Below are 71,922 nucleotides of genomic sequence, written 5' to 3' on the forward strand. Positions count from 1 at the left end.
TGATTCTATTACGGAGTTATTAATTTTAATAGGTGTGACAACAGTATTGTCATATAAAAATTGCAATCTTCAGATATTCTGTACTGAAGGAGAGATGAAATGATATAGATACCTGAGCTTTGATTTTAAAAATCCGCCTGTGGGTGTAGGTGAGGGTATAGATGAAGCAACATTGGCCAGGGGTTGGTAATTGTTGGAGCTGGTGATGGTACATCAAATTCACCACATTATTCTCCCTTCCTTATTTTGAAAATGGACATAATAAAAGATTTTAAAAACATTATAAATCTCCACAACAACAATCATAGAATTAAAATCAGAGCAAGAAACTGTGTCACTTTCTGTAACAGTGGGGGGGGGCGTCAATAAATACAGTCTAAAATTGAGAAAGGGAAAAAAGTAACAAGGGACGCGGGATTAATTTGGAAGGCATAGCAGGCTGTCCCCTAGGTAGCTCAAAACTGGAAAAGGAGTTGCTGGGCCTCCTGGCGCTGAGGACTAGGCCTGGAAGGCTGGGCAGTGAGGCTCCTCCCTCCACCTCTCAGCCACTCCCTCTGCTTCCATGTCTCTGCTTCTCTTACTATGCTCACCTTGGCACAGCCCCAACTTCCCAGGGGTGTGTGGGTACATTGCCCACACCACTGACAGTATCCTACTCTCTCAAGAGGATCTAATCGGTTGCCGCTCAGCCAGTGAATGGGCTGGCCTTGGGTTAGGTCATATCAACTGAGGCAAGCTTGTGAGTTTGTGGGGGTGTGAGTTCTTGGGCGGTCGCATGGAGTTTTCCAGAAACTGGGCAAATTCTCTAGAAGGAGTAGGTTTAATGGTGGGCAGGGTTAGCCGTGAAACCTAGCTGGTACAGGGGTGGTTGGGTAAAGGAGAGACTAGAATTAGGAGATCAGACAGAACATCTTTGAGCTCAACTAATATGCACTAGGCACCTTCTTGGTGCATGACCTTGGGCTAGGTGCTGGGGACGGAGGGATAAAGGAAATTGAGATAGAAAACCTGTAACGGGGATGGGGAGGTGGACGAGGCTGGGTTTAGGCACTGAGTGCATTGGGGCTGGTCAGAGACAGGCTGCTCCTTTCTCTTTGCACATCCTCCAAACTGCCTCAGCCCTGCAAAATCCGACCTAACTCTCAAGGCCCCTTGCACACTCTGCTTCTTCCAAGAAGCATTTCTCATCTCCCTTTGAACTCTGTAGCAATGTGTATAGCCTCTGACTGTAATTTGCTTTATTACTTTTTAATGTTTATTTATTTTTGAGAGAGAGAGAACGTGCAAGCAGGGGAGGGGCAGAGAGAGAGGGAGACAACAGACTCTGAAGCAGGCTCCAGGTTCTGAGCTGTCAGCACAGGGCCTGATGTGGGGCTCGAACTCATGACTGTGAGATCGTGACCTGAACCAACGTCAGAGGCTTCACCAGACTCAGCCACCCTGTAATTTGCTTTATAATGACATAGTTTATGTCGTCGTGGTAGTTGCACATTTTGTTATTATAATTTACCTCTTTGTCTTCTGCTCGCGGACTTGTGCTAGATTGTAGAGTCTGTTTTCCAGCCACATTTGCAAGCAGGCAGGTATGTTGGAAGGGCCACAGTCTTGGACTTGAATCCCATGTTCACCACTTGACAGCTGTGTGACTTTAAGCAAGTGACTTAGCCTCTCTGAGTTTCCCTTTTTCATTTGTTAATGAAAATGATGTTCACCTGAAGGTGTTTATGAGAATTAAATGATATCACAGATGTAGAGCCCAGAACTGAGCACAGAACAATTGATTGATGTGTATTGAATGAGAAGGACCAGGTTAGGCCTTGAAAGGTGAGTAACATTAGCATAGCTGAAAAGATGAGAGAGAGGAAAGTACATACCCAGAAGTATGCCCTCCAGTCCCTTAGGGGACAAGGGAGGAGGGTGGGTTGGCTAGGGAGAAGGGCAGCAAGTGTGTCACATTCTGGATGGGACATGACTTCTTGTCAGCAGAAGCCTCTGTAACTCTAGGACTCAAGCAGCCCCACACACTTGTCCGCTGTAATGGAAACTCTGCCTTTGGGCTGTAGCGTGCCTCTTACTTGATATCACTGTCCCAGGGAGCGGAGTCAGTAACTGGGGCAGTACTAAGGGTTGGTCAGGCAAATGGAAATGGACAGTCATGCCAGTGATGTTCAGTAGCTGACCCCTCTGTTCTACTTGAACCTGATATTTTCGTGGGGGGCTTGTGATACCAGATCCTCTAGGGTTTCCCCCATCTTGGCGGCCACTCTTAGAAGTCTCACTTCTGGGCTCTGGTTCCTCATGCTGCTGTTGTGGGACATAGGTCTGAGTCCCACTCTCCTGCTCTGTCTAGATTATCTCCCCAAGTCTTCTCGTCCTCTCACAGCTTAGACACCATAAATATGGTGGTAGCCCCCAAAGTGACACCTCCAGCTTGGCCTCCCCCCCGCCCCTCCCACCAGAGCCAGATTCAGCCAACTGCCTGTGACTCTCTAGATTCTCCCCTAAACCAGTTCTTTCCCTGGTCTCATTTATCTCCGCAACTGGAACTCACCTTTTTCTGAGGGTAGAAACCTAGGAGTGATCACCTATCGTTTTTCCCTTTTCCTTCCCCATCTCCCCGTCCAACCTTTTAGCATCTTCTGCCAGCTCTACCTTTAAAACTCAGCCCAAATCTGCCCACTTTTGTTTACATTGCCTCCACCCATCCTTGTCCAAGCCATAATTATGTTGCACCTGGACTAATGCCATAGCTTCCTAAATGTTTCCATCCTTGCCCATGGCAACCATTTTTCTCTGAGCAGCTAGAGCCAGTTTAAAAAACCTAAATCAGATCATTTGTGCTCCTTCTTAAAATTTTCCAGTGGTTTCCCATGGCACCTGGAAAGAAACCCAAACCCCTAGCTTTGGCCTCATGGGTCAAGGATCTAGCTCCTTACTGACCTGCCCTCAAACCATCTTCCCCATGTCCAATGTGCTCTGGCCACGTTGGCTGCTTCTGCCGTAGGCCTTCTGTAGTTGGTATTCTTTTTTTGCCTCAACACTTCCCTCCAGGTGGTTTTTGTTTTCATTTGCATTCTTTGGCCTTCTGTGGCCCCTCAGTCTAATGTAGGCACCTGGTCATTTCTAGCACATCATTCCATTTATGTTGTCTGCAGAGCACTTTTTACTCTCTGATATTTTCTTGTTTATTTTGTCATCTATTGTTTGTCCCCCCTACTTGAATGCTCATTCCTTGAGAACAGGCATGGGCCTGTCTTTGTACACTGGATCATCCTCAATACCTAGTATGGGGCCCGGCACACACTAGGTGCTGTCGGGTCTGGAATTTGGTTTTACCCAATTTACAAGCCAGTACGCTAGCCTTTTACTATTTCATGGATGCTAGAGGAGACATGAGACTCTAGGGTCAGAAACACAGGAGTTTATTACTCCCAGGACAGCAAGCAGCATAGCATCAGCATGCTTGCATCAGATCCAGTTCTCACGGGAGTTCTTGCCTCCAGTTCTCACGGGAGACATGATATGGGCCAGATGGAGACTGTACATGCAGTGAGTTTATTTTGCAGTGAGGAACATTGAACTTGGGGAATTCGTGACTTTTAGAGTAAGGAGGAAGCAAGCCTGCTCTTTGTTCCTAAAGAAAGCATTACTTCATCCCTCCACGTTGCTTGCTGGCATCACCACCCTGAGAAATGGCCCAGGTAAAGAACAGTCAGGCCTTGTACCCCTGGTATACTAAACAAGGTATGTAGGAGCATGAGAGTTCCATAGAAGAGTGTCTCCCCAAGAGGTATGTCGCAAATATTAGTTACAGGAATGAATGAAAGAAACCTAGTCTTGTGCCCAGGTACTACTAGGTTTTGATGCCTGCAGGTAGACTCACCTGAGGTCAATATCTGCCTGGATCCCTGCCTATCATGTACTCTTGGATTCCCTTCACCATTACTCTTCTCAGCCCTCATGACACCTCACGCTTACCTGCATTAACTGAAGCTGAATGCACGCTGAACTGGTAGCACCTTCCGCTAATGCCTGAGCCAGATACCATCTGCCTGCTGGGTGGGATTTCCCCCAGTGTCCGTGACTGGGTCTATCTCCTCAGAACCTGCCCTGGCCCACCATCACATTGCACTGCTGTTAAATGGCCTAAGGTTGGCCCTGTCTAAACACATGACCTGAGGAACAATGGTGCTAACAATGGCATTTTCTGGTCCATATTGGACGTGTAAGACCAGGATGTCTGTTGTTGTCCTCCTACTTCTCAGCCTAGAAAGTACTCTAAGGAATGGCATTCAATTCACTTTTCCCTTAATCCAGAGTCCAGACTTATGGATTTGTAAAGCAAGTTCAAATTGACAGTATGCTGGGTTGACATAATTTAGTGATGCTGACTGACCAATAGAGCTCTCAGAGAATGAAGAAATATTTGGAAACCAATTAATTTAATTGGCAGAAAGGCTTAACTGTCAGTAGTTGGAAAATTTATAGTAATCTACCCAGAACAATCTCACTCTGTAAGCAAATTACACGGGAAGTTAAATTGTATTCGGAAAGCTGTCTGGCAGGTACAGAATTAGACCCAACACTACCACACTGCTAGGTGATAGGAAGGTTTAATGACCTCCTGGTTTAAAAGCCTGATGCATCTGTCTTTATATTAGAAACATACCTATCAGCTTGAGCCTTATTGTTTACCCTAAAGAGCTCTTGGTTATGAGCCAATCTTTGCCCCTCGGGCTTTCCTTTTTCAGTGTTTCCAGGTTGACAGTTCTCCCTTGTTGATCAATTTTTTTTTCTCCTCTGTATTTTACTTCCAATTATCTTCTATTCATTTATGCACAACTAATTCGTGAATACGTCTATTGTAAAAGATTCAAGCAACATATACATATAGAGAGAACAAACACATAAAAGTTCTCATCTTTCCCTGTCACATCCTTCTGCCACCCCCCTCTCCTGTCCCATCTTCAGTGGGATACCAGGGAAGTAAAGCTACTGGTATACAGGAAGGCCTCTATATGGATCTGTGATCATTTCTGGCAGAGGAATTTGTGAGTGATTTTTATGTTTTCGTTACATTCTTCTGTATTAAAAAGGGTTTTTGTTAAAAAAACAATAGCTCATATAATTTATAATAAAAAACATATTTCTTATTAAAAGGTGAAAACAGCATGGCCTTTGCAATCTCACAGGTAGGAGTGTAAATTCTGGCCATAGTCCTTTCTCTCTCTGTGGCTGTGTATATGCTAATTTACCTCCTTGAACCTCAGTTTCCTAATCTGTAAAAAGTGAATATAACACACTCTCTCTTGCTTGTATGTTGTTATGAATAAAGTAGGTGAAAGCACCTGACACATGACTGTCACCAAATAAATTTCCTTCCATTGAGAAGAAAGTGCATGTCGCCCTGGGACCCCTTTTCAGATCATTTCTAATTATACAGGTGAAACATTCCAAAGCCCCAACATCGTGAAGATATTGTGTATGTATATGTGTAGGTGTGCGCAAGAAGGAAAGAAAGTGTAAGAATAAAATTGTTAGAAAGATGCCCTATTATGTGCAGGTACCTAGTATCACTGAACTGTACCCTTAAAAATGGTTAACATGGTAATCTTCTGTTGAGTATATTTTACCACAAAAGTTAAAAAGAAGAAAGAAAGAAAGCAAGAAAGCAAGAAAGCAAGCAAGAAAGAAAGAAACTAACGGGAGAGTGAGAACACCTTTCCTTTCCCACACTCTTTGAGCCCTGGACTTTCTCAGGTAGAGATGCAAGCCACATTTTGTGTTTTCTTAGTTTCAGCCACAGTGAAGGCATTTTTCCCAAGGGGCTATTTCCGCCCATGTTAATTTCCTGTTGTAATAAATACAGGTCAACATGTGATACAGAAAGTGGCTTTTGTTTGTATGTTTTAAAAATACTAACTAAATGAAGAGACATGTGATGGCTGGCACATGCAGGTTCCGCAGTCAGGGCAGCAGACTGGCAGGTGGAACCGTCGGGGACTAGAGGCAAGGACTGGGAGTGTGGGGAGCACATGGAAGAGGAGACCCCTTTTAAGTTCCTTCCCTGCCGCCTGGCTTTCCACTGCTTCTTCCCGCATGCCTTTCATCATAGTCTTAACAAAAGTTATTTGAACACATTGGCTCCACACTTGGAGATGACTCTGGGGGAAGGAATTTCAGTGCTTCAGCACTTTGTTCCTCGGACAGCCATCTGCTGCCCAAGCGATCTGACGGGCAGTCAGAGTAGCCGCCATTCATCAGGGTCCATCTGTGCACCAACGTCTTCGTCTCTGAGCTTTGCGTGTATGTTTCTCACAGTGATCCTCTAAGGTGGGTGTTATTATCTCCACTTTATAAATGTGGAAGCTGAGGCCCAGTAAGGCTAGTGATTTGCTGAAAGTCTCACTGCTAATTAGTGGCAGAATCAGGATCCAGATCTTGATCTGTTTAATCTCTAAAGTCTACACTCTTCATTATACTTGGTAGGTCACTTTGCTTTGCATTTTAACAGAAGTATAAAACAAGGGAAAAAATAAGATGGGGGTTAGACCACATCAGTGGTTCTCAACTCTAACTGCTGTTGCGTTCTCCGGGGAGGCTGTAGAAAGCCGACAGAAACTCAGCCCTACTGCCAGGGATTCTAACTCTGGTGCTCTGGTCCCCAGGTGATTCTGAGGGGCAGGTGGGTTGAGAACCCTGATCTACACCAGTGCTTCTCAGACTTGGGATCCAGATCAGCCAGGATTGTGTGAGAATGCAGATTCCGATTCAGTAGGTCTAGGGTATGATGGGAAATGCTACATTTCTTTCTTTTTTTCTTTTTTCCTCTTGTCCTTTTTCTTTTCTTTCAGATCCAAGTTAGTTAACATACAGTGTAGTGTTGATTTCAGGGGTAGAATTTAGTGATTCATCACTTACATGTAACACCCAGGACTCATCCCAACAAGTGCCTTCCTTAATATCCATCACCCATTTAACTCCTCCCCCCACCCACCTCCCTTCCATCAACCCTCAGTATGTTCTCTATTGTTAAGAGTCTCTTATGGTTTGCCAGGAGATGATACATTTCTAACAAGCTCCCAGGTGACGCTGAGGCTGCTGGTTCATGAACACACTTTGAGTAATGAGGGTCTGAATGATCTCTAGGTTACTGTCCTCTTCTAACATGCTGTGACAGTAGAGAAAGCAGTTCTCAAGCACAGGTGTTCTGTATCCAGCAAACATCTGCCTCCCTATGTCCTGGTCATCGCTATCTGTCGCAAACAAGCAGTATTGCTTTTGGTGGTCAAAATGTGTGAAAGCCAAACATCAGTAATGGTGCATCGTGTAACATGGTGAAGGGTCATGGACTCTAGAACCTGCTCATATCCCGGTTCTGTTGCTCACCAGCTGTGAACTTAAGCAAGTTGCTTTGTCTCCCTGAACTTTAATTTCCTCAACTTCAAATTGAGGCTAATAAACTCTTATCCTCTTTGGGATATGGGGAGGATTTGATAGGTTAACCTAGATGAAGCACTTGGCACAAATAGATGCCCAATAAAAGGCAACTGCTGTTATCTTGGTGAACTTTGCAAGCTGATCTAATCTTCTAACACAGTTCCTGTAGGCCAAAGGGATCCTCATCTGTGTCCTCTGCAAGGATCATCAAACACTTTGATATGAATGTCAGGTGACACTATGACGTAAGAAATTTTATGATACAGGCCCTTCAGGCTAGCATTTCTGCCGTTGCCTAGGGAATGACTGGGACAGAGAGACTATTTCCTCCCTTCTCTGGACTGTTAGATTATCTCTCTATCTCTGTTGCCTGCCTGTCCGAGGCAAATCCCCCAGTGATTTTTGCTATAAAAACAGACAACGTTAACTCTTGAGGTGTTTTCTTCAATGCTGTCATCAGACTAATGTTGGTAGTAACTTATTCAATCAGATATTCATGATGTGCCCAGGTACCAGGGATACAAGGATGAACAAAAGGTTCACAGTTTGTTGAGGGGAGGCAGACACTAAGCAAATAAAATATATAATTATGACTGTAGAAAGTGCTATGAAGAAAAAGAACAGGGTACCCTGAAAGAAAATATTAAAGAGCTTGTGCCACTAACCAACTTTCATTTAAAAAGAGCCTCTGATTGCCCATGTGTACGTGTAGAATGGACTGGACCGGGGCAAGAGGGAGGACAAACAGTTAGAAGCTCTTACAGGTGTCCAGGCCTGGGTGGTGGCAGGGGAGCCTGGGAGAAGTTGGTGGGATCAAGACTTGGAGCAGGGGCGCCTGGGTGCCTCAGTCAGTCAAGTGTCCCATCTGACTCTTGATGTCGGCTTAGGTCATGATTCCAGGGTTGTGAGAGCTAACCCTGCAACAGGCTCCACGATGAGCTTGGGATTCTCCCTCTCCCTCTCTTTGTCTCTCTTTCTCTAAAAGACTTGGAGCAAATTCCCTTCATTTGCCTTATCATAAAATGTTGGCTTGTAGGTTTAATAGTTTTATAATTTTTCCCCGTTTGCTCAATGTAGAAGACACCATATTGTCGTCATGAAAAATTCCAACCGGTTCTGTGGCTTTCCCTTTGTAGGCCCCTCCCTCCCTCCCTCCCTCCCTTCCTTCCTTTCTCTGTTTCTTCTGTAAAATAGCGGTGGTGATAGCAGGCATTGGTATCACAGGGTCTAACATTTTTCCTTGCCCTGTCATTTGAGGACCAGTACAAATTAAAAGAATGCACAAGTACAAAATGTAAAGCTTCAAACTTAGTAGCTGAAGCAGCTTTAACAATACAGAGAGTTGGATTTCCTATTCTTTAAGAACTCTTGATTTCCTCTCTTTCAGGCCAGCATAGGTCAGTGAAATTAGAATCGTACTTCAAGCACAGGCTGCGTGAGTCAGGAAAGGTCAAGGCCACAGGATGCTCAAGCCAGAACTACAAAGCAAAACAGGTCTCTGTCCCCAGGCACCGTACCTGGCTCTAGACTGTGGGAATCCAAGAGGCAGCTGGAGCATGAGTCACCAGCTAACACCAATTGACACATGCTGGGTCACAATTATCCCAGAATCACCTCATATAAAACCTGGCTGGAATGATCTACACACCCTAAATAGCTCAATTGTCTCACAGAAATGAGATAGTAGAAACATTTCTACTAGACTACTATGATCGTATATTTAGTAGATATAGAGTAGAAACATTTAAAAAACAAACCTTCTAACGTTGCAGGTTAGGAAATATGGGACCAGAGATGTGGTCCCAAATGTGGGACCAACCTAAGGTCACACTGCTGTCACTTGGCAACACCCAAGAACCTGAAGTTAGGCACAAGGAAAATGTCCTTGGACAATATGGTAGAGAAGTTGCGTAATTCTGCTGACAAGACAGAGACGCTCAGCCATTCGTTTGAATCTGTTGGTAGTTCTAGGTCCAACTCAATTGTTGATGCCTCAGTGGCCTCTCCTCGCAAATTCCTGACAATGTGCACCGGATAGTTCACTGTAGGGACATCACCTTCTTAATCCCCTAGATGTTAAGGAATCAGGGAAACCAAGACCTCATCCTGCTCACGGAAAGGCTGAGAGCCTCTGATCCCAAGGTCAGTTGGTTTAAAAAAAATTTAAGTATAGAATAACGGAAATAGAAACATGACATACACTCAGGTTCTTGCCACCCAGAATTAATAACTATGAACATTTTCTCCCAAAGAATTTTGAGCATCTCTTTTTCTTCAGAATGGCTCAGGCATTGGAAGGCACAGGCCGAATTTACTATCTTGCTTGATCAGCCCGATTTCTGTCAAATTAGAATATACAACTAGGACATGAAAGGGAAAGAGATTCTTTTTTTATATGGTGCAGAAGTGGACCATGTGATGAGTTTTGACAAATGACTACCACTGTGTTGTAAATTGCGTTTGCAACTGGAACTACATAAAAAGGCGCTTTAATTTACATAACCTTTTTTTGCTGTTTTCACTTCCTCTTAAAACAGGGAATAACCTGGGGATTTTTGTTTACGGGCAGAAAATGCTTACTTTCAAAAAAGAGAGTAAAAGTTAAGTTTACAGATTTCCAGTGACAGAGATTCAAGGGAGCTAAGTAGCTCTGGAAAGTAGATGTTCAGAGTTTTGTTGCCTAAAACTTTAATTTGTCAAGTTTTGGAAACATGTTTGAACTGGGAGTCAGGAAGTCTGAATTCTAGAATCGGTGTTGCCACTAATGCGCCGTTATGGCCGCTAGCCCATCACTTCACCTCCCAAGGCTGAAAACCTAACGTTTTATGCTTTAGGAAGAACTTGATTCCATAATGTCCGTCTTCACAGGGCTTTTGAACGTAACTTTCTTTACCTTTGGTACCTTGTTGACCAATTGGTCCTGATTTTCCCCATCACACATCACAAGAAGTCTTGGATACGGACACGAGTGGTGGTGAAAGAAGCTAGTGAAGCTGATGCACAAAACACATTGCCTGGGCATCATGTACACAATGGACAGCCAATCTGGACCAGCTCCAGCTCTGAGAGTCAAAGTCCACCTGCTCCTGGATCCTAGTTTTGCCTCCACAGATCCCCCCCGTGTAGTAAATGTGATTTTCTTGGTAACAAGAGCTATAGTTTTCATCCATTTACCAAACACGTTATAAGCACCTTCTTTTTGCTAAGGGCACTGTTTCTCACCTTTATTGGAAGAATAGCCTAGAAGAGAAGTTACTTTAGCAATTCCTAAGCGTGTCTGGTATTTTTGCTGTAAACATCTTTGCCACAAGCATTGTTGTCATGTAACTAATTGTCCAGAAGGCAATTTTTCTATAAAAGCCCAAATAACTGGTTTCATTCCTCCATTGATGAATCAACTGTCTCTGGCAGTTAATGTATTGAAACTACTTATCAGTTTCATTTCATTTCTCCATTGACAAAGTTCTCCTATAAATCTTAGCTAGCCCTCATAATGGTCCGTACAGGGCAAGTAGATGAAATAGTGAGTCGTAACAAGTACATGTATTGACTTAACAGAAAGTATGGTGATAAAACTTACAGGAAATGTGAAATGAGCATAAAGCCAGATGACATCCTATGTTAGAAAGTGATAGCCTATCACGATGATGACAAAGCTCATTTACAGTGCATCACAACATTAGCATTTCTTTAACATTTCCCATATAACTTTGGAAGGTCGGTCGATGAACACGTGACAATATGCCAAGAACAGACAACAGCACAAAGGCTTTCAGAACACAACACAAAGCTCCATTACAAACATGTAATCCTAGTATTGGGAAGCTGATACATTTCTTAATAAAGGAAGAAATTTTAGCAAAAAATAAATAAATAAATAAATAAAAAGCACAATGCCAAATGAGGAGACTAATCAACAAGCAAAAAATGTTAATACTATGAATGAAAGACTTGGGGACAAGCGTTTAGGTATAATCCACCAAGTAAAATCAGTTATTTGCACAGTATTGCCATGAATCTACACACATTTTAAGGGTATTCAATTATTTTGTATTCCACAATGAAGTCTTCTTAATTTTGTTATTTTTCATGTTTCATTATGCCCTTTTTTTTTTTAAATTTTTTTTTTAACGTTTATTTATTTTTGAGACAGAGAGAGACAGAGCATGAACGGGGGAGGGGCAGAGAGAGAGGGAGACACAGAATCTGAAACAGGCTCCAGGCTCTGAGCCATCAGCCCAGAGCCTGATGTGGGGCTCAAACTCACGGACCACAAGATCGTGACCTGAGCTGAAGTCGGACGCTTAACCGACTGAGTCACCCAGGCGCCCCCATTATGTCCTTTTTAATGAATGTCCCGCTTTAATTTTTTGTCATTTTTGTCTCTTATGGCAAAATTGCCTAATGGCCAGTTAGTTATGCAGTGAAAATGTGGCAGAAACACTTGTGGCAGAAACATCTATGGCCATGCTGTGTATGGTGAAACTTTCTAGAACCTTCCTTGCCTGCCAGAACTCTATCCTGGATAAAAACCCAATACCACATCGCACCTAAAAAATCGAAACAACTCTAAAGCCATCCCTTCCACGAGGTGCTACTCTAATGCCATTGGGCTGCTAAGTTCAGGCAGTCTTTAGTCCTCATCAGGCATTTGGGGCTAATATTCCGAATTCCTTGGAGACTTCAGGGTCAGGACCGAGGGAGTGGATCACCCTGGCTCAAACCCAGGACTCTGGACATCAGCCCTGGCCAAGCCTCTTCTTCTGATTCTGTAAAGCAGGAGAAATACTCTTCTTCCACGGTGCTGGCACCTAAAAGAACATCTCCAAGGGAGAGACCTGCAATACCAATGGCAGTCCATGGTTCAAGGAAGTGAGTTTGGACCCCAGTTCTATCTAATATGGACCTGTGTCATGACCTTGGGCAAATGGCTGTTTCTTCGTGTGGAAATAGTGATAGCTCCAAGCCCAACGTAGCCGTGAAGTTTCATGTGCCTGCACGTGGTAGGCACCCACTAAATAAACATTATTCAACGGGGAAAAGAAAGCCGAATATTCATTTTTGGAAAATATTTATTAAAAAACTAAAGTGAATGTGGCAAAAAAACAACAACAACCACCCAACACATACCTTTAAATAGCAAGCATATGACACTGGTTATAAAGCTTTTCCAACTCTACTGATCTAGTCTTTCCCACCAGCTACAGTCAAGGATGGCCTCTGAGGGAAGCCACGTGTAAACAGGTCATCTGTACTAGTGATGAGCAAAACCTAATTAGGTGAGAACTATCAATGGCCATACCATTCGCTTTCCTAGGCAATCCACCCCAAACACAAGACAGTGACCAAATCTCAGGAGTGTGCTCATGGAGATCTGCAGTTCTGGTTTTAATTTGGGAGCGGCAGCTTGGGGGTAAGGAGGGAATGAAGCCATAGAAAGACAAACGGTATCAGTAGAGGGCAGTCGTAAAGCACCTTTAAAATCTGGACCCTTTCCACAATTTAACTCAGTAATTCTCAAACTTTATTGTCGAACAGAATCACTTGACGAGATTGTTAAATGCACAGGCTCCACAAATCTGCATGTTTAAGATGAGTACTACGGGGGGCTCTGTGCATATTGGTTAGCCATCAGCCATCCAGTTTGAGAAAGACTAAAGCAATTCCTACTCCCTAAAAAACAAGATAAAGGTTAAGGTTAAGGAATCTATCGACAGTCACTGTGCTTTTGTCAACTTGGTGAGACCAATAGAGAGAGTCAGACAGGAAGGAGCCTCTAATTCCTAACATACTGGCCTACAGGAGCCCTGAGCAACCTGTCAAGTGCTGTTCAGGAAGTAAGTACAATTTCATAAGAAAGTTGATTTCAGATCACAGAACCGACTCCAAATGACTAATAGGTCAACCCCATTCGTTCCTGTTTAGTGAACTTTGTTGGGCCAGTGCCAGATGGGAAGCTGCTGTTCAAACAGAACATGGGGGGTAACTGTGGGTCTTGACTTGTGAAGACACAGTGAATAAAACATCTATAAAAACTTTTATTAACCACAGAGCACTGCGCCCAAATAACCTCGGTGCCTCATGGACAACATGTAGAAATGGTCACGTTGATTCCAAGGTTGCCATTATCTGCAAACAGATGCGCTATGGCTGTGTCAAAAACAAGGCAGTCGCTGTTCATGATGGCCGCGGCCACCCCATCGTGGATGGACCGGGGCGTGGCCTCCCAGGTCAGTCTCCGCCGGTTCCCGTTCAACTCCAGTCTGTAGGCAAAGTTCTCGGCTTGCTTGCGGGTGCCAATGAGCAGCACGATGGCGAAGAACTGCTGGTGGCCCTCGTACTTCTCTTGTTTCTCCAGCACCAGCATGAAGTGATGGCCAAAGCACGACTGCATCATCACCCAGTCGACAGCCCCCGGCAGGTTAATGTCTGTGGCTAGAAAGACGATGTCTTCTCCCTGGAGGGTGGTAATGCTTTTGTGGGCGTGCATGAGATGGGACATCACGGCTTCCAAGGACCCCTGCCACTTGCAGGAAGCACCGGGACAAGGGCAGGAGTAGGGACGGTATTCACAGATGTCTTCGTGTTCTGGCTTCTCCGTGTGGTGCAGGGTCAGGGAACAGCCCGTGGTGGCATACTGCAAGGACAGAAAGATTAACACGTTGAGCCATCGCGCCTTCTCAAAACTCCTACTGGTGCAAACCTCTAAGACGATTCACCCACTTAGGTTTCCGGGGCTTAAACTGAATTCTTATCTCAACTACTTTCGCTTGAGAGGAGTTAAGACCACAAATCTCAGTTCGTATTCATCCTCAGTCTTGCCATACATAAAACTGGGAATGTCCACCACCAGGAAGGGACGGCGGGCCACGTCCTCACTCCCACATTGTTGAAAACGTGAGAACTGAAGTGCTCCTTACTATTAACATCTCAAACGGCATTGCTGAGCCAGCCCTAGGAAACCTGGCCTTCCCCGTATTTTCTGTGAAACCTAAAGAATTTTTGAGAACTTCAAATTGCTTAGGTGTACGGCTGGGCAAGGAACAGGTTACCTCCAGACTAGTTTTCACCCAGAGACAATTATGAAAACAGTTTAATTCCTCTTGGTTGTCCCCTGCCCCTTCTTCCTAGCTCAAGCTGGTGACTGAGAGGCCGGCTGCGGGCCGGCTGCCCCCGCAGTTCCCTGCTCTTGCCTGCAGGAGTGAGCAGTCAGGGCGGAAGGGGGCTGAAGGCCCCCCACAACGCTGGAACTATGACCTCACTCTCCTCACCTTTTGCCCATCCCCAGTCCCAAGGGGGCTCCACATACACTTTTTGGGTGATGGGAAATCATACCCAAGAGCTACTGTACCAGCTGGGGAACCTGCCGGCCAGGTGGGTTCCAGCCAGTGGAGGTTAAAATGAGGAGGGCCCAGACCACTTCCTCAGGTTCCAGGGCAGGCACTTGTCCCAGACGAGCCTTCTGATAGTCAGTCTGTCCCTCAAATGCTGCCTTAATAGGGTAGGAACAAAACCTTTTTCTCCCTTGCACTTGGGATGACAGTCCTGATGAATAAATCACACCTATCTTGGGAAAAGACCACATGGCAAAGAACCAGACTTCTCCCAACCCTCCCAAGAATGACACTGTTAACTCCTAGATACCAGATGGGGCACCAGCCCACAGGTAGACACTTCCCCAGAGAGCTGTGCTGGTGTGTTGTAACGAATCTGGAAACCTGAATCACCTTTCTGGGTGAAACTAGAAGCCGGCCGCATCCCCCTCAAGCTCGTGGTGGCAGGTACATCGGCTGCGTGACCCCGCTTGGATTCCCCCAGCCCGCTACCGAGACATAAAGACAGCGAAGGTGGGCAGGGCCAGGCCATGTGTCTAAGACGCCGTGCCCATTTGCTAACAAAACAAAGCCCCGTGTCTGTTTGGATGGTCGCTACACTGCCCAGGGGTAAACCCCTTATAAACTTGAAGTCGGTCAAATCCTAATCTCCGCAGATGAATCTGTCACTAGCAACAAGCAGGCACTGGGGACCTTCTCCACACAGGACCCTAAACTGGACTCACTGAGAGGAGGGCGAGAAGGCAGTCTCCATTCTTAGGGAGAGGAGTCTCCCCTCATGAGGAAGTGGGTGGCTTAAAGAAAGAAATGCAGCTGGTTTCTCCCCCACACCTAAAGTGGATTACAATAACCTTCAAGAGAACTTGGCAGAAATGTTTTCATTATTTACTTTGCCCATAGGGAATGCTTATTCATCTTTTTAAACCATGGTCTAATTTTAAAAGCATGGGTATAAAAAAACTTTATAATCAAAAGGAGAAACAAACTTATTTATCCATATGTATTTCTACTTTGTGTTCTTCACAGTTTAAGGCCCCTAAAAAAACAAAATCCCTACTGTGTTTTAAATCTAGGGTGTGGTTAGGAATACAGAGCCTTCTGGTGTTTTTCTGTGAGTGATGGGTAAGGCATTTCTGCCCAGCTTAAAAACACACATTACCCACAACAAAAATAGCAAGAATTAGTCCAGATTCTCTGGCTGAAACAAGTCCCCGATCCTTGGATCTGAAGAAGTTTCGGAATGGGCCATTTATCGCAGCTGCCCACGAATCATTCCAAGAACGAGATGAACTCTGGCAAAGACTGTAGGGAAGGATACCACCTGTATCCCTGACCCGAAGCCCCAAACCACTCCGTGTTCACGAACTCAGATGTACAACAAATATTTATCGTCTAGCAATCATTTTAGAACTTTTTCTTGTGTGGCTCAGGTAGGAATTTTTACATTCTGAATTATTTGGTCTGCCTTACAAACCACACACTCTTCCTTCAGCCCAATATAGAGAACAGGGAACCTCCCCCAAGCTACACAAATAGAAAAAGCGCTACTTAGCATTCATGTGGACAACGACCTTACAAAAAAATATCTTGCTACAGCCTCTATTAACTTAAATAAGTATATTTTTAAAGTGTTAGGTGCTTACTCTGCTTTTTCTAAACAGGCTGAACTTTAAAGGCAATCTATTCCTTCTCTTTTCCATCATGGGCGAGGGCGTGTCTTCATGACCACTGGTGCCACTTTTATGACGACTGGATAAGAGATGATCTCTAAAAAGAAAAGATCTAAACTTTAAATATGCGTGCACTCACACGCACACAGACGCATGCGCTCTTGTGCTACACTGCATACTTGTTGCGGCATTGTTCTGGAATAGGGGCTCGCATCCGGGGATCAGAGGGAGGGTTCAGAGTCTGAATTCCCTGTAGGCTCTGTAGGTGCCTCTGAGCAGCAAACCCAAATTGTACCGGCCCCTCGCTTGTGTCTTCCTGACCAGCTCCGAGGGTTCCTAAGGGCTGCCAACCTCTGTCCTGGAGCACACAGAGGGAATCTGCTGCAGATCCCGCTCTCCTGGGGTTTCCGGTCGAGAGGGGCCATGCCATGCAACAACAAATAACTCAAGACTATCAGAAGTACAGACAACTATGCAAACAAAGATTGGTGGGGCGGGGGTGGGGGGGGAGTGGTGGTGGTGACAGTCGATTTCAAAGTGGGGATGGGTTGAGGAGGAGATTGGGAAAGCTTTACTGTAGGCAAAGTGGACTATGGCTGGAACAGCTCCAACCGGTTCTAGCACTGGGGGAGCGGAGCAAACAGTGGGGATAAAACCTAAATGAGAAGGCAGGTCCAGATACCCTCGGGGACTTTACTGGCAATTTAGTTTGTTTTCTGGGTTCCTGTACGGTAGCACTCCAGGTTTTCCCCGCTATCTGAACGTACAGTGTTTCTACAAAACCCTTTGTGAGACAAAATGGCATAAAGCAAAGTAGCAATTGCCATTAACTTAGATGAAAAACTTTTCCAGCATTCCTAGTGCCAAGAAATAACCTCTCTTGGGCTTCTCTGATACCTTAGGACACATCTTGATAACAGATGCACAAAACCAATTGAGATAAAGCACAGATGCTCACAGATGCAGTTCAAAGCTATGGAGTCCTGATGCTGAGTGTAGGTCCCAGGGAAGAAGCTAGGTGAGGCCACTCCTGCTGCTCAGGATGTGCACTGCCCAAGAAATGCTGAACGCTATTTTCCCTTTCCACCTTCTTTCGTAGATGTGAAAATCCTCTTTGGATTTCTTTTGGTTAGCAAAAACAGGTCTTTTGTAAAAGCAAAATGATGTCAGATGGACTTTGAAAAAGTGGGGGATACCTGTACTGACATTTTAGACCAGATCATCCTTCATGGTGGGGGCTGTGCTGTGCACTGTAGGATGTTTAGCAGCATCCCTGGCCTCTACCCACTCGATGCCAGTAGCAATCCTCCCCCATTGTGACACCCAGGAATGTCACAGGCATGGCCAAATGTCTGGGGAAGGGCAAAATGGCCTGGGGTTGATTCTGATGAATGACAAAACCTAGCTGGGCAGCCACAATGCCAGTTGTGAGAAGGGGCCCACACCAGTAAGCAGGTCAGGCTGGTCATTCCCCACCCAACGGGCACTACCCAGGACAGCTCGGGAACGCCAGCTGCCAGTGACGAGACACACAAGGAGAGCCTGGTGGTTTGCAGATCCTGGAGGTAGGCCAGGGTGCTAGTTCTACCCGTTCTACAGACTGACTGACTCATCATGGCCACATGGCCATTTCTGACCACACTCGGGGCATAGCCCTGCATTCCCGTGCTCCTCCTCGAGTGCTCTTTCAAGGTAGGGAATGTAATTCTGGAGTCAAAGAATCAATGTTCTCAGTAAAAGAAACAAAGAACTTACATCTGCCTTAACCCCCAGTCCCCAACCCGCCCCTCACCCCCAAACCCAGGGTCCGCAGACACACTGCTTCTGGAAGCAGGCAGGTCCTAATACTAACTTCTTCCTTGGATTGCAAGGAGAAAAAACAGCCCTTCATGACAACGCTTCTCCCTAAGGAATGAAGAGCAGAGCAGCACTTCACGAATAAGTAACCAGTAAGGAGGCCCTCCCATCTTCTCTGGTACCTGGCAAGAAAGTCCTGGGGTTTCACTTTTCACACCCTGGCTGGGGCTTGCCCCACCAAACAGTAAGGATTCAGAGGACGCCAGCTTTCCTTGAGATCCCCGGTTCTTGTTGCACACTCTCCTTCCTGAGACAGAGCGCCGGGGCTGCCTGTGTGTCCTGGGGACACGTCCACACCTATAAACGAGATTTCTCCACAGGGCCACAGCTGCTCACGGTCCCCCAGGGGGTGGGGTGAGGTGAAGTGGGAATTCCCTTTAAGCAAACCTCTTTTGGGAGCGAGGGCGCAGGGATACACCCGCACACGGAAGCCCCAAGCTAAAGCAGAATGTAGGGAGGGGGAAGATGACCCGGCAGAATGAGAAACAAATGCTGACATAACATTTCTGACGGCTCTTTAGAAACTTTTCAGGTTGCGGTGGCTCAAAAGTCTTGTGCAAACGTGTTCTGCCGTGAGAGGCGACGTGTGACCTGGTGCCTCATTTTTAAGTCTTTGCAGAAAGCAGGAAATAGTGCCATTTTTTTTCCCTGGGCATGGGGTTTGAAGGGTGTATTTAAGTTGGAATTTAGGTAGGGTTTTTCCTTTTCTGGCAGAGGAACCCATTCACACGCAAATCTGATGAGATACGCCAGAAAACAAACACTAGACACCTGTTATTTACCTAATAAACACAGTCACATTGCATTTGTTTATGGAATGAGCACATAAACAGAATAACCCCGCTTAGCCAGAGTGCTAGTCAAGGTCATGGATCCTGGGACTGGTTTAGAACAGGTTACTTAATCTATTTCATTAAATGTGAGTCCCTGCAATTCAAGAACAATTTCCTGAGCTCCAACAACCAACAAGTTACTAGAATGGACGCACCCTGAGCTCCAGCAGAAGCATGTCCCTGCTCAGGGACTGTGGGGTCACCGCCCCGCCCCCGCCCACTTACACCTCCTAGGAAACTGAAGTTTATTAGCAAACCATCTGCCGGCGCCTCAAAGGAGAGTGTCTCAGGAAAAACAAAGCACAATCAATATTTTGTTGTTGGTGCTCGTAAACGTTTGAATTAGAGAACGTCTTAGAGTAAGCAAAAGCAAAGTGCGCTCTTCTGTCCATCTAATAAACTGTAATGATCACAAAATGCACACAGACGGCTAAATGCAACGTAGGACCCCAGACCGGGAAACCAGCACTGCCACAAAGGGCATTACTGGGGCAGCAACTGAAGTTTGAATATGAACCGTGGATTAGACAATAGTATCTACTGCAGGTCACATTTCTTGATTTTGATAACGGGACCATAATTATATAAGAAGACCTCCTTGTTTTTAGGAGAAACAGTGCAGTATTTGGGGGAAAGGGGCAAGATGTCTGCAAATTATATTAAAATGGCTAAATAACTGTATGTATGAAGTAAGAACACACAAAATGAAAATGCAAATAGGGCAAAAAGGAAACAACTGCTGAGTCTGGATAAAGGGCATATGGGACTATTTTTGCACTATTATTACAACCGTTGTGGAAATTTGAAATCATATAAAAATAAAAACGTGTTACAGAATTCAGGGACTGAGTTAGCATATTTATCCTCCATGGGGCAGAGATTCTTTCTGCAGGGTTGGTTGAATGAATTAAATTTTATCATACTAGGGTGTTGTTTGTTTTTTTTTTTTCAAAGAATATATACTTTTAACTGCATACCTACCGGTAAAAGCAACTAAGTTACTTAATTTTTCTTTTTTATTTACTAGAAGCTCTCGGGAGTCATTTTAGTGAACCAATAAATTTTTACAATGAAGACATCAGTTGTTATAATAACCAACACTTCTTTGCCCTCTCTGCCCCTCATGGAAGACAAAGCTTTCTCCATTGCTCCTCTGATCCTTTAAAAGTTGTTGGCCCTGGACTACAGTCTCATTGTTATCCTAACTAGCCACTGCAGGTTCATTATCTACCACGCTCAGTGGTCCAAGGAAAATTCCTCTACTTGATTCCAGACATGTCAGAAAGAGGCTCCAGGACGAAGCTACCCATGCCCCCTTTTTCTTACACAGGTAAACCTCTTTTACTCCCGGGGAGGTGAACTCACACATGGAATCTGGGTTATACCAGTTCAGGTGGAAGGATGATCTCTTGGCGGTATAACTTACTATGTATGATCAGCAGATAATTAGGGGACTATTGGTAGAGGTCTTTCTCTTCTTGACATTCTTTCCCCCCGCCCCTCAACATTCTTAAGACTTGTTTGAATGAAAGGGGTGCCTGGGTGGCTCAGTTGGTTAAGCTCCCGGCTTGGGCTCAGGTCATGATCTCTTGGTTCGTGGGTTTCAAGCCTGGCATCGGGCTCTGTGCTGACAGTTCACAGCCTGTAGCCTGCTTTGGATTCTGTGTCTCCCTCTCTCTCTCTGCCTCTCCCCCACTCATGCTCTGTCTGTCTCTCTCAAAAATAAACATTTAAAAAAGAATTAAAAAAAAACTTGTTTGAATGGCAGTTGTAGTTAAACCTCATATAGAACCAAAGCATGGTGAAATTACATTTTAACTGGCAGTTAAACTTAGATTTCACCAGTTTTTCTTAATGTTTATTTATTTTGAGAGAGAGAGAAAGTGCAAGCAGGGTAGGGGCGGAGAGAGAGGGAGAGAGAGAGTCCCAAGGAGGCTTCACACCATCAGTGCAGAACCCAATGCAGAGCTCAATCTCAGGCATCGTGAGATCAGGACCTGAGCCAAAATCAAGACCCTGATGCTCAACCAACTGAGCCGTGCAGGTGGCCCCAGATTTTACCACTTAAAAAAAACTTTAAGAGACACAAACAGAGTGCAAGCAGGGGAGGGGCAGAGAAAGAGGGAGACGCAGAATCCCAAGCAGGCACCAGGCTCTGAGCTGTCAGCACAGACCCTGACGTGGGGCTCGAACTCATGAACCACGAGATCATGACCTAAGCCAGATGCTTAACTGACTGAGTCACCCAGGTGCCCCAATTTTACCACTTTCTAAAAGGACTTCTAGCAAGTTGAACTAGCTCTTTCATGACTAAAAGTCTGTTACTCTGCCCTCAAAATATCAGTGGATGATCACAGGTTATTTTCTAGTTAATTTATGGGTCTATTTATTTTGTTCATTGATTTACTGATTTGCCTACTTCCTGCCCACCTGACATTTGTTGGTAAATGAATAGACATTAGGTTTATCTGCAGATGATTGTTCTCCACCGTATTAATTTTACTTTAATTAAAAGTCTTACTATGGAACTTAGAATTTAAAAAAAAAAATCAATATATCTTGAGATCAAGAAGGAAAAATGTCTTTATTAGACTTCGGTCACTATGGGTTTTGTTATTTTTCATAAAGGCATTTCACATATTTTATTTACATAAACTATTCGGGGTGGGGGTGTTTGAAGCTTTTCTGAAATCGTACATAGATGGGGAAACGATACGGTTGTCATTCGAGCGGCTCTATATCCCTCTTGTTTAAAATGAGTTTATTGGGGTGCCTGCGTGGCTCAGTCAGTTAAGCGTCCAACTTTGGCTCAGGTCACGATCTCACAGTCGTTGAGTTCGAGCCCTGCGATGGGCTCTGTGCTGAAAGCTCCGAGCCTGGAGCCTGCTTGGGATTCTGTGTCTCTGCCCCTCTCCCTCTCCTTCTCTCTCCCCCCTGCCTCTCAAAAATAAATAAACATTAAAAAAAAGGGGGGGGTTACAACCACCAGTTAGAGTTCAGTTACCTTGCGTTCCGTGTAGCACAAATTGAGCCTACCATGTCACCTCTGCGTGGATCTACAAAACCGTCGAACACTCATCCACGGACTCTCATTAAGGTTAGACTTGGGCAACAGGAGAAAGTGAACTCTCTTCTTGTGCCTCAGTCACGATGCTCAACCTGCATCTGTCTAGCCACCATCCTCTAAGAACCTTAGGGGATCTGCACTAACCCAGAGGGCGGATTCCTTACCTCCACTGTGAGGCAACGCAAAGAAAGAATCCTCAGCCAAAGGTTCCGTAACGGTTCCATGGATACTGATTATTATGAGAAGACGGTATCACTCAGGGCCAGCACCGTCAAACGGTGGCGAGACTAAGAAAACACGGACATCTAACTTCATGAGCTTTCTGCTGGAGAAGGCAATGCTAATTAAAGTCGTGGGCTCTGGGGCGCCTGAGTGGCTCAGTCGGTTAAGCGGCCGACTTCGGCTCAGGTCATGATCTCGCGGTCCGTGAGTTCGAGCCCCGCGTCGGGCTCTGTGCTGACAGCTCAGAGCCTGGAGCCTGTTTCAGATTCTGTGTCTTCCTCTCTCTCTGGCCCTCCCCCGTTCATGCTCTGTCTCTCTCTGTCTCAAAAATAAATAAACATTAAAAAAATAATAATAAAAAAATAAAGTCGTGGGCTCAAGAGTTCCTCTGTTTGCCTGAGAGAACACTGACAAACCCCACGGTGCAGACGGCTTTTTTACGACAGGTGTCCTGGGGGCAGACTGAGGCGATGTTAGCCCAGTCATCTGAGAACATCCTGCCGTTGGGGAGGGGAGCGCATCTGGCCGTACAAAGCCTCCTTGGGCTGGCAGGGGGTTATTTTTAATCTCAGAAACTTTAAACAAAAGTTGACGTTTGACCAAACACGCTTCTCACCTGACCACGGCCAGACCAGAGTCAGCAGGCAACGACACAGTCTCCCAGAGAAGCAGTTTTGTGAGGTGCCTTCAGAGCGTGGGTTCAAGCAAACAAAAGCACCTCAGGGTCAGAGCCGGAATTAAAGGCTTTCTGCCACCCTACCAGTGCCTCGCCCGCTCTTTGTCACTATGCCCTTACCCCTCCAAGCCAGGCTCCCACCTGCATAATCACACTAACTGCTCCGACCCGCCTCCAACAGGGCTGCATCCCTCTGCAGTCTTTATTTCTCAACTAAAGCAATCTCATTCACTGGACGACTTAAGTGGTAGGGCTGCCCGATCTAGCAACTAAAAACACAAGATGCCCAGGATGTCCCAGGCGACATTTGGGTGATACTTGCACCAAAAGAAAATTACCTGAAATTGCACCAAATATTGTTGACCTGAAATTCAAATTTAAGTGGGCACCTTGTAGTTTACCTGGCAACCTTAATAAGAGGGCCCTCCTGATACCGGGGTCATCCCTCCAGAAGCCATTATGTGAATTTGGAACGGGAGGGGGGATCGTTGTCCCTCAGGGAGGGGTGAAGCGGATAGCGGGAAAGGCAGGAGGCTGAGGGGGAAAAGACACTGTGTGTGTAATTACAAGGCCCATCCTGGAGTTTCTGTTCCCTGAACTTACAAACCGTAGGACTTTGGGCAAATCTCTTAGGCAGAATACTAACTGTGTCCTGTTTCCTTCACAAAGTGATGAGGAGGAGATAACATGAGATAATATGCCTCGTTCAGACAAGGTAAACAACACTCTGTACAAGCAGCTCTGCTGGCCTCCCTACGTAACCCCATCAGGACCGTCCATCCCTTCCTTCTTTGTGGGTAGATAGCTGCTTATCCTATATAATGCAGCTCTGTCCCCCAACACTGCTGAGAGGTCTCCAGACTCCTCTGCTCCTGCTGCTTGAGGAGGGCTCCGTGGGCACATCTGTCTCCTCTGTTAGACTCGTAGCTTCAGAAGGAGGGGGTTGCGGGGGAGGCAAGGACTGGCTGGTCAGATGGTTTGTAGGAGGGAGAGGCTGCAGGAGATTCCCAGGTACGGGGAGATATGAAAGTTAGTCGGTAATCTGGGAGAGCCAGCTCTGGCCCAAGGTTCCATCAGGGAGAAAAAGCAGGCAGTAGTGTTTAAAAAAAAAAAAAAAAAGCCAAAAGGATAACACCCATTGTAGGTGATGCTGGAAAGAAATGGACCATCAATTGTGAAGGATTCCAAGTGAGAAAGCAGTTTGGCTCTGCTATCAAAAGCTTTTTGATTTCTACACATACCCTTTGGCCCTACCATCCAACTTCTAGGAAGTTACCGTTAGGAAATAATTACTTTCCTATGCACAAGAACTGCTCTAGCAGTACTTAAAAAAATTTTTTTTAACCATAAAAAACAGAATGATTTAAATGACCGCAAATGGGAGCTTGCTTAAACATCTCTGGTACTATCAGAATACTATGCAGCCATTAAACATGAACTTAAAGACTATTTACCAATGTTGAAAAGCAGTCATGATGTTTTAGATGAAAAAATATGTTATGACATTGTGTGTGGTTTATCTTACCTGCTTTTCTTTGAGTGAAAAACCCCACTGATGTCGATGTAAGTTTGTAAGGACAAATGCAAAAATGGTACAGTGGTTATTTCTAGGTGGGAGGATTATAAGAGATTTTAACTGCATATACATATTATATATAAATATATATTTTAACTATATATTATATTTTGAGAGAAAGTGCAAGTGGGGGAGGGGCAGAGAGTGAGGGAGAGAGGGAAACTTAAGCCCGTTCCATGCCCAGGTCAGAGCCTAATGTGGGGATCGAACTCACAACCTTGAGATTATGACCTGAGCTGAAATCAAGGCAGATTCTTAACTGACTGAGCCACCCAGGCGCCCCTAATTTTATATTTTTATATGTTCTACATTTTAAAATAATGATCATAACTTTTAAAAACATACTTTATAATGTGTAAAATAAAATATACACGTTAAAAAACATAGCCTAATCTAACCAGGCTTTCTCCTCTAAAAGCATTATAGAAATGAAAAACACTAAGCCTTGTCACTGAAAAACCGATGCCAGAGCCAGAGTAACTCAGCTGTATGAAAACCTACATGATAAGGAGGAGGGAAGAGAAACTCAGTAGGAGAGTATGTGGGAGAAAAGAGGTTCTTTTTTTTTCTTTTTAAAGTTTATGCCTGGACTTGACCTCACACACTGACCATTTGTTTTCTGCTAGCTTCTAACCGTTCTGTGGTTCTTCAGTGCTGGGGCTGTGCTAGGCGCTTTGCATGAATTATTACCATGTTTGATGCTCACAACAACCCAGTGTGCACCCTATTTTACCAAGGAGCTGCTGAGGTTTGGAGAAGTCACCAAACCCCTCATGTGGGGATGCAGCGGGGATCTGGACCAGGAGGTTCGAGAAGGGCCTCCCTCAAAACTACTAGCAGAGGGGCGCCTGGGTGGCCCAGTCGGTTAAGCGTCGGACTTCAGCTCAGGTCATGATCTCACAGCTCATGAGTTCGAGCCCCGTGTCGGACTCTGCTGACAGCTCGGAGCCTGGAGCCTGCTTCGGATTCTGTGCCTCTCTCTCTCTCTCTCTGCCCCTTCTCCACTCGCACTGTCTCTGTTTCTCAAAACTAAATTAAAAAACAAAACAAACAAAAAAACTACTAGAGGAGAAGGCAGCCTGGGGATAGGAGTAACCCAAAGATACTACTTTTGTCCATTCGAAGTTTTAAAATAGGGCCCAGGCCCACACATTTAACACAGGTATATCTTTCATCCGTCTACAGTGTCTGTGGCTAAACACTGGGAAGGGGTAATCTTTTATCTCACAGACACCATATAGTCTAAAAATCACTACAGAAAACCTTTACCCAACTGGAGATGAGACCAACAGTTTCCCAATGTTTAAGAAAAGCTAATGGAGCTAGATGAGGACCTGGGTTAAAAGTGATGAAATTCTGCTAGAGAATTTTCACTATCTCTAGTAAGCCTTAGAAAGCACATTCTCAGGTTTAACATAAAGATATATTTAATCAGGAAAACTTTTTAGCTTTCTTATTTTCCTCTTCAGGATGTGCAGAGCAGAGTCATATTCTGATGCCCCATGTATGATCCCACCCTGCACAACTTGCCAGTAATACACCATGTATTGCACCGGGCGTTCGCTTTAGCAAACGTGTACCTACTGTGTGTCCCTTTCAAGGAGTGAGGACCTTATGAGTTTGCGTGAAAAATGCCATCGTTCACAAATTTTGTCTGCACGAGTCTGGCTCTTACATTTTATAAGATCTTACTGTAGTCATACGCATACGGTATTTTGTAGGAGCTTCAAAAAAAGGGATCTAACACAGAACAGGAGGATCTAATCCAATCTCAGGTTAGGCATTTTACAGACCAGACCTGCCGTACCTTTCAGTCCTGGTTGTCCCAAATGTCAACTTTAAGTCACAGTGATTTACTCCTAGTTCTAGAAGGTGGTGACCTGTGAAAAATGCCTGCCAACTATGTGTAGAATCAGCATAAACTTTAGGGCTCCTATCCAGCATTCTAGTGCTTCAGTGCTTTTTTTTTTTCTTCCTTTTTTAATTTTTAAAATTTTTAAATTTTTAGTTTATTTATTTAACGTGAAATTTATTGTCAAATTGGTTTCCATACAACACCCAGTGCTCATCCCAACAGGTGCCCTCCTCAATGCCCATCACCCACTTTCCCTTCCCTCCCACCCCCATCAACCTTCAGTTTATTCTCCGTTTTTAAGAGTCTCTTATGGTTTGCCTCCCTCCCTCTCTGTAACTTTTTTTCCCTTCCCCTCCCCCATGGTCTTCTGTTAAGCTTCTCAGGATCCACATAAGAGTGAAAACATATGGTATCTTTCTCTGTATGACTTATTTCACTTAGCATCACACTCTCCAGTTCCATCCACGTTGCTACAAAGGGCCATATTTCATTCTTTCTCTTTGCCAAGTAGTATTCCACTGTATATATAAACCACAACTTCTTTATCCATTATCCATTATCAGTTGGTGGACATTTAGGCTCTTTCCAGAATTTGGCTATTGTTGAAAGTGCTGCCATAAACATTGGGGTACAAGTGCCCCTATGTATGAGAGACAGCAAGAGACAGAGAGTGGGGAAGGGGCAGAGAGAGAGAGAGAGACACACAGAATCCGAAGCAGGCTCCAGGCTCTGAGCTGTCAGCACAGAGCCCAACGCGGGACTCGAACTCACAGACCGTGAGATCATGACCTGAGCTGAAGTCAGACGCTTAACTGACTGAGCCACCCAGGCGCCCCTCTAATGCTTCTGTTCTTAATTTTACACTCAAAAATTCTGTCAATTTGGTTCCTGAAAATCTGGAGCCTCACCGTAGATGTACGTGGACTCTGGTGCTTGCCTGCACACGCTTTCAAGAGTAAACCTAGCCAACTTTGGTCAGTAGTGAAGACCACAGGGGAAATAGCCAAAGTAAATGGTCTTTGTCTTAGAGGAGTTTTCAAGATGAAGAAAAGACCTTTGAAATGGTTTTGGCAAAGTGGCTTATCCTCTCAGACTTCTGGGCAACTGATCATCCATCACCCAGCAACCGCCTTGATCCCACCCACCTTCCATTTGATCTGGTGAAGCAAAAGACTCAGCAATTCTAGTCACATCTCGGAGCAACCTACCAGCTTGGTGTTATCTCCATTCTTGTTAACTGATGAACAGACAAGCTCAGGGAAGTATGTGACTGGACCAAGGTCATACAAAGCCAGGATGAGAACCCAGTTCTGTCTTTTGCCTAGTACTCTTTTCCCTAGATTGTGAAATTTTAGGGGGAAAAAATTTTCCCTAATGGTATAATGATTTAATAATGGTAAAATGATTTAGTCCAACCCCTTCTCTTAAAGACACTCAGGTCCAAAGACATAAACTGACCTGTTCAAAGTCAAATGTCTAGTCACTGGGACAACAGTTCAGGCTCCCCAGGGGGCCAGGATAGACTATTCTCTTGGCAAAACATAGATGAAAATAAGCTATAAAACCACCTACAGTTGGGACCGCTCAGAATTCCAAAGTTCATGGAGAGTAAGAGTTAAAGGCAAACTTCCAGGCTCAGCGAATGCTTTCTAAAAGAGAACCAGACCAGAGGTTGCAAGCTGGCAGCTGGAATTTGGTCTGCAGACAGAGGTGGTTTGGCTTGCACGTTCTGGCCTTCAATATGAATTTGGCCAATGTTAAAAAAAAAAAAAAAAATTGAGATACTTCACATTTAAAAAAAAAATGCAGATTTCTGGCTTTTCTTGAAAAAAAAAATCCAAAGGTCTGGCAGGCTGCATCCACACTCTCACCCCTGCCGATCAGCCAGGGCTGAGCAGAAAGTGTCTCGACTGCTCCCTGAGGTCTCCTGAACCCTTGGCCACGAGTCAGACACCTCTCTCCCTCACTTCACCTGTCCCCGCTGCCTTTTAGGTTTGTCCACACTGAGGGGCTTTTAACTTTCTATTTTCAGGAACAAAAGCAACACTGTCACAACCCAACTGCAAGGGAAGACTTGTCTGACTGAGGCTTTCCAGTTCAGTGATTATCTGGAGACACGCTGTTAGAAACTTTTAGAGAAAACAAAGAAAAAAATGGAAAGAAAATGCTTCAGAGTGTAAGTGGGCTGGAGTGGTTTAGCATTCCCCACCTTTGTGGAGAGAAATACTTGGCTGATATTCAGATAACATACACTGTTGAGTGGGGGTACAAATGTGTCAACCTTCACTTCTCCCCCTACACCCACGCTCCACTGAGAGCTGGTGGGTTTGAGATATGGGAAGAGGATGTCAAAACTTCTCAGGCATAGAGCAAGCCATAGAATGGACTAAAAATAGCACAAGTGCAAGAGAGCCCTACTTTGACAGAGATCCTTTTCTTAAAAGGAGACCTGAGCTAATAATGCATGTGGTTCCCTCTGTCAAAGGTGCTGGCAACACTTTAGCCTTTAATTAAGTGGCCCCATACCTATGTAAGGAAGCTATTTGGCAACAAATCCATTTGTGAGCCAACTGAAGCATGAGCAGTTCAGAGCTGTGATGAAATACCCCCAAATGTTAGATCTGTGGGCTATTTCCCCCTGACTTGCCCATCCCACATGTCCTACAAAATTCCTACCAGTGAATTCCATAGCGAACATGTATGTTGTCTCTTTGGGATGTTCCCATCAGAGGCCCATCTGGTAAACTTATCCGATCAGATGGTTTTGTTTGTTCCTGGTGGGTGCCAACCTTAAGTTATAGTCTGGGGCCTTGCAATAAAAGGCAAAAATCCCTACGTAGCACAGAGGATGTGTGCCTTTGGGATGCAGGTTCATGAACAGGCCTACTGATCTTGACAAGTCACTTAACCCTAACCTCTCTATAGACATTTGTTTCTTTACCTGAAAAAAAGAAAGGCAAACTAATAAATGACCCTTGAAAGATAGCTGGGACACAGGCACCCAATAACCATTCCACATAGCCTTCCTTCTTTTCATGGTATTCTAGAAGCTACAGGTCCTTGGAAGTCAAGCAGTTCAATCCCTTTATTTACAGATGAGGAAATCAAGGCCCCAAGAGGTGGTCTCTCAGGCAAACAATGGCAGCGCCCGGCTACACTTGAGACTTGGGCTCTGGTATATCATCCAACATTGTTTTTCTCACATGAGCCAGCCCATAAGAGAAGTTCTGAGAGCAGGTAGGGGCAGTGACAAGGCAGTCCCTATGATTTCCAGGAGTAAGCGCAAGCCAAGGGCTTGCTACACAGACCTATCTTGCTGAAGTCTGACATAGGTCTGATCACTCCCTATTGCTCTCAACCCTCAACTGACCTATCTTTGGTGCTTGCTGTATGATATCCAAGTTTGGTTTATCTAAACTAATTGGCTGAGCTGTCCTGTCAATAGTTTGCATTACTGGTCAAAGTTGAGGCATGCATTCTCCAGCTTTATTAATCTCTCACACAAGAGTGACTCCAAGATCACTTTCTAAACTTGGTGCCTGGTCTGTAGGGGAATGGTTGACCCTGTTTAGTTTCAGCTTGCAACGTGATGGCTTTCCTTAAATGCATTCAAATAGAATAGGGACTTGGAAAACCACTGACATGTCTAGAAACACTGAGTACCCCTGATTCCCAAGAGAACTGTTCTTCCAAGAAGGGCTTCATATGACTAGCATATTACACATTAGGAACAAAAAACATGCTTCAGTAGGAACCAGAATCCTAGGTCCTGAAAGTGAAACTTCACACTTTATATAGCATAACTGCTTCCTTCCCTTCTTCTTGGGAGCAACACAATGCTCTTATGAGACTGCTTTTTAAAAATAAGTTATGGAATACTGACTGAAACCAAATGTCCCTCTGTGAGCTGTAATTCACCTAAAGCCATTTCTTCTGTAAGCCACTGAACGTTTGGGATAAAGCGAAGAGCTGAAAAGGTAGCTCCTCCGAAATCCTATGGGACACCCCCGGAAGTCCCCATGATATATCTCAAACATCAAATACCCACTCTTATGTCAACTATCACCAAATCTTTTCTTGACCACAAGGCTTCCATCTTCTTCATCACCCTAAAAAAATTATAGAAACATCCAAATTTCATGAGAAACAACTACTGGGCTGGATGAATTAGTCAACATTATATGAGAGGTGGTTGAAAGCAGAGTAATTTATTAAGGTTAACTGAAAACCCATAGCCCAAACACGGATTCAAACCTGTATTTGAATATGCTATTTTAAACTTGATTTGTGGCAGGGCACAGACCAAATTAAATCACTCATTTTACTGACTTGAGTCCCAAGCTTCAATTCTCTGGTGGATTATTTTTAATTTAAAAATAAGCTCTTGCCCTATAAAAATAAGCAGCACCAAGGAGAAATGCAAGACAGCTTAGATGGCCCAAGAGGCAGAACAGTTACTTTAAAAAAAAAAAATATTAATGACATGATTTCCATTTCTAAGTTTAGAAAACGAACTTTATGGTCCAGCTCTAGATGATCATGAGGTACTATAGACAGGTATGTCTCAGAAACTGCTCCTGAAGATTTTTAATTACTAGATGTAAGTAAACAGATGCTATATAATATGTCCACACAACGAAAAACTAGGCAGCCATTTAAAATACAATGAGGTAGAGCTAGGTTTCAGACATAGAAAAAATACGTATAATAATACGACTTTACAACAGCAATTTGCACAAGTTATTTCTGGAGAAGAATATATGTCTGTGTGTGTTTAGGAAGCTTCTTGACACACGCTGACATCCAGGATCCTATATTCAGCTGTGAAAGTGTAAACGTGGCTACACAAATCCATAAAGATACACAGTAAGCCTAACCATGGTGGGAAAGGGGGTGAGAGGTCTTGGTCTTTCATGTGACTTTTCTACAGTGGTTTGCATTTTTTTTTGCAAGAGCATTGCTAACTTTTTAAACTAAATAAATAAAGTCATGGGCTTGGGAGAACTGTAACAGCTCCTATGTGCCCTTCCTGATAAATTCCTGATCAACTCTTGTTTTCACCCCACTTAGTACAAACACACATCTCCCTAGTCCTTGGAAGGCTAGGAGAGGGAAAGGCGTGGTTCGCAGGGTTTTCGTGTTGCTGGAGGAAAACAGGCTGTAGGCGCCCTTTTTTTAGCTACACTCCCGAGGGCTCCCACGTGTCAGGCGTGCGCAGAGGGCAGGCGCGGGGTGCAGGGGGAATCCAGTACCGATCCTTACATGCGGAGCGCTGGTAAAGGGTGCGTTTAGCTCGCTTGTTTCTTCCCTCCCCAACACCCACCCCCCCCCCACCCCGCCCGCCAGCTTCCTGGTCCAAGTTTTACTTGTCCAGTCTAACCCTACCGAGCACACCAAGCACAGAGTCTACAGAGTTCGCAGGCACCTGGAGGGGAGAGCTGTGATGCGTTCTAAAAAACGATCGCGTGCCAATTATTCCGGGGTCAGCACTCGGGCAACTGTCAGCTCAGAGTTACTCCCAAAGTGGACAGGTGGGCGTGGGGGAGGGTGGATAAGTGTAAACATTTCTTTTTTTAAAATAAGAGATGCCACCTGCCTCTCAGCTCATACGAGTGGGCTGGAGGACACAAGAGTTCTGGGAGGTCGCCAGGCGGAGGTGCGCGGGTGGCACCTGGGCTTACCTTGCAGGGAAACAGGACTGCCGAGGCCACCTTCTCCATAGCCAGGTTCCTGATGCTGGGCGTCAGGGCGCCCCTGCACGTCGGGCAGCAGCTCAACTTCTGGCGGCATTGGTTACACACCAGGTGCCCGGCCTGGCACTGCAGGATGGGGGGCAGGACATAGTCAAAGCAGACCGGGCACTCGAAGAGCGAGGTCAGCTCGTGGTGCTGCGGGGACACCGGGCCAGCCCCGCCACCGCCGCCGGGGCCCGAGATCACCGCCGCCGCGGCGGGCACCGCGGACGAGCCGGGGCCCGCAGCCGAGATGGTGGCGGCGGCCGGGGGCGCAGCCGGGGACGGAGCGTGCTGAGGCTGCGGCGGCGGCTGCTTGCTGCAGGGTTTGTTAGCGCTGGGGCCGGTGGAGGACGGGCGGCTCATCGCGCTCCGAACCAACCATGGAACTGCGGGCGCCTGCCTGCCGCGGGGCCGCCGGGGTCAAGGCGGTGCGCGCCCCGCGGGCGGCAGGCTCCGAGGCAACGCCACCGCGCCCAGCCCGGAACCGAGCAGCAGAAACGGCCGGCTCCTGCAGGAGAGGGACTGGACTGCGCCGACGATCTCCGCGGCCCCCGGCGTTCCAAACAGTCTTCCGCGCCCCCAGACTCCTCCTCCCGGCGGCGTCGCGGGCCGCGAACCCGAGCGGTGCGCAGAACCCCGGCCCACCAGCTTCTGGAGCGGCAGCTGACGCAAGCCCCGGGGGCGCGCGCGGACGTGACGCCTGGACACGTGTGCGGCCGCTCAGGCGCGCGGGGACTGGCAGAGCCACCCTGCGCTGGGGCGCCGGCTCCGCCCGAGTCCAGCTGGCAGCGCGGGGGGCCGCCTAGCGAGGGCCTCTCCTGCCCAGGCTGCGGGCCGGCCCGCGCCAGTGAGCATGCCCGGCTCGCCGCGGCCGCGCGGGGTCTGCCTTCCGGGTTGGGGAGGGGGCCGCCCTTTGGCAAGGCGTCGCTGAAGTCCTGTGGCCACACCCCGGGGAGCCACGCCGGCGCTTCCCGGGCGCAAACCAGAAGGACAACTTCGGGCGGGCGGGGGCTAGGGTGGTGGGCGGGGCGGGACGCGCGCCCCTGCCCAGGTCGGAAAAAACCGAGAGGTTTCTCTTTCCCCGGGTTGAGTCACCCGCGCGAGAGGGGAGGCTGGTGGCGCCGGCGGGCGGGCCGAGTCTGGAACGCTGGGTCAGCTTTGGGCGGGAGTAGGGCAGGGGGCTCCGGCTGGGTCTGCAACGGGCCCAGGACCTGGTGCTGGGCTGTTAAAGGTGGGTTTGGACCACTCCTTAGTCCTGCGTCCCAGGGTGGGAAGGAGGTAAGCTCTATTAATTTACCAGCGGACCTGGCGACGTTGAATTGAGAGCCACTGACTTGCAGGCCAGGGATGGAGATCATGGACAGCGTTGGCTAAAAGGAGAGTTCAAGATCACTGGAAGTGCCAGAAATGTGGGTTGGGGTCTTGAGGCCTCAGGAAGACTAGGTGACCCTCCAGTACAAGGCGGTGCATCCTCATCTTTGAAATCCCCCGGAAGTCCAACGCAAGTTGTAGGCGCTGACTCCGCACACCCCGCGAAGCCCTAGAGAGGTGATGATACTCCAGAGTGAACCACATGTTAATTTAATGTATGCTGTATGCGCCGCGTGGAATTGCTGTTCTGCATAATATGAGCCACTGACGCTGAAGCTGGGGAAAGGTGCTACCGAAATGGGAATCGGATGATTCTTTGTAGGAGAGACAGTGAGTGGAAAGGAACAAGTCTGGACTGGGTGAAGAACGGTGCCTTCCATTTACCATCTGTGTGTCTTGGGCCAAAGTCTTTAATTTCTTTGTGCCTCAGTTTCCTCATCTGTAAAAATGGAATAAAAATAGTACCTACCTTGTAAATGGGACAGTGAGGATTAAGTGAGTTTGATATATGTGAAGAACTCGGCCTATCCTAAGCACTTCTTCAGTGTTAGCTATTATTTTAAAAAAATTAATAGTGAATATGTAATGAATAAAATCATCCAAAAAAAAAAAAAAGCTGTTAGAGCCCAGAAGAAATAAAATGTAATCTTATAAAGACATCTAGAAAGACTACATGCATAGAATTGGTGAAATCTGATCTAAATCTTGAAAAACAATTAATAGACATTGTGTCACTCAATCATTTAGTGTTTCCTGAACGTTTATTATGTGCCAGCCATTGTTTGGGTTCTGAGAAAGGTTATTATTCAGTTTTCATTCTAGTGAGGGAGCAATGCCAATAACCAGATACTCATGAGAGAAGATTTCGGCTTACTAGGTTGGGGGTGGGGAGTGAAAACATTGCATCAGGAGTTAAAGCACAGTGAGAGAATGCACTTGGGGATTTACTGAGACTTGGGTGAGTGGACAGCATGGGAACCTCAGTCGGCCTCTTAAGACCTTTAACCTCAAAGGGAGGCAGTGACCACAGTAGATTTTTGAAAAACAATAATACGACTGAAGCTGAGTTTGTGGAAGGGTACTCTGGGGGGATACAAAATAACTAATATTTACTGAGTGCCCACTATGTGCCAGGCGTGGATGGCTCTAAGGATTTCTCAATAACCCTACGTGATGGGTACTGTTGTTATCTCCATCTTATACTTGAGGAAACTGAGGCACAGGGAGATTAATTCGCTCAAGATGAAACAGCTAATAATGTTGGAAAATGCTCCAGAGCCCCATTCTAACTACTAGTCTATAGCCCTTTCATTTATACTCAACTCCTACTTATAGCCTGGTTAAGGAGTTGAGATCAGCGCACTCAACAGTCAGAAAATAGTGGTAGAGCCTGTAATAAAGCACCGAATTTTGTGGGTACACTTTACATAAATTCGTTCCTTAGCTGATCTTGAGTGGAAAAAAAATTAAATTGTATTTATTTTATCTTTATCTTTTTAGAGCACATCGAACATAATAGTGACAACAACAGAAAAATTCACCCATAGTTTCACTTTTATCTGGGAAAATATAACATTTTCCACTTTTAATTTAAAACCCAAGTGTGTCGAATTTATTAGCAGAATTTGTTTTCCTTCCCTCCACCCCTGGCCTCTCAGTTCAGGTGCCCTCTACTCCCAGAGCTTATACTGAAGAAACAGGGTCCCTACTCTGGCCATGTTTACGTGAGCCTTCAGTTCTCCAGCCCGCTAGGCCATGGTTGTTCAAAAAAGCAATTTGGGGGGTGCCTGGGTGGCGCAGTCGGTTAAGCGTCCGACTTCAGCGAGGTCACGATCTCACGGTCCGTGAGTTCGAGCCCCGCGTCAGGCTCTGGGCTGATGGCTCAGAGCCTGGAGCCTGTTTCTGATTCTGTGTCTCCCTCTCTCTGCCCCTCCCCCGTTCATGCTCTGTCTCTCTCTGTCCCAAAAATAAATAAACGTTGAAAAAAACAACAACAACAAAAAAAAAACAACAAAAAAGCAATTTGGTTTTGGAGATGTTGAAACAAAGAACAGGAAAACCAGCTCTCTGCAGAGACAATTTTTCTAAAAATACAGCTAAGCCATCCATTCTTACCCTGTCAGATGCCTCCCGGGGTATGAAGAAATTTCTTCTTGTTTCCTCCTTTACGTCAATGCATTCTTGATTAAGTCAACTAGGGTGATTAAAGAAAAAAAAAAATCTCCTCTGGGCAGTTGCTAAAGGTTGGTAGGACAAGAGTGGACAGGCCTGCTGGTCGACCCACATTGATCACCTCTCCATGCTGCCAGACTGGCTTTTCTAGTCCTACTTCTTTCTTGCTCCTTCCATGGGGCTTTTGTTTTTTGAAAAAGTTTTTCAAATGTTTTATTTATTTTTGAGACAGGGAGAGACAGAGCACGAACAGGGGAGGGTCAGAGAGAGGGAGACACAGAATCTGAAACAGGTTCCAGGCTCTGAGCTGTCAGCACAGAGCCCAACACGGGGCTCAAACTCATGGACCGGGAGATCATGACCTGATCTGAAGTCAGCCGATTAACCGACTGAGCCACCCAGGCGCCTGCATGGGGCTTTTGAATCAGAGAAGGGTGGCCTTTGCACAGTGGGCACTGTGAGCTAGAGTACTCTGTCACAAGGGCATGTATGCTAAGATGAACTGTGTTATTTGCCCTTGGGGGTTCCTGTTGTTGCCAAGCTTGTGTTGTATGCGTGACTTTGTGGTCTGGGGAGTGGGGGGTGCGGGGTCCTCAATCTTTTGTCATCTCCTGATTATTGACTCATTTACCACATCTGCTGGATGACAGGCTGGCCTCCTTCCCCACCCACTGAGCCCCGGATTGTGCAAAAGGGACACGTATGAAGCAGGACACCTCTCCTCATCCCGTCTCCCACTTTGTACTACCATTTAAAGATGAGGGCTGGGGTGCCTGGGTGGCTCAGTTGGTTGAACATCTGACGTGAGCTCAGGTCATGATCTCGCGGTTTGTGAGTTCAAGCCCCATGTGGGGCTCTGTGCTGACAGCGTGGAGCCTGGAGCCTGCTTCAGATTCTGTGTCTCCTTCTCTCTGCCCCTCCCCTGCTCATTCTCTCTCTCTCTCTCTCTCTCTCTCTCAAAAGAAAAAAAAAAAAGGTGAGGGGTGTGCTGAGAAACCTTTCTTTCCTTCAAATATCAGGATAGGTCTTGTTTAAAAAAACCTCCCAGGTGAGCCCCTAATCTCACCTAAACTGCTGAGCACAATGAAAACTGCTCCAGCTAGACAGACGAGCTCTTGCCCTTCTTTCTGTAACTTACAAATTGTGCGGTTTTGCAAATTGGGCAACTTCGGCAATCAGGCAAACGGTGTGCATTTTCAGAGCGAAGTGTGATTGGCTTCTTCTGTTGAGATTTAAAGATGACTCAGGAGTGCATTGAAGCTTGCTGCGTGGAAAGTTCTGATAAGGGGAAAGCTCGTGGGAAATTTTGGAGGTGACTGTGAGGCCTCTGGTAATTATGGTAGGAACTTTTACTTTTATAAAATACTTTTGTTTCTGGGGTAATTTCCACATGCTCAAACTTCTTCTGAGTAATGATGGGTATTTCTTGAACAACCATCATGTACTTAGTACTGTGTATTGCACAGTGTAGGTGTATGCATTTGCATTATTTTTGTATCCATACTTAGCTAATGTTTCTCCAGTGCTCACCCTGTGCCACTGTTCTGAGCACTTTAATATTTTAATTCTTTTAAACTTCACCATGACCTATCAGGTATATATTTATAGATAATACAACAGGTAGAGAGAGGCCAGGACTCTGTAGTAAGTGACCTTTAAGAGGGATCCAGTGGTCCCTCCCCTTGGCGTCTGCCCCCTAGGTAATCCCCTCCGGCTGAGTGAGAGCTGGACCAGCTAATTCACTTTAAATGACTAGAATGTGGCCAAAGTGATAGAATATCACTTCTGAGATTAGGTTACAAAAAGACTAAGACTTCCATCCAGCTCTCTGTCTGTTGCTGAGTATACTATGTGGACGAAGCCAGCTGCCACATTGCAAGTAACCTTAAGAAAAGCCTCACATCACGAGGCACTGATGTGTCTGGCCAATAGCCAGGGAAGATTCCAGGCCTGGCTGACAATTTGATTTACTTCTAAGACCCTGAGCCAGAGGACCCAGTTAGGCTGATGCACAGAAATGGTGAGACAATAGACGTGTGTTGTTTGCAGCTATTAAGTTTGGGGATAATTTTTTACAAAGCATTACATAACTTGTACACCTGTCCAAGGTCCAAAAGCTTGTCTGTAAAAAAAAAAAAAAAAAAGCAAAGTATAGACCCCCTACTTTATCTTAAATTATTTTTATTCTAATGCTACTTAAGTAATATAGAACCAAATCTAGGAATAAATTTTTTATGATTATTGTTGTATATAGCTACAAAACAAAACAAAAAAAAAAAAGAGAATACCAAAAAAATCCAGAATTCATACTTTTGTTTCTTATTTTGATTTGAATTCATACTTTTTAATGATAATTTCATAGGATGGAAAATGTGTTAGAATGAAATCATCATTTCATTTGGAAACAACCTCAATGTCCACTAACAGGAAAATGGACTATGTAAACCATCCTACAAAATCCTCTGCAACTTGGAAACTTGGACAAGGTCTCAAAGACAAACTGCTATATGAAAAAAACCAGTGGGGCGCCTGGGTGGCTCAGTCGGTTAAGCGTCCGACTTCAGCTCAGGTCACGATCTCGCGGTCTGTGAGTTCGAGCCCCGCGTCGGGCTCTGGGCTGATGGCTCGGAGCCTGGAGCCTGCTTCCGATTCTGTGTCTCCCTCTCTCTCTGCCCCTCCCCCGTTCATGCTCTGTCTCTCTCTGTCTCAAAAATAAACTTAAGAAAAAAAAAAGAAAAGAAAAAAACCAAGCTGCAACCAAGAAACCCTCAAACAATCCCATTTATGTATAAAGAAGCAAGCAAAACAAAACTGCTATTTCCTTGCATGCCTAACAGGGCATAGAAAGGCCTGGAAGGAGACGGTGAGCTGATGACAGTGATGGTTTCTAGGGAGGGGAGTGTGAGGGGATGTGGGGGGAGCTTTTGTTTTGCCTTTCTATGTTTCTGTAGTTTCACCTTTTTATGTGTCTTTGCTTCTGTTTCTTTATTCTTTCCCTTTTTTTGAAATGAAAATTTATTTGTGTGTAATTAAAAAATTAAAGTATTGTTCTTGCCCATCTGTCCTTGCTTTGGCTGTAGGGTTGGTGTCAAAATGAATGGTATATGAAAGATCAGCCAGCCAGCCAGGAAAGGTGGTCCTTGCATCTGGGAGATGACTTACTGAAATTGGTCCTGTAATAAGAATAACTCGAAGGCAGTTTGTGACTGCAGCCTGGAGACCATGGAGGGAAGAAAATAGGCAGCTGGGGGACCCGGTGTTCCAAAGGACTCTTCCTGGCAGAAGCCAAAATTCAAAGGTTGATCAAAGGTAAAGGTGGAGTTGTGAGCCAAGTAGTTGTGGCCATCGGCCAGCTGAGCAAGTGCAAAGATTTATTTAGTTTGGAGGCCACAGATAAAATTAGACCCAGGCTTGACTTCTGGGCGAGTTAGTAGCCCAAAAGGGGAATAGTATTAACGAGAGCTCACTCTTGCACAGCGCTGACTGTACATCAGACACCCTTTTAGGCACATAACATTTAATTATTGTAAGAACCCTATGATGCATGTACTATTATCCCATTTTATAAGTGAGTAAAGTAAGGACCTCGGAGAGTTAATTTCTCGCCCCAGGTCACACAGCTGGTACATGGCAGAAGCAGGATTTAGATCCAGATAGTTTTAGCTCCAGTATCTGTGCCCTTCTTTTTTTTTTTTTTTTTTTTTTATTTATTTTTTTTTTAAATTTTTTTTTCAACGTTTTTTATTTATTTTTGGGACAGAGTGAGACAGAGCATGAACGGGGGAGGGGCAGAGAGAGACGGAGACACAGAATCAGAAACAGGCTCCAGGCTCCGAGCCATCAGCCCAGAGCCTGACGCGGGGCTCGAACTCACGGACCGCGAGATCGTGACCTGGCTGAAGTCGGACGCTTAACCGACTGCGCCACCCAGGCGCCCCATCTGTGCCCTTCTTAATCACTCAGCCATCCTGCCAGAAATCCTTTTGAAAGTTTCAAACAGTGTGATAAAAACCATGGTAGAGGTGGGAAAACACAGGGGGATGAAACTCATGCTTCCTGGATAAGTATGAGGAAGATATTAAGAAAAAGGGACATTATTCCAGTTGGGTTTTTTTTTTCTTTATATACTTTTATGTAACATAACTAACAATGTACAGGATTGGGTGGTTTCTGTTCACTTGAGTCTTGAAGCAGGAGTAGGAGTATGACAAGCAAAGAAGGGGGTAAAGAATGCAGTCCAGGGAGAGGGAGCAGCACACATGAACGTATGGAGCTCTTAAAACTTTTATTTACCTGGGGAGGCTTCTGCCCTGTCCCTTTACATACTGACCCAAATCAGCCACCCCCCTCCCTCCATCCCCCTCTTTCTGAGCTGGCTATTGAGGTAGATTTGCCCGTCAGCCACCCTCCCTGGACTATTTATTCTCAGATCCCTCCCTTACTGAGACAGACACGGTTTAGTCCTTAGTGAGAAGTGAAGAAAGGCAGAGGGGAGAGACAGTTCTGAATACCCTCCCCATTCTCCCCAACTCCCCGACATCATTTAGGATTCCACAGAGAGCCTCATTCAGGTAGGGCCCAACACAGAATGTGGATCATTGAGAACCAGCAAAATTGACATAACCTTGAGGCCTCAAATAATACATTCCTCTCCTTCAACATCAATTTCATCAGATTAAAAATCCAATAACAGGCTGTCATTGAGCCTGAGAAAAGAGATGGTAATAAAAGGGAGAATCTGACTCCATAATGGAAAGCAGGTGATTTTTAAAATTGGTTTCTCCAGCTGTCTATGCTACGGAAATTGAGGAAAGGTAGAAAAGCCTGTGCATGTAGCTTCTCCCCAGTTCTCCTTACTTTCCTGCACGTGCTCCTTCCCCTTCTATTTGGTTGGACTGGGTGAGTGGCCTCGTTATGGCCCCTAGTTACCTGGCGGGGACTTGGAGAGTCATCCTCACTTCTCCCTAGTTCTGTCTCCTTAGCCTCCTACAACATACCCCTCCATGCCGTTCCTGCCGCCCTGCCTTTACCGAGGCTCCGCATGATTCACCTGGGGACTCTGCCACCTGCCAGCAGTCCCCCTCCTCCAGCACCTCTTTCGCCACCTCTAAAGTGCAAACCCTGGTAAGTGAATGGCTGGATGCCGTGTAATGAGAAATAACATGCTAATCATTTACCTTACTGTTGCATTCACCGAGTGTAAAATTAAGTGCTTATTGTATGCCCTGCCTTAGGTTAGGTCTGCCTAGGCTCTTTGACTGCAGAAGATGGAACTTACTTCAGACTAACCCAGGAGTCTCACATGGAAAAAAAAAAAAAAAAAAAGGGTAGGCAGTGCTAGAAGGTCTTGACATTGGAATCAGGAACCGAAAGCCTCCAGGAAGAGGCAACTTGTGTTCTTTAATTCTTCCTCATAAAGAGTCTATTTATTTTTCTTCCTCTTTCTGCAAACTGACTCTCACTGCTTTCCAGAACACAAGGTAAATGTAGCCAGCCTGTACATTTTTGAGTTTATGGTCTTCTCTATTCCAGCTCCTTCCCCTAAAGGATGAGGCACAGCCAGGTCTTGGATTCAAGCCCATGTCTCAGATGAAAATCTGATTGACTCGGGTTAGGTCAGCTGGAAATATCCTGTCCAATCACCAAGGCCAGCCTGGCACAGCCTCACTCAAAGTGAAAATGGCGGCTAGTTGCCCATTCTTGTTGGGGGGTAGAAAGAATCCTAAGAAGTGCAGTTTGGGGCTGTCTAGATGTTCTAAAAGCTGTCTATCATGTATTGTAAGGAGAAGCATGATCTCTAGCTTCTTAGCATGTAAGCCCCATTGGGGACATTGAGTGGTGAGTTGAGGTTACTTCAAACTAATATAAAATATTTCCTTTTGTGGAAAGAAGTTGGAGTTTGTGATGCAAGTTTTGAACTTGACTTTAAGGAAGCATAGGTTTTGAGTTTTGGAGCGAACGGTTATTGAGTAGAATAGAAGGATCATTGGTTCCTAGCAGGAATGTGTGAGAGCAGTAAAGACTCCTTTTGTAGGGTGGCTTCAATGTTGAATGGAGAGGGTTGAGATTAGATGAGTAAGGTGAGAATATCCATTGGAGGAATTTGAATACCAAGTAAGTTTAGACTTGACCTATTAAGGACAGTGAATGGGATGGTTAAATGGAAACTGAGTATACTGTGGAATCAGACACATCTCTGTTTGAGTCTGTCCCTTCTTGTAGTTTTATATAATTTAAACAGGTTTCTCAACTACAGAATCTTAGTATCCTCATCTAGGAAATAGGCATAATAGTACTCACATCTAGCGAGCATCTGTTGTTTTTGTCTGCCCAGCATCCATTCCCACTCCTGAAAATGCTCCTCAGTGTCACTTTGGATAATCACTCTAGTTTGGGTAGGACTGACCCCACCTCCCAGCTTGAGGATGGACACATGGCCCTGGCCAGGACAACCCATACGGTACCTTCTTCAGAATATCTGTTGTAAATTGTTGCAATTCATATACAGATCTATATCTAGTATGAAGGGCACCTTCTTACAAGTGGTTATTTTGTCTACTGTATAATCTGCCCAACTATACAGAGTTGCTCTGATCCTGGCTGACTAAAGCAGTCTACCCCCTGGCCACAAATCAGGGAAAGGGGAGTGACCCAAGTCTGGCCAGGGGGAGGTAATTGTACCACATAAAAGAGTCTGTCTGAGAATAATGCCAACGCAGCAGACAAAAGAGCTCAGAGATAAAGAGAGGTATGAATGCATCATGTGACCTCCTTGATCCTGAAGCTACAGACTTAATGTCTCTAGAGGAATTTTTCAGCTACATTACCTAATACTTGTTGAGAGAGAGGCCTCCACGGGTCTCTCTCACCACTATACATTTTACGGCCAAGAATACAAGGCCCTGGCCACTCTTTACTGGGCCATTTCTCATAGTACTGTTTGCAGTGAACAACCTTGAAGGATGAGTTGGTGTCTGCCTCCGGTACAAAAACAAAACAAAACAACAACAAAAAGAACAAAGACAAAAACAACAACAACAACAAAACCACCAGGCTTTCTTACTGCTTGCTAGAAAAGTGATAGATTTCCTAAGCTCAGTGTTCCTCAGCTGTGGTGCAAACCTGCTGGGTGCAGAGCATCCATCTGAGCCATTTCGTGTAACCCTGAAGGACTCTGGGTTAAGGGAACCAAAGTAAGTGTGCTAATGCTTGTGCTACTTATTGTACCATGAGTAGTAAAGTCCTGTGTCTCTGATCCTAGAGCTTTGTGTCTTCTGCCAGCATCCATGAAACACTAAAAGGCTAATTTATCAGCTTATAAGTAGGGTACAATTAAATACCAGGTCTGACAATAATCCTCTCCTCATTTTTGTGTCTTAAATCAGAAGGAATTAAGATTCTGTCTCTTGCAACAAAAAGTTCTAATAAATTGTCTCCCTCATCAATTGAGCTAATGTATGTGAAAATTTCTAATCTGTACTGGGCTCCCAAGTATCTGTGGTCCTATAGTAGATGGTTTTATCAAACAGCTTTATTGAAGCAAACCAAACATATTTAAAGTTTACAGTTTGATAAGTTTTGACCTATTTATGTACCAGTGAAACTTTATCACAACTAAAATAATAAACCTAAAGATAGATTATTTTCCTTTTTTTAAAAGTTTATTTATTTTGAGAGAGAGAGGAAAAGAGAGAGAGAGTGGGGGAGGGGCAGAGAGAGGGAGAGAGAGAGAATCCTAAGCTGACAGCACAGAGCCTGACGTGGGGTTCGAACCCATGAACTGTGAGATCATGAGTTGGAAATGAAGTGCTGGATGCTTAACTGACTGAGTCACCCAGCCACCCTGAGAGTGGACATTTAAAAAAAAAATTTTTTTGATGTTTGTTTATTTTTTTTTTTTTAATTTTTTTTTCAATGTTTATTTATTTTTGGGACAGAGAGAGACAGAGCATGAACGGGGGAGGGGCAGAGAGAGAGGGAGACACAGAATCGGAAACAGGCTCCAGGCTCCGAGCCATCAGCCCGGAGCCTGACGCGGGGCTCGAACTCACGGACCGCGAGATCGTGACCTGGCTGAAGTCGGACGCTTAACCGACTGCGCCACCCAGGCGCCCCCGATGTTTGTTTATTTTTGAGAGAGAGAGACAGAGTGTGAGTGGGGGAGAGTCAGAGAGAGAGGAAGACACAGAATCTGAAGCAGGTTCCAGGCTCTGAGCTGTCAGCACAGAGCCCGATGTGGGGCTCAAACTTGCAGACTGCTAGATCATGACCTGAGCTGAAGTCAGACATTTAACCGACTGAGCTACCCAGATGCCCCATTGTGAATGGACATTTTAAATGTGGTTTATCTGACTTGATATGACTATAAGTATAAAATACCAGATTTCAAAGACTTATGATTAAAAAAATGGAACATTTTATTAATATTTTTATATTGATTGCATATGAAAATGATAATGTTTTGGATATATTAGTTACATAGAATATATTGTAAAATTAATCTCACCTCTTTATTGTTGCCTTTTTAAATGTAGCTATTAGAAACTTTAAAATCACACATGTAGCTTGAATTATATTTCCGCTGGACAGTGCTGGCTGAGAGGCTGAATTAGATTTAGATTCAGTTTTTTTCTTCTTTGACAAGATAATGTGGTATGCCAAGATAATGTGATGTACTTCTTCTTGCATCATATCTGGCGACATGTGTCATCCAGCTGCCCTGTCTCTTAATAATGTTAAGATTGATCAGAGGTGAGGTGAGAAAGAGAAAAGGAAGCTCTGTTGGGCGTGGGACTAGTTGGCACGCCCAGCTAAAACTTTGCCTGGCACGCCCAGCTAAAACATCGACAATTTCACAGAACACGAATATCATGCAAGACACTCTGTGACCATAATGGGGCAAAAGAAAAAGATGACAACCTCATAATCGTGTCTGAGCATATGTAAAAGGGAGAACATTACCTAAACCACAAAACTCCCCCCTTTATGGGCTAATATGAGTGGCTGTTGCTTCTTTACCAGTTATAGCTCTAGCTTCATTTTGCTCTTTCTGCCTTTCAGATGAGAATTATTAAAATATCCAATAATAGAATCATCCTGCTTTCTGACAGCACTCAATTAAGTTCGAAGCTCCGTTTCCTTGAGCTATCCCCCAAATCATTACCAAACCCAAATCTTTCAAGTCTTTTCGAACACCCTCTTACTGAGGGTGAGACCTCATGATGGCCTTTGGTGTGCCTTCTCCCTTGTTGCAATGAGACAATGCGCACAGCTTTGTTTGACTGCCCGTGTGTTTCTGGCAGACTTTGGCTAGAGAGCACTGACAGTGGTTTAGGTAGTGTCAACCTCATCCTTTCCCGATCGAGTTTGTTGGGTAGATTTTTAAGCGGGGGTGCAACTTAACGCAATTAGATATTTGGGGAATTACACAGTTATTTGCTATTTACAACCCTTGTGAAACTGGACTTATCAGCCCAAACAATTATTGAAGTCTTTTTACAAGATCTATGCCTATTTGGTCATTGTATTAATTTGCTAGGGTTACCGTGAGAAAGTACCACACACAAGGTGGCTTAAACAACCGTTTCACAGGTGTCTCACAATTCTGGAGTCTCGAAGGCCAAGGTCAGGGTATCGTCAGGGCTGATTCCTTCTGAGGGCTGTGAGACAGAATCCGTTCCATGCCCTTCTCCTAGCTTCTGGTGGTTTGCTGGTAATCTTTGTATTCCTTAGTTTATAGACACATCCTCCTCCTCTGTGCCTTTGGTTCACATGGGTTCTTTCTGTGCCTGGATCTGTCTCCCTATTTCCCCTTTTTGTAAGGACACCAGTCATATTGGATTAGAGCCCACCCTAACGACTTTGTTTTAATTTCATAACCTCTGTAAAGATCCTGTCTCCAAATAAGGTCACATTGTAAGGTAGTGGGAGCTGGTACTTCAACATGTGAATTTTTCAAGGATACGATTCAACTCATAGTAGTCACTCACAACTCTTAGACTCTTCCTGGTGTCAGTAGCTTCCAATAAGAAGTAAGTGACAGTGGACACTTCCTGACAATCTCACTATAACTAGTTTATATATAAAGTGAGTGTTCAGCCATATTCTACCCACATATGGACATTAATTTAATAAACATGCATTAGTAAGTAGAGTCAGGAAGTGTTCATGCAATCTGTTCCATAATCTTAGGAAGCCCCAGTTCTCTTCTCTTTAGGAGCTCTAACCACATCTTAAATGAAGGATTCGCTGGGGCAGATGTCCCAGCTAGAGGCAGGATTCAGTTGCCCCTACAGTGGTATCAGCCAACTGGAATCTGAAATCAGGGCTGGACATAGGGCCATTTCTGATTCTGACCCCAGATGCCATCCTTCTGGGCAAAGGTGAAGGGTTCACCTTGTTTGTGAAAGGGTGAGGAATGTCTTGAAAACATTTTCTCTTGAACCTCAGCAATTTTACCAGTGGCGGTCCATTTATAGTATCCATTATGCTAATAAAAGAGTCACTAATTTCACCAATGAAAGCCTATTAATAACATTTATGATAATTAGCAAAGCCTCCGGTGTTGATTGAAGGTAGCTAGAGCCTTGTGATACTCTCCTTTGGTGTGTGGCATTTGGATTAAATGCTAGCTGTGACTTCTTGATCAGGGCAACCAAGTGTCCCCGAGAGTGTGCACTGAAACTAACAAACACACACGTTTATATCACACTGTCTGAGCTCAAGTATTTAAAAGTAAATCACAGACCTCATAACCAGGCCACCCTATTTTCAGACTTGTGCTTGGGAGGGTGCATCATAAATGGATGCATGTTGGGGTGTAAAGACCATGGAACTGGGTCAAGTGTGCCCTTTTTCAGCTATCTTTGTGACCTTGGGCAAACCATTTAAATGTTCTGGGTTTCACTGTCTTCATCTATAAAATGAAAGGCCTGGATTAAATGATCCTTTAAGTTGCCTTCAGCACTTAAATTCTACAATTCCATTCCAAGAGCTAATAATTCAACAAGTATGAAATCCTATAACAGACTGAATACTTGACTGCTCAGAGCAAATGATATGAGGGGGAGACTGGATTAGTTAAGGAAGACTCTGAGGAAGTAAGGCAAAGCCAGTTACCAGTGAATTATTTCACTGGACAGTGTGTGTGTGTGTGTGTGTGTATTTTAACCCAACAGCCCATTGACCTGTGTAGATCTCAATGACCCTTGGCACTCTAAGACTCTATATGAGACATTATGTAGGGTGATCTTGTTAGCATTCAGAGTTTGTAGTTGGTGAGGGGACATAGCATTGGTTTTGCTTGCTTGAAGTTGACAAGTACCTCAATGGCAGATTTGGCTACAAACTGAAGAGAGTCACGTGTCCCCACCAGTTAAGTTTTGTGCCTTCTCTAGGGACAAAGCCATTGGAGTAAAATGGCTATTTACATGACTAAAGTCTGAACAAAGATGCACATTTCTTTCTGGTCAGTAAGGAAAGGGAAGAATGCACTGATTTCAGTGTACCTTGATTAAAGTAGCCTTCAAAAACTTCTTAAAGTTTATTTATTTTGAGAGAGGGAGGGAGAGAGAGAGAGAGAGAGAAAGAGAACATGAGCGGGGGAGGGGTAGAGAGGAGAGAGACAGAGACAGAAAAAGAGAGAGAGAATCCCAAGCAGGCTCCGTGCTGTCAACACAGAGCCTGACAGGGAGCTTGATCTCACAAACAGTGAGATCATGACCTGAGCTGAAACCAAGAGTCTGACCCTTAACCAACTGAGCCACACGGGCGCCCCAAAGTAGCATTCCAATTTTAAACATCGCCAAAAGCACACAATTTCAAGAAACCCCACAGGCAAATTAGCTGTACTTTGACAGTGTGTATTTCCCAGTACTCCCCAGACTTTCTGCCCAGGGATGGTAGAGGAGAATGCGACAGCTGCCTTTTGTCTGGGATGAAAACACATGCTGGACGGAAGGGAGATGGGGCAAACTGCAGTGTCCACAGGAACCAGGCAAGTAAGGTTAGCAAATGAAGCACAGTTGATATGAGTTAGTGGGATATGAGAGGGTAGATGTGGCCCCATGAAAGACGGAAAGCCACCATCCGGCATCTATGGACAGAAACGATGGCAACTGCACGTTCAAGGTTGGCAGATAGTGTAATATTTTGTTTTTCTCCCAAACTGGAAACCCAGATTTTTATGTGATAATTATTGGTTATGGGACGTTTGTAATGAATTTAACCTTTTGAAGTTTCATAGGCTGACTGACCAAAACATCTCTTTGTGCAGGGTGGACATTTAGGCCATTGATTTGTCGTGGAAAAAAACAAGGGCTTTGGACATACCTGGGAACAAAGTTTGGCAAAACCACTTGCCGGTTACGTAACAGGGGGTGGGTATTTAAGATGTCTGAATCTCATTTTTCTTATATGTGCAAATGAGGGTATGTTTACATATTTGGTAGGGTTATTGCAAATGTTGAAAGAGACAAGGTATTTGACAAAACATGCTTGTCTTGTCACCTGGCATTCAGTCCAACGAATGCAATACTTATGTCTGCTCTTTTCCGATATACCCTTTGGACCAATGGTTATAAACTGGGTGAGCACAGGTGAAATCCAGCCAAAAATCATTTTTTTTTTAAAAATTTGAGATATAATTGACATATAGCATTATATTAGTTTCAGGTGTACAGCATAATGATTTGACATTTGTATGTATTGTGAAAGGATTGATGCAGTAAGTCTAGTTAACATCCATCACCATACATAGTCACAATTCTGTTTTCTCGTGATGATCACTTTTAAGATGCAAATCCTTTAAAAAAAACTTTTGTGTGGGGGATTTTTTTTTTCCCCTGGGCTTTGGCATGCCCTTTACCAGTCTGCTTACTGCTAAGGCTGAGAATAAACAGAGTAGCTTGTCCAGAAGAACTTCAGTCTTTTCTTCTTTGCTCACCATCATCTGACTATGTTTTAGGATGTCAGTTCACTGTAATTATAGCCGGTCATGTGACATTTGAAGGAAATAGTAGTAATAATAATAACAACAACAATAACAATAACAAACCACTACTTAGGACACTGCAGACAGCTACTATGAGAGGTCTAAAATACAGGCACTGCCATTGTACCATCTTAATCCTGATATCAGCGTGTTGAAGACTTCACCCTGTGTCTCCCTGCCTGCATGTAGTTATGCTAACACTTTCGACCCTCTAAATTGTTTGTGACCCATCAAAGTCTCTGAGTGTCTCTGTTTAAAGAGCAGAATTCCATGGCAACTTTCATCTCTGCGTTACTAAATAATTACATTGAGGACATGTAAACTTTGCTGGGAAATGTGGGACTAGACAGTTTACGGTAACCCATCCTTTTCAGAGTTTCACAAAGCATGTTTCAGTATTCCTATCTCATTTGATCTTCAAAGCAACTCTATTTCTATCCCCCTTTGTGATGTGAAAAGTGATATGCAATGGTTGCAAAGCTCACATGTTCCTTTTTAGGGAAGGCTCCCTTGTCTGGAGTGGAACGTCAGCTTCCTCCCCTGATAGGAGACATGAGCTCTTTGGTTGGTCCTTGTCCCCATCAGTCTGCTACTTTCAGTTTTGCCTGATTCCTTAGCCATCCAAATCTGTGACCCCAACATATAGGATATTCACCCGACCCTGAACGCCGTGTGGTGTATTTCCGATCCCTGCCATATCAAACTCTGTTCGGTGATACAAAGCTTCATACTGCTGACTGTGGAGAATCAATAGACGCATTATCATCTGTATAGAGGCTAGCCAGTGCGATCAGGATAATAGCAAATTTCGTGTCACGTCTCAGACTTCTCTGGCTTCTGCTTTGCATGATATTTAAATAACCTGGTGGATTTATATGGCTTCAGCTGGTCATGCACCAAAGCATAAATGCTCATTTCCCCCAACATATTCTGTGCTGAAAGCATGATACGAAAATCCGGCAAACAATGTTTCCTTATCAAATAATAATTAAAAGGTTATGTCGCAAGGGTTCTGGAAATATCATCGCTTCCCCAGGAAATAGCTGTGGAAAGATTTCCCACTGTGGCTTGACGGTAGGTGGCATGGAAATGAGTGCAGCAGCCGTGAAAATATGCACAAGTCCCAGATCCTGGGCCTCAGCGATATATAATGGGTGGCTGGTGGATCTTAACATTTGCGAGCCTGGAAAATTATGATTTGGGGAGTTGTAAGCAGTTTATGCTTCCTAGGGTAGAGCTTGCAATTTGTCTTCAGGGGTGTATCAATCAGAGTCATCTGGTACAAGCAACAGGAACAGACTTTGGCTGGTTTTATCAGGAGGATATGGGGTAGCTCAGAGAACAGGAATAAAAATGGATGAACCGTGGTTTTTGCTAGAACTAGGAATCAGATGGCAAGAGCTAGCCGACAGTCTCTTTGGGTCTGCTTTCAGGATAAATGATCATTCATTTTCAGCCTCGAAGTCACTTAACTCAAGGTTCAGATTCTAGGGAAATATGCTTGATTTTCTAACATGTCCCTTACGCCTGGGAGGAAGTGCATTTTGATTGGCAGTCCCACCATAACTGCCTGCCATTGGGCTGGATAGTCAAAATCAAATTCTCATGCTGATTCCAGAACATGCAGGCACAGTGCCAAGAAGACATCTGCCCCGAGCAGACCTTCCCTTTGTTCCAGGAGGAACTGCTTCCCCAGACCTACTGGTTAAGCAACTTTAAGACAAATATCTAGTGGTTAGGGGACTAGGATTCAACCAGACATGTGTGAGACATCCAGGGAAGTGCATCCCAGTGTCTAAGACAAGGTCATATGTCCCCTCTTGGTGCAGGGTCACTGCTGCAAACAGCTTGTTACCTAGAGAGGTAAACTGAGTGATTAAAAAAGCAATAAGCAAGGTAACTAGTAAGAAAGGGAGAGGACTTTCAGTACTGACAGAAACCTGTTTCACTCTCCAGGAGGGGAAGAAATATGGATTCTGATTATTGAGACTAAGAAGGAGCTGGCCATGTGGAGTTCAGCTTTCCTTTCTTTCTGGAAGTCAGTGGCAGGCAGGAAGTAAAAATGAATCTGGCAATGCATTCTAGTACAGAAGTTCTTAAAGTGTAGTCTTCAGAACACTGGGTCCCCAAGACCCTCTCAGGGGTCCCCAAGACCTGCTCAATTCAGCAAAGTCAAAAGTATTTCCGTAATAACGCTAAGACGTTATTTGTCTTTTCCACCGTGTTGATTTTTCCATTGATGGATGAAACTGCTGTGTCTTAGCATGAATCAGGGTGGGGGCACCAAATTGTGTTCGTAGTCACTGTGTTCTTTCCTGCCCCACTCTCAGGAAAAAAGCCAAAAACAAGAATTCAAGAATGTCTTCAAGGGTGCATGTATGGCTCAGTTGGGGAAACATCCAACTTTTGATCTCAGGGCTGTGAGTTTAAGCCCTACGTTGGGTTCCACGCTAAGTGTGGAGCCTACTTAAATGTATGTGTATATATATCATTAATTTTATAATTAATAAATTATAATTATTTTTATCATATCAACCATTGTGTGTACTGATACAAGATCCTGGAACACAATTGTTGTCTATAGGAAAAGCACTTGTGCTGTTGTTTGTGTTGCGAGCTAAAATAGATTTTCCCTCCAGAACAGCGTTGTACCTTCCAGACACTGCTGGAAAACAAACTATGGTTATTCAGACTTGGGCATTTGGCAAACATTTTCTCTACGTAAATGACTGTCATTTCAAGCTAACTGGAAGTATTTGTTGCTAATAATGCAATTTTTGCTCATAAGCAAAAAATTAGAAGTTTAGAAAGCTTGTCTCTATCACAATAGGCTTGACAGCTTTCCAATACTTAAAGACTTTTCTGATGATATTGGTGGTGATTAGTGAACATGGGTTTGGGGTACTGTCTAATGAAATGAGGCAACATTTGGAAGATCTACTTATCTCAGTTAACCAAAACTTCCTAAATATTCGATAGATGATGTTACCAACATCCATTCAAACTGCAAGATTGGTCAGAGAATTTTAATGTAACAGAGTTTGAAAAGCTCATTGATGTGGTTTGATATTTTATATTGCAATTAACTTTTAATTGCACTTTTAAATACCACTTGTAGAAGTTTGGTGTTGTATCAAAGCAGAATACCAACAATTATCTGAACGTATAAAATATTCCTCCCTTTTCCAATTATATATCTCTGTGACGTTCCATTTTCTTTAAAATTTTTTTTTTCAACGTTTATTTATTTTTGGGACAGAGAGAGACAGAGCATGAATGGGGGAGGGGCAGAGAGAGAGGGAGACACAGAATCGGAAACAGGCTCCAGGCTCTGAGCCATCAGCCCAGAGCCTGACGCGGGGCTCGAACTCACGGAGCGTGAGATCGTGACCTGGCTGAAGTCGGACGCTTAACCGACTGCGCCACCCAGGCGCCCCAAGGTTCCATTTTCTTGATTAACTAAAAAAAAACATATTGCAAAACAGGTTAAATGCAGAAGCAGCTATGAGAATCCAACTATCTTTATATTAAGCCAGACATTAAGGTTGTAAAAATATATAACAATTATACTCTTTTTTTAAAAGATGAAATTTATTGTCAAATGGGTTTCCATACAACAGTCAGTGCTCATCCCAACAGGTGCCCTCCTCAATACCCATCACCCACTGTCCCCTCCCTCCCACCCCATCAACCCTCAGTTTGTTCTCAGTTTTTGAGTCTCTTATGGTTTGCCTCCTTCCTTCCCTCTCTGTAACATTTTTTTTCCCCTTCCCCTCCCCCATGGTCTTCTGTTAAGTTTCTCAGGATCCACATAAGAGTGAAAACATATGGTATCTGTCTTTCTCTGTATGGCTTATTTCACTTAGCATCACACTCTCCAGTTCCATCCACGTTGCTACAAAAGGCCATATTTCATTCTTTCTCATTGCCACGTAGTATTCCATTGTGTATATAAACCACAATTTCTTTATCCATTCATCAGTTGGTGGACATTTAAGCTCTTTCCAGAATTTGGCTATTGTTGAAAGTGCTGCTATAAACATTGGGGTACAAGTGCCCCTATGCATCAGCACTCCTGTATCCCTTGGGTAAATTCCTAGCAGTGCTATTGCTGGGTCATAGGGTAGGTCTATTTTTAATTTTTTGAGGAACCTCCACACTGTTTTCCAGAGCGGCTGCACCAGTTTGCATTCCCACCAACAGTGCAAGAGGGTTCCCGTTTCTCCACATCCTCTCCAGCATCTATAGTCTCCTGATTTGTTCATTTTAGCCACTCTGACTGGTGTGAGGTGGTATCTGAGTGTGGTTTTGATTTGTATTTCCCTGATGAGGAGTGACGTTGAGCATCTTTTCATGTGCCTGTTGGCCATCTGGATGTCTTTAGAGAAGTGTCTATTCATGTCTTCTGCCCATTTCTTCACTGGATTATTTGTTTTTCAGGTGTGGAGTTTGGTGAGTTCTTGACAGATTTTGGATACTAGCCCTTTGTCCTATACGTCATTTGCAAATATCTTTTCCCATTCCGTTGGTTGCCTTTTAATTTTGTTGATTGTTTCCTTTGCAGTGCAGAAGCCTTTTATCTTGATGAGGTCCCAATAGTGCATTTTTGCTTTTAATTCCCTTACCTTTGGAGATGTGTCAAGTAAGAAATTGCTGCGGCTGAGGTCAGAGAGGTTTTTCCTGCTTTCTCCTCTAGGATTTTGATGGTTTCCTGTCTCACATTCAGGTCCTTTATCCATTTTGAGTTTGTTTTGTGAATGGTGTAAGAAAGTGGTCTAGTTTCATCCTTCTGCATGTTGCTGTCCAGTTCTCCAGCACCATTTGTTAAAAAGACTTTTTTCCATTGGATATTCTTTCCTGCTTTGTCTAAGATTAGTTGGTCATACTTTTGTGGGTCCGATTCTGGAGTCTCTACTCTATTCCATTGGTCTCTGTGTCTGTTTTTGTGCCAATACCATGCTGTCTTGATGATTACAGCTTTGTAGTAGAGGCTAAAGTCTGGGATTGTGATGCCTCCCACTTTGGTCTTCTTCTTCAATATTACTTTGGCTATTCGGGGGTCTTTTGTGGTTCCATACAAATTTTAGGATTGCTTGTTCTAGCTTTGAGAAGAATGCTGGTGCAATTTTGATTGGGATTGTATTGAATGTGTAGATTGCTCTGGGTAGTATTGACATCTTAACAATATTTATTCTTTGAATCCATGAGCATGGAATGTTTTTTCATTTCTTTGTATCTTCTTCAATTTCCTTCATAAGCTTTCTATAGTTTTCAGCATAAAGATCTTTTATATCTTTGGTTAGGTTTATTCCTAGGTATTTTATGAGTCTTGGTGCAATTGTGCATGGGATCAGTTTCTTTATTTGTCTTTCTGTTGCTTCATTATTAGTGTATAAGAATGCAACTGATTTCTGCACATTGATTTTGTATCCTGTGACTTTGCTGAATTCATGTATCAGTTCTTATAACAATTATACTCTTACCTTTTTTTGGTTTTAGAAAATATAATTGTTTCTGATAAAAAAGTTATTTATGTCAATATTTAATGGATTTGTTCTTGTTTGTTTGTTTGTTCACAGAGAGTGAGAGCGTGAGCCAGGGAGGGGCAGAGGGAGAGAGAGAGAGAACTTTAAGCAGGCTATATGCCCAGCCTAGAGCCTGAGTTGGAGCTCACTCTCACAACTGTGAGATCATGACCTGAACTGAAATCAAGAGTGAGATATTTAACTGACTGAGCCACCTAAGCACCCCATATTATTGTTTTTAAAGGAACTAGTGCATAAATATTTAAATTTTTATATAATTCCTACTTTGGTAAATAGGTATCAGTATAACCCAGATAAGTGAAGGCTTTTTGGAATCCTCAATAATTTTTAAGAATTTAAAGGGGTCCTGAGACCACAAAGTTTGAGAGCTGCCATTCCAGCGGAATTCCTTTCCCGCGGAAGGAAGTATCTTGAGTAGGAAAAAGTTTCCCTCTTTAACAAAAAGAAACCCATCTCAGTAGTTGTTTCAGAAGACACCATTAACTGGCTTCATTCGATAACTGGGAGTTATTCACATTTCACTCTAGAGGCTGGCAAACTGAATACTTTGCAAATAGCCACTGTGTCCAGAAATAGCCATGTGACCTAGTTTTGGAACATAAAATTCTAGAAGGTGCTGTTGGTGGCCTGTCCGGTTCTCCTTACTGGGACAATGTACCTGTCCCCCAGCTTCTGTGAATTGCCCTCAACCAGGGCAGCCTCCTTGCTTGGAACTGACTGGAAGATTGTGCCACATACCCAAGGCTGAGGTGAGATTTCATCAGAATCCATATCTTTGCCCAGCTCCTTCCCTCTGCCTTATACTCCATTCTTTACTCCCTTAAAAGTTTTACTGAAAACACTCCCTCAATCAGTCACTCACATAAGGACCCCCATTTCAGGCTCTGGAGAACCCAGTCAAAGGCAGACATAAGCAGAAGTCAGTGGGAGTGCCTTTCTGGCAAAGCATTTGCTTTCCTGATTAAAAAAAGAGAAAGGGGAAAATATCCAGTGGTCCTGGCCTCTTGCCCTCTAGAACATCACTGTGACGTCTGGATCTAGAGCTCCCATCTTGTGGCTAAGAGGCAATAGGCATAAAGGAAAGGCCAAAAGAGGCCTAGAATCAGTGCCAGCAGCTCCTACTTTCAGACTTTTATATGTGAGACAAATTCATTCTATTTGCTTAATTCAATGTTTTTCTTAATTGCGATGGAACACATTACTATCCGATACAGTTGCTGTGACAATATAATGAGAAAAGAAAGGGCCTAGCATATTAGCAAACCCTCAAAAAATTGTAACCTCCGCCCATCTCTACCCAAATTAATTTTCCTGGTTGGAGTTTATGGAAGTCCAAATGAAATGATAAGATACCTTTGTGTTGTATATTATATGTCAAGGTTAGCCTTTTCTGAGCTACTTATATTTTTAAACGAATGCCTTGATTAAGAGAGGGATAACCTAATAATAGGCAGGAACAGGGAATTTTGTCTCTCTTTCCTTACATTTCAGCAGTGGGTGGTCTTGTGTGTTGGGAGGGTTGACCCAGCTCATTGCTTTAATATCGCTTAAAGACTTAAGGAAAAATAGCTTTCTATTTCATTAAAAAAATGTGTTATATTTTAGGCTTGCATCGGCTAACTTTTCAAGTTAATTATAATAGCACTAATATTTGTACCAACGCAGAAGAGTATGGTTGAGTGGCTTGGGCGTCAGAAACAGCAGGGTCTTTGTCCGGATTGTGATCCTATGTACATTCCACAGCGTCTCTTTGTCTGGGGCGGGGGAAGGGGGGGGAACCATTCTTGCTCTGTGCCTATGCATCTTATTATTTATGGAAATAAAGCTTGTCCTTGGAGTAGTGAATCCCCTGGTGACAGGGACACATTGTTTGAAATGCACCGAATGCCTCAGGTTTACATGCTGTCAAATAATGCAATTCATAGCAGACATATACGCAGATCACATCAGGGTTGGTGTTACGATAAAGATGCTAACAAGGTTCTGTGAGACTTTTGAGGGAGGGAAGGAGAGATTCAGTCCATCCACTTCAGGTGCGGAATAGAGAGGCGGGTAGATGTCCTTGAGAAAAGCAAACGCTCTCTGTTTGTGCTTGCTATTTTCTTTCACCTAATTATATCTTATGATTGTTAAAATAGAAAATCCTTTCCTGTAGTCTAACTTAAATGAATCCCTACACCACCACCCCGGGTGGGGGCGGGGGGTTGTCGTGTCAATTTACACGTGAAGGTGTAAACTCGGCTCAGCCAAGTTTAAAGCACTCATGTGGCCTTACATGATGAAAACAGGTATTCTAACTCCAGATTTACTTCTTTCCCCGTAGACAGGTGGTTTTTATGGTCCACAGAAGTGGTTTGCAAACCAGGCTGCACGTTCGAATCTGCCAGGAGGTTTTAAAAATCCCTGTGTCTAGGCTGTACTCCAATTAATTCAGACTCATGGGGGGGTGGGGCCTAGGCATCAGTGTTTTGTGTTTTTTGAAACTGTCATTTATCTGTATAGTTTTAAATTGTGGTAAAATGCACATAACATGAAATTTATCATCTTGTGCCATTTTTAAGTGGAAAATTCAGCGGCATAAGGCACATTGACATTCCTGTCCCACCATCACTGCCACCCACCCACAGAACTCTTTTCATCTTGGACAGTGGAACGCTGTACCCATTGAGCAGTAACTGCCCATTACCTCCTTCCCCCAGCCCTTGGCAAACCCATCCTACTTTGTGCCTCTGAGGATTTGACTAGGTACCTCATAGAACTAGAGCCAAGGAGTAATCATCCTTTTGTGACTGGCCTAGTCACTTAGCATAATGTCCTGAAGGTTCATCATGCATCAGAATTTCCTTCCTTTTTAAGACCAGATAATATTCCCTTGTAGGTTTATACCACATTTCGTTTATCATTCGTTGTCCATGAACAGTTGGGTTGCATCCGCCTTTTGGCCGTCGTGACTAATGCTGCTCCGAACATGGGTGGCCCTGCTTTCAATTCTTTGGGGTATATATCCAGAGATGGAATTGCTGGATCCCATGATGATGCTATTTTTAATGTTTTCAGGAACCACCACATGGTTTTCCATAGTGGTTGTACCATTTCACGTTCCCACCAACAGTGCATCCGTGTTTTGTATAAAGCTCCCTAGTGATTTCAGTAGGCAACGCAGATCGAGAACCCCTGTGAGGGACTGACCTCCTCAGGGACAAAACTCTGTTTTCTTCACTTTTGTAGCCACAGCCCTCTGCACCATGCCGCACAAACTGTTGCAGCACTCGCGTCCGATGGAACTCCACGGTGTTGTGTCCTTTTATTTCTGCATAACTTCTGCGAATCTGCGGCTAAACCAGCTTTCTCTACAATGCACACGTAGTGGCAGACCCCTGAAGCGTTCCTCAGCTATCGACAGATATTTCTGCCCTTGTCAGCTTTATTCTTTGGTGGTAGAAAGTGTTGCTTCCACATCAAATGGAAGAGGAGAAACAAAACAAGAGAAAGGTGGCTGCCAAGTTTTGTTTAGGTCTGAAGCACATGGACCCTCTATTTTCCACGACTGACTAAAGATCTTTTAGATGTGACTTCTTAATTAAACTTCTCCCCTGGGCTCTCCCCTGTCCTGCTTCTTGCAAACTGAGAAGGAGCCTTTACTACTTAGATTGTACTTTCCTTCTTGGAAATAGACAACGATCTCCTCAAACTAAGAGGAAGTTTGGGGACTTGACTTTAGTCATCTTAATCTAAGAGACCCCCAACCCCACCCCGACACACACCTTCTTAAGAACGAGGAGGGAGAGAAACACAGGATGGGGAAAGGAGGCCAAAAGTCATCACATTCGGTGTGTCTGTTTTCTCCTTGGGTTGTGGAGAATGATTTATTTAATCGTCTTAATTTAGACGACTTTTAGTGTCAGCGAGTGGTCTTTTTTATTACTTTTGTCTTCTGCTGGCCTTTCCTGGGCCTCTTATATTTCCATCGGGCTATTGGCATTCTGTCTGAATCAGTAGCAGGCAAAGGACTCTTTCTTGGATATTCAGCACAGTATATTCTACCTGGAATCAGAGATGAAGAATTACAGTTGTTTAGAATCAGTAGAGACTTTGAGAGATGTCTGACCCAACCTTATTTTCATTTTGGCCTACGTGTACTGTGATGTAACGGCTTAGTGGCTGAGTAGAAACAAGGACTCAGGTTTTCTCTCACGGAGCGCATTACTTTTGCCCTATTCTGTTTGCATTCACTCATTTTTTTTTTCATTCAGTATTTACTGAGCATCTGTTATATCTTAGACACAGTGCTGGGCATCGGGAAAAGAGAAACACAGACCTGTTTCCTATTCTTATGATCTCTAGTGGCGGAGACATGTAATCGATCATACAGAGCAGTACACAGAGAGGCACCTAATCCCCTTGAAGAGGGAGATCAGGGAGGAATCCCTGGAAGGAGTGATGTTTAAACCAAAAACTGATGAGCCAGTAGGGGTTCGCTTGGGGAGAAGTAGAATATGAAGAGAAAAAAAAAAATGTGTGAAGACCCCAGGCAGAAGAGCGTGGTGCATTTGAAGAATTGAGAGAAATTCAGAGAAGGGAAGAGAAGCAGGGCTTCGATCGGGGTTTGTCCTTGTTGGCCGTGCTGAAGAATGTAGATTTCATTCTGAGGTCAGGGGATCTGTAGAAAGGTTTAAGCAGGATTTTAAAATGATCAGAAGTGCGTTTGAGAACACTCACTCTCATTGCCACGAGCAGGATGGGTTAGAGGTGGGCCAAACTGAGGGAAGAGAGACCAGATAGGAGTCCCTTGTGATAATCTTGTTGAGGGAGGACGGAGGCTTGAACCTAGTTTGTGGCAGAGGGGATTAAGAGAAGTGAGCAGGTTTCAGAGGTGTGCCTGGGATGGATGGACCATGGGAGGTGGTGAGCCACAGGGGCACCATATCTTGGGAAGGACCTGTAGACAAAAGATGAGGTGCCAGGAGTAAGGATGGAGACGATGGTGACCTCTTGATACTGAAGAGCCTTTCAGACTCACACACTCATCACAAATTAACATACCAAGTGATGCCTGTTATGGGCTGAGTTGCATTCTCTCCAAATTCGTGTGGGGAAGCACTAACCCCCAGTACCTCAGAATGTGACTGTATTTGAAGACGGGGCCTTTAGAGAGGTGATTAAACTAAAATGAGGCCATTAGGGTGGGGCCTAATCCAAGCTGACTGGTGTCCTTACAAAAAGAAGACCCTTGGACACACAGAGATATACACATTTATCTTGATGACATCCTGTTGTGGAGCTTCCAGCCTCCAGAACTAGGAGACCCTAAACTTGCATTGTTGAAGCCACTCACTCTGTGGTATTCTGTTATGCCAGCCCCAGCAGACTAATACATCAGACAGTTTAATAACTTACCTACCCTTTTTATTTTTTCTTAAGTTTTTATTCATTTATTTTGAGAGAGAGAGAGAGTTGGGGAGGGGCAGAGAGAGGGGGAGAGAGAGGGAATCCCAAGCAGGCTCCACACTGTCAGCCCAGAGCCTGATGAGGGGCTCGAACTCACGAACCATGAGGTCATGACCTGAACAGAAACCAATGATGCTTAACTGACCGAGCCACCCAGGCGCTTGTCCGCTTTCTTTTTAAATGGAGATATCCACAGGCAGTTGGACACAGAAGTCTGCAGAGAGGTTTGAAGTCCACAGCACACGGACATAACTGAAGCTATGAGAGGATGGGGTCACCCACAGTGTATGGCTGGAGAAGAGAGAATGATTAGGCCTATATGCTGAGAAAGGCCAGCATTTCAGCACCAGAGACGTAGAGGAATCCCAATCCCTTGTGCCACAAAAGCCGAGGGAAGGGAGTGATACTTGTGTCTGAGGCTTACAGACTTGGGCAAATGAGCCCATGAGCTCGGAGAGCACCTAGAGGGAAGTGATTGGAGGGAAGCCAGGCTACAGGGCTTGAGGGCCTGGAGGTGGTGGGACAGACATGGCTTATAAGAAGCTTGGCTAGGTGGGGAGACATATTAAGAGCAGAACCTGGAGAGAGGAAGAATATTTTTTGTTTCTAAATTTCTTTTAATGTTTATTTTTGAGAGAGAGAGAGAGAGAGAGAGAGAGAGACAGAATCCGAAGCAGGTTCCAGACTTGGCACTGTGAGCACAGAGCCCAACACGGGACTTGAACTCATGAACCATGGGTTCGTGACCTGAGCCAAAGTCGAACGCTTAACTGACTGAGCCACCCAGGCGCACCGAGGAAGAATCTTTTTTTTTTTTCTTAAACACTTGAGACACTTGAGCCAGCCTAAAAGCTGATTAGAAAAGGGGCAGGTTCACTGTTCAAGTGAGAAGGGATAGTCAGTAGAGCCCAGTCTTCAAGGTCATAGTTGAGGGCTCTATCACCCTGGTCAGAAGGGGTCCTCGTCCAGAAGGAGGGAAGGTGAGGACCAGGTACAGTTGCAGAAGGCCAAGAGAGCTGCCTTTTGGATGCTTCCTTTCTCCAAGAGCAAGAAGGGGTCATCAGCACACAGGACAGGGATGCCATTGTGGGGGCGGGCAGGGACATCCTATCCCAGATTTGAGGAGCATGGGGACAGTCTCCCTGAGTGATACAAACCGTGGAGGGAATGCAGACCCCACTACCAGCCAGACCATTGCAGGTGTTTTACAAACACCATGGAAAATCTGGAGGATAAAATTACACTTGTCTTACAGATGAGAAATTAGGGACCCAGAGGTCAAAATTCTGCCCAAAGCTACACGATCTGTAAGCGCCCCAGGCAGGATGTAAACCCCGAATTCTTAACGCCTTGGCCCCATGCCCTCAATACAGTATCCTCCCTGCCCTGGACCTGGATGCCTCGATAGACTAATAATTTGTCTACTCTTAAAACCTACACACATTTGAAATTTATTCCAAGTCTATTTGGAAGTTCTGTGTGCAGGAATTGCAGGGAAGAACCCCATGGTCCCCAGCCTGCACTGCCCTCTCAGTACAACGAAAGGCCTCGGGTTAATGGTACCCGCTGTTCTTGAGGATGCAATTCACAGGTCACCTCTGGAATTTGATGCCTGCCTGGCTGGGACTGAGGGGCTGCAGGTCGATTTTGAGGGTGGGAGGAAGTGGGGGGCCTCCACACCCTCCCAACCTAGTAGCTTATCAAATTGCAGATGCTTCTTTATTTACAAATGGTTTAGGTTTGAAAGGTAGTCCCTACATCCATTTGTGTATAGGTCCAACAAGACATTGATTAGACAAGCCACTACCACACCAGAGGGGTGATTTTTCTCTGATGTGTAGCTTTGTTTTTGTCCTCTTGATAAGATTTAGAGGCGAGTAGCATTTGTATTTCTTCGAGCCCTGTACAGTGAACCCAGGAGGAACTCCCCAAGGAGGAACTCTGGAAAATTCTTTCTTTTTTCTACCTGGTTGCATTTCCAATGACATTTTAGTGCCTTTGTGATATTTAGCAGTAGGGATGTGTCCCAGACAGTGGTCCGGCTGAACTGCCACTCGGGCCAGCTCTGGCCATACTGAGCCTTAGTTTCTCATTGAGCGTCAAATGATAGATCTGACTTGTTATGGGTGTATAGGTGATTCATTGCTGAAATCATGAGAACCACATAGGCCTCATGCTGTAAGGACCCACCAAAGCTGCCGTAACCACGTTTCTATGAATTACTCATGATTTGTTAAGCCACAGGATGTTTAACTTTGGAAATGTTGAGGTGCTACCTTGCCTGTGTCTGAGAAAGTTTTCTTTTCTCACCATGGATATTTCCACTGAAGTAAAATCCTTACTGCCCCGTCCTGTTTTTTAGGTCAGTTATGGGAAGTTGTAAGCTTTCCAGGCTTAAAAGAAATGAGGCAACAAATAACTAAAAACCTCGGAAAGGGAAATCTACAGTAGTTTATTGATGCATTCTTAGTGCCTTATAGGAATCTGCATCGTGGAGGGGGCTAGACTATCGTAGGGTAACTGGCCCTCTTGTTTTGCTGAGACAGGCTTTCCAGGAATGCCAGACTTGCAGGACTGAAACTGGGAAAGTCCTGGGAAAACCAAGATGAGATGCTCATCTTACCTCTTGTTATTTCAATGTCTATTTATTTATTTATTTTGAGAGAGAGAATCCCAAGCAGGCACTGTCAGTGCAGAACCTGACATGGGTGGGGCTTGATCCCACGAACCTTGACATCATGACCTGAGCTGACATCAAGAGCCAGATACTTAACTGACTAAGCCACCCAGGGGCCCCACTTTTTTTTTTTTTTTTTGGAATAAATTTTTTCTTATAGACTGCTCTTGGATATACCCCCAACCCAGTTTCCCCTGCTATAAATATATTAGTATGGAACACTTGTCACAATTAATGGACAAATATTAACACGTAATTATTAACTAAAGTCCATCTTTTATTTAGATCTTCTTAGTTTTTATCTAATGTCCTTTTTCTGGTCCAGGGTCCTATACATGACAACTAGTTGTCATGCCTCGTTAGGCTTCCCTTGGCTATGACATTGTTCCTTGTTTTGATGACTTTGACAAATTTGAGGAGAGCTGGTCAGGCATTTTGTAGAGCATCTCTCAATTGGGATTTGTCTGATGTTTTTCTCGTGATTAGCCTGGGCTAATGGTTTTGGGGGAACAAGACCACAGAGGTAGAGTGCCACTCTCATATCTTATCAAGGACTCATACTATCAATTTGTTACTGCTAACACTAACCTTAATCACCTGCTTTAGGTAATGTCTGTCAGGTTCCTCGACTGTAAAGTCACGCGTCCTTTCTTCTCCCTTTCCATCCCATACTCTTTGGGAGGAATTCACTGTGGGGAGCTCACACTTAAGGAGTAGGAAGCTGTGCTTTCCCTCCTCAATTAACAAGTGCTTACATAAATTATTTGGAATTCTTTGCCATGGGAGGTTTGTACATTCTCCCCAATTTATTCATGCCATCATTTGTTTATGTCAGTATAGAGTCATGACTATTTATTTTATGCTTGGGATTATAGTGCAGTACTATCTTATTTATTGTGTTGCGATTCCCTAATGACAGGTGATGTCACGCATCTTTTCAGGTACTTATTTGCCATCTGTATATTTCCTTTGGTCAGGTGTCTGTTCAAATCTTTCCTACTTTTGAGAGCAATCTGGGACTTGAGGCCAGGTGTGTGTGTGTGTGTGTGTGTGAAAAACCTGCCAACTCTAGATTTCTTCAGCTGCAGCCTCTGAGACTCTTCTTCCAGAGGCTCCGCCCACCCAATCCTGGGTCAGATCTGACCAGAGCAGGGTGGGGTTGGGAGGTCGACTGTGGAATAGACCTAGGTGTGGTTCAGTCAAAACCATTTGCCTCAGTTGTCAACTTATTTACATCCCCTGCTGAAAACTTCATGAAATAGACTAGAATCTAAAATATTTCACAGTCCCATAAACACCCATTTCCTTTCTCCATCATTTAGAACTAATTTAGACAGCATCAACCACAAGACACATGAGATTTACAGGACTGTAAAAATATTCTGGTTTCTAAGTGTTCCTATTTTACAAAGAGCCTGGAACAAGGTGGGTTTGGATGGATGTGTGGACATGTGAACAATTCCTTATCCTGAATGCAATTCTTTACTCCTTTTTTTTAAAGACAGACCTTAAGGGTTTGGAACCTGAGTTTACGGTCAGGGGAGAAAATCAATTCGGCAGAAATGCCATGTAGCACGGTCACACACAAAGGGTTGCTTGTGTTCTTTGATGTTTAGGCCTCTCTGGTAATTTCTCTAAGGTTTACTCGATTTAAAGACCCTCTTAAAGTCGAAGACCCATTGCTTTGATAACTTACAAATGTCAGCGTTTCAAAGGAAATGCCGCTTAACCGTCAGCAAATTAGAATTTTGACAAACCATCAAATAAAGGAAGATCATCTGGTACAGCTGAAGACCGTGTGACCACTAGGGGTCAGGTGATGTCCTGATAAAGGAGGCACCGTCTGGGGAGAAAGAAGGAGAGCAGCCTCTGGCCAGCTTGCATTTTCCGAGAGAGAGGGGTACGCCATTCCTGGATGGAACTGAAATGTAGGCATTCCAAGCTTTAGCAGTAAGGCTTTTTGTTTTGTTGTTTTCCCATTGTTTTCTTTTTTCTTTTTTTAATGTTTACTTATTTTTGAGAGAGAGACAGAGTGCGAGAGGGGGAGGGGGAGAGCGAGAGTGTGAGAGAGAGAGAGAGAGAGAGAGAGAGAGAGAGAGAGACTCACAGAATTGGAAGCAGCCTTGTGCTTGAGCTGTCAGCACAGCACAGAGCCTGATGTGGGGCCCGAACTCACGAACTGTGAGATCATGACCCAAGCTGAAGTCAGACGCATAACCAACCGAGCCACCCAGGGGCCCCAGTGTTTTTCTGTTTTGAAAGCCAAATTCTCTGAAGAGAATTTTGCCTACAATTTCTCTTTGCAGATTTTCAAATGCCATTATATTTCTCCCTTACCAGCCATATCTGGCCATTTTTAATGGACTGAGGGTGTGGCAAATCTCAAGGTTCTATTTCCCACAACATTTTTATTAAGGTGCATTCTGGATAAAATGAAAGAAAGTGTCAAAGAAGGGAGAGTTGGGTGGGGGGGTCGGGGAAGAGGGGTAGGATTACGCTGACCCCTGCAGCCTCAGTGAGCAGGAGGAATGAGCAGGAGGGTGGGTGATGAGGGTGATGTCTTTCCTCCTCCCCAGGTCAAAGAGCGCCAGGCACCTTTGAACCCCAAGGGCCGATCCAATTCTTTTCCTACCTGGGCACAATATCAGGGTTTCCCTCCTGGGATATTGCCCCTCCAGATTCTCGTGCCTAGGCATACGTTGCTACCCAGTCTCTGTTTTCAAGTGAGCCGTGATCAGCCCCAGAACCTTTCTCAGTCTGGTGCTTCAGGCAGTCACTGTAAACTTTGCCTCTGTTCCAGGTTTGACAATGCCTAGGTGTCAACAACAAGTTTATGTTGAACTTGACACTCATCTCTCCTGGCTGTGTGGTGGCGGTCATGATTTGCAGTTTTGGTGTCCCTGGAGGTTTGAGAGTTTCCCTTCAAATGTGGTCGAGGTGTTATTGCACAATGGCCAAACCGTGGATCGGTTTCAGGCACAGGTTGGTTTTTGGCCAAGATGGTGTTCCAGGTCATGTGGCTAGAGACTTAAAGTGCCATCTCCATTTTCATCAGGAGCATATTGTTTGTCCAGAGTAAAAGTCAGACCTACTAACTAAAGTTTACTGAAGAGATGAATCACCTGACTAGCACTCAGAAATGCAAATGCAACATGAGATACCCAGTTTTTCCTCATTAGGTGGCAAAAATTAAAAAAAGGTTGAGAACACACAATGCTGGTAGGGAGTGGAAAATCAGCCCTCCTCATACGTTGTAGCTCAGAATGTAAATGGTTACTATCTTTGGGAAGATATTATAGCAGTCTATTAAAATAGAAAATACATATTTTTGCCTCGAATCTCATGTTGGGGAATATATTCTTCAGGGATAAAAGTGGAAGAACATAAAAATAAACAATCAAGGATGCTTGTTGTATATTTTTTGGTGTCAAAACAAAACTTAATTGAGATACCACCGAAATAGGGTATATTTTGGCAGAAGTATAATTTGGTATATTTATAATTTCAATTTAAGTGAGTGTAAATGAATGAATGAATGAATGAATTAGGTCTATGTGAATTGTTCTAGAGGCCATCCATGTAAATTTAATGAAAAAAGGAAGCTAGAGTCTTGAATATAGTATGATGCAGCTTTTGTGAGAACAAAAAAGTCCAACTCTACACGTAGGAATAAATGTACATGGCAGGATAAAAGGTATAGGAGGGTGTCCGTTAAGTTTTTGAGCTCTGTGACGTGGGATGAGAGGGGTGTGTGTGTGTGTGTGTGTGTGTGTGCACGTGCGCGCATGCCTGTGCACATAGGGTGGGAGTATTATAAATTTTCTCCTCAGTGCATTTAAAAAATAAGATTCATTTAGGGATGCCTGGGTGGCTGAGTCAGTTAAGTGTCCAACTCTTGATTTCGGCTCAGGTCCTGATCTCATGGTCCCAAGAAGGAGCCCCATGGCAGGCTCCGAGCTGGAGTGGAGTTGAGACTCCGAATGGAGTCTGCCTAAGATTCTCTCTCTCCCTCTTCCTCTACCCTTCTCCCACCCTCTCTCTTTCTCTCTCTCACTCTCTAAAAAAAAAAGATTCATATAAATGCTTTTAGAATAAAAAAATTCAGTAAGAAAACATGGTCCCTACAAGGTTAAGGCCATTGACCAAAGTCTTAACAACTGGTTAATGACCAAGCAGGAGCTACAGTGCAGGTCGGCTGCGCCCATATCCCCAGTGTTCAATCCCCTGCACAGGTTGCTGTTAAAAATATATAACTGGAAAAACTCATTACTGCTTCTGTTTGATGTTTTTGTCCCTCCCCTCTTTTCTCTATTGAGTAGCCAAGCTAAGAGAATTAGTGTTTTTCATTGTAGCCAGATCCTCTGATGTTCATTCTCAGGCAGACACTTTCCTTTTGACTGGATAAGTTAATTTCCATGACTAGGTTAGCTATTGAATGGCAATCCCCAGAGTTACAAGGATTGAGAAGGTGTCTGAAGAGTTATATATTTCCTCATTGTCCAGTCAAGATGTTCTCCTTGATCTGACAATTTTTCAGAAGCCAGCATTTTATTTCATTTCCAGCTTGACATAAAAGTGATTGTGTCCTTGGGGTTATAAGAAATATAATCTCACCTGTGACCTCCCTTTCATACTGCAAGCCCTCCAAAGACTCCATGGAACCTATACAGTTTAATTTGGGCTTTGCTCAGGCTTCTTTTTGGTTAAAGTTAACCTGTTATCCCTTTTGAAATAGTTCATCATTTAATCCAGAAAGAGATTGTCACCCATCAAATGGAACACATTGCTGTATCTACTTAATTTTTTTTCTTTTTATTCCTGGGAAATACTTTTCTTCCCTGACATTCTTGAGCTCTGTCAACAGTTTAGAAATATACAGCCACAAAATGTAAATCTGAGACTGAAGAAATTTTGAGGCATTATGGTGGACAGAATAATGTCCACCCAAAGCAGTCTATATCTAATCCCTGGAACTTGTGACTATATTATTGGCCCTCCTGCAAAGGGGACTTTGCAGATGTGATTTGGTTAAGAGCTTTGAGATGGGGAGATTATCCTTTATAGGAGGGGGCCCAATCTCATCACATGGACCTTTAAAAGCAGAAACCAGGGGCGCCTGGGTGGCGCAGTCGGTTAAGCGTCCGACTTCAGCCAGGTCACGATCTCGCGGTCCGTGAGTTCGAGCCCCGCGTCAGGCTCTGGGCTGACAGCTCAGAGCCTGGAGCCTGTTTCCCATCCTGTGTCTCCCTCTCTCTGCCCCTCCCCCGTTCATGCTCTGTCTCTCTCTGTCCCAAAAATAAATAAACGTTGAAAAAAAAAAAAGCAGAAACCGTTTCCTGGCTGTAGTCAGAAGGAGATGTGACTACAGAAGAATGGCCAGAGAAATGCAACATGGCTGCCTTCAAGGTGGAGGAAGGGGCCATGACCTAAGGAATGCAGGAGGCCTCTAGAAGTTTGTAAGGGGAAGAAAACGGATTCTCCTCTAGAGCCTCCAGAAGGAATGCAGCCCTGCCAACATCTTGAAACCCATGTCAGACTTCAAGAGGCATGGTAGACCACAAGTGCTACTGTGAGCGTTCTGACCCCAGTTCCCACCATTCTCTTGACTTTTCCCTCTTTCATGTAGAAGTATCTTGAAGCTGACTTTCTCCCATGGTAGCAAGATGATAATCAGCAGCCACTGGACAATAAGCTTGCTTGTTTATATCCATGGGACAGAAAAGAAAACCTGTCCCTCAAACATAAAATAAGGTATCGCCTGCAGTCTGATTAGGCCAGTTGGATCACATGCCCACTCCTGGACCAGGCATGGGATTGCCATCTACTGATGCATTAAGCCTGACTTTCCAAACCGGCAGCAAGCTGAGATGGCTGTGACGGGCACACATAGAAGAGGGAAGAGCCAACAGAAGAGTGGGAAATAGAGCTCGAACCTTCACCGCAGCACATTTGGCTCACCTGCCTCCCAAGGTCTCATTAGGTGAAATAACAGAGTTCTGTATTAGTCAATCCGGTTGAGTTGGGCTTCTCTATTACTTGCTGCCCAGATTACTCTAGTAGCCACGTACTCTCTACACGCAGAGGCACAAGCCCCTCCTGCCTGCTTTTGTCTTTCATGGTACCTGGCGGGCTCCTGCAGGCCTTTCAGTTTGTGACTTTCTACACCTGACTGTGTCTGGTAAGAAACGCTTTCCTCCTGAGAACTGGCCCCCCGGGCCCAGAGCCAGCAGTGCGTTGCATGCCCGGTGCCTCTCCCTGCTCCTCCGCCCACAGCTGGCGTTGCTAATTGAGCGTGGCACCCCTTCTTGCTGAGTCCACATGTGGCCTCGCAATGTCCAACACTGCACTCCAGGCAGCCTCGACTGGCTGATTGGAGCTGGCACAGGGGATGGACCCAATCTGGCATATTAGCGTAACTAGAGATAGTCTTTTTTTCCTTTCTAAGTAGTTGCTTTGCCTTGTCAGTTCGTATTGAGATAACGACCCGTTACAACTCTCAGGCCTCCCTCACTTGTCGAAGTCCACATTTCCCTAAGCCCGGGCTTGGCACAGCCTGTTGATGGCCAGCCAGACGTTCCAGGACCTAGACGGTTAGCGTTCACACGTGAGCCTCCACCGCTCTGCCGTCTCAGTGTAAAATATCCTTCAAGGTTAATGTCCCTACTCCTACCCTCTAACATACTTTATAGTTTTGTGGTATCATTTACATTACATGAAGGGAATCTAATTCACTAGCATTCTGGATTGGGGAGTGTTTCTCCCTTTGAGAAAAAGTGTCAGGAGACAAGTGGCAGGGTGGTCACTTATCAAGCTTTATGGCTTTTGAAAGAAGGGTACCTCAGGGAAGGAGGAAACAGAAGCCCAGGCTTGGTGTTGTGGGAACCCTATGGAGAAGGACCGTGATGAAAGCCCTAACAGCTGCTCAGAGGTGGGCTCGCAGGCAGTGATATGCATCCAAAAGAGGGCTCTTAGAGACTTGTCCTGCCGTTCTACTAGAATTCCCCTTCTCTTGCCTCCTCACGAGACCTGCTGCAGCGACTTCCGCTTTTCTCTCATTCCTCCTAGAGGCAAACTTGAGTTTCCTCTGGAAGCAACCGCATGCTGTTCCGCCCTAAGGCTGGGACATGGAGGGCCAATTTTATTCAGGTTACGGCTTATTTTACGGTGTTATCTTTTGCGTATTTGAGCCTTTTTATTCTATTTGTTTGTGCCTCAATAGTCATGGCTTTCTTTTGAAGGGTACCAGAATATGCCACCCCAAAATATGCATAAGAATTCTTTTGGGGCACCCAGTTGGCTCTGTCGGTAGAGTATCTGACTCTTGATCTCAGGGTCCTGAGTTCAAACCCTACAGTGGGTGTGGAGCCTACTTAAAAAGTATATATTTTGAGCTGAGGGCAATTGAGAAGAAGGTACAAGAAAAGCTCTCTGCCCTCTGCCTATTTGCGTAGAAAGAGGACATAAATTTGTAAAAATTTGTAAAGGTGTCCCTTCTCCTACCAGGAAGGAGAAAAGTTAATCACCAGAGACAACTCTAGATCCTTAACATCCCAGAGACCACACCAGAGGAACCTACTTAACAAACCTTACTAACTAGCCCTATCTGCCATTAGTTCCGCTATACCCTTACCTTCCCACATGTGCCACCCTAGAAACTCAAAGCTTTTTCTTTGTCTTGTTACATCTTTAAAAATTTATTTTTCTTTGTGACACCTGGGTAGCTCAGTTGGTTAAGCCTCTGACTCTTGGTTTTGGCTCAGGTCACCATCTCACAGTTTGTGAGTTTGAGCCTCCCCCGCCCCCCCCACCGCCATCGTGTTCTGCGCTAACAGCGCAGAACCTGCTTGGGATTCTCTGTCTGCTTCTCTCTCTGCCCCTCCCCTGCTCTCTCTCTTTTTCTCAAAATAAATAACATTAAAAAAATGTATTTTTCTTTGTTTTTAGAGGATGTCATATAAGCTCAAGTTCTAACCACTGTTTTGAATTACTCGCTGCTGAGTACCCCTGTATGTATGCACAATGCACGTTCATAAACTTCTCTGTGTTTTTCTCTGGTTAATCTGTCTTTTCTCAGATTTACTTGTAGAATCTATCCAGAGATCCTAGGAATATGGAGGGAAAAGTTATATTTCTCCTCCCCTACACTTTTCTTATTTTACACGACCTTCTTTTAGCTCACTTTGACATTTTGCTTAGCTTATATTTATCTCGTTTTCTCTCATTGCTTTTACGTTTGTTTCCCCCCGTTTTTTTTTTTCTTAATTGTTCTTTTTAATGTTTATTCATTTTTTTTTTCTTTTACAGCCCTCATCACACCTGCTACCCCAGCGGGGTTACCAAGACTGCCCCCCTCCACTCACCAGTGCCCTGGTTTAGAGGGTTGCATATGGGGTTCTAGGTGGCCTACTGCAGTGTCTCCTTGGCAGGACAAAGCCAGGTGTGGCCCTCTGGTGTCCACTCCCCACCCCCTCCAAGCCCAGCTCCTGCTCTGCTGTCTCAAGGGTCCTTAGAACAGGGTGTGTGGGCGCAGGGCCTGGAAGCAGCCATGAACTTGCCCAAAGACTTGCAGAAACCCCTCTCCAGACAGACCTACAGAATGATCACTTCCAAGAGGGAGACCCTCTCCTGGTCGATCCCACTGGGCCAAAGGCCTGCCACATGCCCATCTCCATGCACACCTCATGTAACCCTCACGACAAGTGTCATTTTATAGACAAAGAACCCCAAAACCAAAGTGGTTAGTACCGTGCTCGGCATTCCCAGCTAGAAGCCCAAAGGTAGGTCTGCCTGCCGCGTGCACGTAAAAACTGCCTCCCCGGCAGCTGTAAAGCATGTTCGGCTACAAACCACTGAGTGCTCACTGTTCTGAGCACTGAGCGTGGAAACGGCCGCTTCCTCTTAGCCCCAGTGTCACAGGTGCAGGAGAGCAGCTGCATCTGAGGAGCCGGCAGGTCCAGCATCAGCAGGGCAGCCGTTCCTGCCCGTCCAGCCCCCAATATCTATTCATTTTTGAGAGACAGAGCTCAAGCAGGGGTGGGGCAGAGAGCGAGGGAGACAGAATCCAAAGCAGGCCCCAGTCTCTGAGCTGTCAGCACAGAGCCCCGTGCGGGGCTCGAACCCACAAACTTGGAGATCATGACCTGAGCCAAAGTCTAACACTTAATTGACTGAGCCCCCCAGGTGCCCCAGATTCCCCCTCTGTTTTATCACAATTTTTTCTTTTTATGATTTTTTTTGATAACTGTCTTTTTATGATTTTTAACCATCTTTTACATTTCTTTAATTTACTTCTTAAAATTTTTTTATTGTCAAGTTCCAGCTCTCTTGGCTTACTCAGTGGTGAGCAGGGAGGGGTAGCACTAAGGCATCCTGACCCTGAACAATACTTGAATTCCTCCTGGCGGCGTTAACATTTTCTCCATCAGCCTCATTTAGACTTTGAGAATCCAGAA

The 71,922-nt window shown here is 44.6% G+C and overlaps 1 protein-coding gene and 1 non-coding gene across 2 annotated transcripts; both read right to left on the minus strand.

The window, feature by feature from the left end:
• Nucleotides 1-12,494: 12,494 nt before the first annotated feature.
• SIAH2 (siah E3 ubiquitin protein ligase 2) lies at nucleotides 12,495-32,935 on the minus strand. The gene is made up of 2 exons (XM_047099767.1): nucleotides 32,212-32,935; nucleotides 12,495-14,077 (listed from the first exon to the last, which is right to left on the minus strand). Exons 1-2 carry the CDS (start codon nucleotides 32,626-32,628, stop codon nucleotides 13,520-13,522), a joined length of 975 nt encoding a protein of 324 aa, XP_046955723.1. The 5' UTR covers nucleotides 32,629-32,935; the 3' UTR covers nucleotides 12,495-13,519.
• Nucleotides 32,936-71,299: 38,364 nt separating this feature from the next.
• On the minus strand, nucleotides 71,300-71,433 carry LOC124527431 (small nucleolar RNA SNORA43). The gene has a single exon (XR_006965880.1). It is a non-coding gene; the product is annotated as a small nucleolar RNA SNORA43 (small nucleolar RNA).
• Nucleotides 71,434-71,922: the final 489 nt, after the last annotated feature.

Source organism: Lynx rufus, unplaced genomic scaffold (assembly GCF_022079265.1).
Source record: "Lynx rufus isolate CCGP_SWC_20201006 ecotype Redwood Valley unplaced genomic scaffold, mLynRuf1.p SCAF_5, whole genome shotgun sequence".
Taxonomy (NCBI): domain Eukaryota; kingdom Metazoa; phylum Chordata; class Mammalia; order Carnivora; family Felidae; genus Lynx; species Lynx rufus.

Excerpts from the sequence above, each read along its gene's own strand:
- SIAH2 (XM_047099767.1), bottom strand. The coding sequence starts at position 32,628 with ATGAGCCGCCCGTCCTCCACCGGCCCCAGCGCTAACAAACCCTGCAGC. Across the intron at positions 14,078-32,211 it reads CAGTCCTGTTTCCCTGCAAG|TATGCCACCACGGGCTGTTC; the intron begins GTAAGCCCAGGT and ends CTGTCCTTGCAG.